We start from the raw sequence: 68,240 nt of genomic DNA on the forward strand, positions 1-68,240 counted from the left end.
TTTACCCTACCCTAACCGGACCCCCATCCACATCCTAACCCTAACCCACATCATAGTCACGCCCTCAGCCCTATACTTACCCTTGAAGTACCTACCCGCATCTTCTTCATTTTTGACACTTCCCATGCATAACAAAAGACGAGGTTGTAAGGTTTCAAACATGGATCCAAGACCCATTATCCACATAAAAGGGATATAAATACTATGATCATATCATTTAAATCTCTTGCATCACCAAAATACCTCTCCACCACTTATCCAGTCGCCATTGATGGATCACATCTATCTCATACATTTTATAACTTAGCAATCAAATACGCACCAGGACTCTGGGTAATTATAGAGACAAGATTTATTTATACCATAAATATTTCAACAAATTCCACTTTCTACGATGAGTTCAATCTTCACAAAAGTAGGATGAACAGCACCTGTTTCCACTAGGATCCATAGAGCGTGAAAATCTTAATGATGACCACCAGAAAGGTCAGCACGGTTGATATCACAGATTTTTCAGTGTTCCAATACAAGTTCTACCCAAATCCATAAAGAAAGACATACGCATAGGAAACTACAAATTGAAAGCAAGTCTATTGAGATAAATATTGGACATCAATTGTATGAATCTTTAAGGCATAACTGCAGACATTCTTCAGACATTCTTCAAATTCATAGAATGACAACAAAGTATGGCTACGTACAATCCATTCGGTTTTATGAACCACTCATGAATAACCTCACAAGCCATTTGAAACCAGATGACAATTTCAAATAGCTTTGATCTACAAACAAGGCTGTAAGACAGAAAGTTAAAATCGAAATACATGAAGTAAATCCTCAATAGATATGAAAACATCCCATGGTAGTGAAGTCAATTAGCATTAGTTATTAGGGCTTTCATGCACAGACTCATCTCTGATCGATGTGATCCCAATTCATATTTGGCAAAAAATACGAAAGCTGATCTTAACAGTCATATTATTTTTCTTTGTACCCCTAAAAAGAAAAATGAACATGAAAAACTAAATTAAGCTTGGAGGCTCACATTTCCCAATCGGTATACAAAGCAACAGCATGTCAAACTTTCTAATTCACATATGCATTTAAATGAAATTGGATGAAATACCCCTAAATAAACACATACTTCTATGCCCAATGTTTCACAAGGCAGAAAACGCTCAATGAATGAAACTGAGAGGGTAACAGCCAGGAAGGCCAGGGGTCTCCAAAGGGAGGAAATGGGGTGCAAGTGTCAGACAGTTGTTATCTGTCACTTCCGAGGCAGGAGGAAACAAGCTGTTATCTTTTTTCCCCTTCTTGATACAAATTTAAACAGAGATTTTCTCTTACAATTCTGTGTTGCTATAATGACACCTGGTTCCGCCTGAACTTCACTTTTCTCATACTTTGAGCTGACCAAGGCATTTTTCTCATGGAAAGGTTTGCCTTAAGCTATGTGAATGTACTATGTATTTACCCTAGACTCTATCTTCAAGTAGGTTCTGCCTAAAGGCTCAGAACTGACTTGACAAACCAATATGCTTTACTCATACATGGCTCTCCTGATCTATGTGAATGAAGCTATCCATTTGCTCATATCAATCGTTTTATGGCCCAGGATGACTCACCTGGTGCCACGGTCATCTCCATATATCTTGTGGGTGAGGGGTCTGCTGCCATTCCTTTCTCTAATGAGTAGACTGCTAGTAGCTAGATAACATCCAGCCAAAGATGAGTAGGGGGGCACTCTTTCTGCCCCCTTCTGATGTCTATGTCAGAAGCTTTCTCTCTTTTATACTTTAATAAAACGTTGGGACACAAAAGCTCTGACTGATCAAGCCTCATCACTGGCCCCGGGTTGAATTCTTCCTCTAAGGAGCCCAAGAATTCAAGCATCTTTCATGGTTAGACAACAACCTTTCCAAACAATGGTCTTTTCAAAAAAAAAAAAATGATGATAAGTGATGAGTATGCATATGTCTACGAATGAAATGGGACCTATATGTCAAACCACATAAAAATATATCTTCCCTCAACATACATATAACACAACCAGGCCTTCACATGCATCGATTCTCCAACTATCAAGTCATACAAATATGGATGTAAAATATCACAATACATTCCAAAGTTTAAAAGTGATGGATATTGACTTTCGCCCGCTGGTGCTTCTTTTTATGTCATCTCCATTATATTAGCTATGACAACGAATCATGTGCTGTGCGAAGTCACTTACATTGTGTCCAACTCCTTGGGATCATATGGACTAGGCCCCACCAGGCTCCTCTCTCCATGAGATTCTCTAGGCAAAGATACTGGAGGGGGTTGCCATGCTCTCCCTCAGGAGATCTTCCTGCCCCAGGGATGGAATCCATACCTCCCATGTCTCCTGCATGGGTATGTTCTGCATGTTCTTTACCACTAGAACCACCTGGGAAGCCCCAAGACACATGAACATCAGTGGATTTGGGGATCCACGGGGCATATACAGAACCATTCCTCCAACAAAACTGAAGAATGACTTTAAAATCTCAAACAAAACATGAGTATATGTGTTCACAAACTTCATGGAGCAAGGGTTTCTTCGATCTGAAAACTGGCATCGATGAAGGACTGTGTGAAGAATACTTCAAAGTCTATTTGGCAAACACAGCCTACGTTGGCTATATTTAGTCCTCAGTTGAATGGAATGTCATGAGTACTGGTCATTTCAAATAAGTAGCCTATGACGCTGTTTACACTTATTGGGACGCGTGGTATACCACATTCACACATTTCAGTAGCATTGGTGCAAAAACGATACATTTCTCAGGGGAAGCTTCTACATGGACTCCTGGGATCAGAGCTCTAACTCATACACACATACTTTTCCTTTTAAAATGATCCTGCATGATAAGCAAACAAAACACTGGATGAACACCTAGACGGTGAGCTCTGTACTAAATGATTTTAAAGCCAGTAGATGGAATGAGCTGATGAGGAAGACTACAAACGAGTCATCTTCTTCAACTTGGTCAAACTGCTCATAGTCATACAAGTGAATGAAAAGTTGAGCCTGTTGTCATTAAATCTGTTTAAAAGAAATAGAATAATAAAACAAATTAGTAAATCTTATTTTCTTAATAAACATTGTATTATTTCTGCACAGCTTTGTTACTGGCATGAATAGAATATCTACAATAATAACTTGTCACAGTGAAATGGATTCACATTCGATATCGATTCACATCTATAATTGATGCCATAGCTGTTTGATACTATTGCTTGAATGAATGCAACTTATGTGACTTCACAAACTACAAACACGACTAACATAATAGGTATTAAAAAACCTTGAGTGACATGAGCGTGAAGACTTAGTAGAGTTGCTCTCAAGAATAATGATACTATTATTCGCTCTAGCCATAGTACTGGAATCTGTACATTAACACCCCTGCAAAACAAAAGGAAAGGATAGAATAATAATAAAGGAACTTCATAACTATATTCCTACTGTAAACATTCAACACTATGTTTTCTTTTAAACTGACTTTCATATTTGGTCTACTGTAACCTCTTCTGTGTTCATTTTATGCTAAACTTATTGCTAACAGTAAAATTACCATACGAGCTCTAATTAATTTTTTTTTTTACTTGCAAAGCTACTGATAGAACCAAAGGCCAATATCTACATCAAACAGGAGAAACGGAATGGAAACTGTAAACAATTTTATGGAAGAACATTTCCGTGCTCCTATTCAGTCAAATGGGCATTCAAAAGGATGTGATTTTTCTGAAAGTTTATTTCAGAAACTTGGAATTGGATGACTGCAAACAATAAAACTAACAATATATTGATACATAATATTAATAATATACAGTGGGTCATTCTTTTTTTATTCTGCCACAGCTAACAGACAGAAAGTCAGTTGTCATAACTACTACTAACATAAGACCCTCACCGATAAGTGAAGATATATAGGAAAATCCATAATAGCTCTAAAAACCATCAAAGATAAAATGGTAATTAAAAAATACACTGACAGTTTAGCTGGTATAAGAAACAGGATGATTATGAAAGCAAAGCCAACAATCATGGATAGGCCATGGAAGCCCGTGGCTGTCACCAGTGTTGACTTATATCCTTCATCTGAGGTTGTTAAAAGCGCTTGGTAAAATCCAGAGGTTTGCAGCAGTGGTAACCTCCTGAACAGACTGAAATAAAAAGGGTTTCCAGAATATCCTGATGATTTCCATCTACTAGGCTGTGATGAGCTCAAGCAATGCATACTCCAGAGGACAGAAGACAGACAGGTTGGGAACACGTCTACTGCACTTACGGAGAAAGGGAATGTTGCTGCTCAGCCTAGTACAAGTGTAGAAGCAACACCTTGGTGATTCGACCTTTAAAGACTCGATACATATGAGAACGACTGGTATGAATAAACCTTCAGAAGTGCTTTCTCAGACCTCCTCCCATCATAAGCACAAGCATAATGAAAACGCTGAGTTTTCATGGTCTCACCCAAAATAAGACTCACTTATGGCTTTGCTTTGAGAATAGTTGAACTACTCATTGTTCAAGAGAAATGATCCTTTCTTCTCTGAAGATTTGTGAATCATTCACAGGGTGTGGTGAATAAACTACTTAAGGGTCTAATACATAAAAATGCAATAGGCTAAGCACAGAGATGTTTTTCTCCCTTTCTCAAAGGATGGAACATTTTGTATTTGCACTGATTTTATGTCTTGACTTCATGTACAATTATATACTGATTTTTTTAGTTGACATACAATAGGACTAAAAATATTGATATAATACTGATAACTCATGTTGGTATGTGTGGTTGTCACATAGGATTCACAGGAGATTTAAATTCACAGTTGTCAACGTAAAGGATGAATGCTATTTAGCTTCTTCGTGAATCTAGACCACGAATGAAGAGTTTTCCTCAACATATTTCACTGAGAGAAATACAAGGATGATAGGCATAATACTATGCTTCGACTCATGGATATCTAAGCATTGCTCACAATACAGATCTGATTTTCAACATCAGGGTTCTTTCAGTGTCCTTGAACAGCATTTGTTTTTCTGTATACAGAAGAAAAAACTCATGAGTATCAAACTGGTTCACATAAAACATGTGTATGAATTGTTATCTTCCTGAACCAGGGATCAAACCCACATCACTTCCCCCTCCTGCACTGGTAGGCAGATTTTTTATTTATCAACTGTGCCACCTAGGAATCGACATACATTTCAAGGACCACTGCCATCAGCTTCTACTGTTCATGACCAAAGTAGGAGAAACAACATTGGAAGAAGTACTCATAAGGGTACTCATAGGAAGTACTCATAAGTCAAGGAACTGTTATACTGGGTACTCTCGTTGTTACTGGGACAAGTCAGTTCCTCCGATGATGATGGGTATAACTGAAAAATTATTACAAATGCATGGGCTGCGATGTCTACGTGATAAATGTGTTCCTCTTATACTATTGCTTCAGGGATGCCTACTTCAGCATGAAGGAATGCACTTCAAGGGATGCCCGCTATTCCAGCTCAAGCAACAGATAGTGAAGTGCAGATCATTGTCCTTTGTTGAAAATAATCAGCACTTTGTCAACATAGGGAACATGCCAGAGGGACCCTTGGGATGGAACTCTAAAAACAGGTTGGGCCCTCTTTTTGCCAAGCCCTGCGATAAAATACAAATCAGAAAAAGAAAAATAGCATCGGTTTTGTCAGGACTTCCTCATCTTTTCTTTCTCGGTAGCAGGAAGCAGACATTGAGGCCAGAGGACTGCAGGATTTCATTGTGAACTAACGTTGGGTGGGGTGGAAGCTCATCACTCTAGTAAGAATGTGGTTCAATAAAATGGAATTTCATTCACTTCATGGACATAGAGTTCTATAATCCTTCATTAAGGAATTCAATAAGCTATATTTCCTTACACCTTCACAATCTCTTGGTTTACGAGAACATCAATTGCTAGTCCAGCACTTATACAATGAGTGTTACAGGTAGTATGAATGTATAAATGATGATGAGCAATGACAGGAAGTTTATTTAATCTCTGTTTGAATTCTTGATTTTTTATATAATTTTTTATAATATCCTTACAGATGTGAATATTTTACTGACATGTATAAATACACGTTGAGTAGTGCTATGATAACTCATAGTGTTGGCACAATAAATATCATGGTTACTATGTGCTTTTCATATATTCCTTTTGAGATTCTCTTCCATTATACATTATCATAAGATATTTAATAGTTTCCTAACCTGTACAGTAGGTCCTTGTGGCTTCTTTTATATATAGTAATGTACTTGTTAATAATTCAAACAAAAACTGGTACACAAATACTCATAGTGACATTCACAATAGCTCAAAGGTAGAACTCATTCAAGTGTCCGTTGGTGGGAGACTGAATATGCAACACAAGGTATATTCAGAAGCTTGAACGGTATTCCACCATACGAAAAAGTACATTAAATGGTGCTGCCACTCTGCAAGACATTACAGAAATGACTCCAAAACAAACACATGGAATAAATACATAGTTCGATTCCAATTCAAGCTATGTACCCAAAAGGATTGGGAAAGGGGGCTGAAAAAATGGATACTTCTTCCGTCATACTCACAACAGCATGATTCACACTGGCAAACAAACAGAAGTGATCTAAGTGTCCATGGCAGCCAATTCCATAAACAAACTGTGGTATACACACAATGGAATCTGATTCGGCCCTTCAAAGTCAGTAATTCTGACAATGCGACAATGTGGACAAACCTTATGGTCATTAGATCATGTGAAATAAACCAGACCAAGAAAAGACAAACGTTCTGTGATTCCACTCATATGAGATATCCAAACAAGTCAAATCTGTCAGAAATAGCAGAGAGTGATTCCGACCGATCGAAAAGAGTTCATGTTTCATGGACCTCAGTTTCCCTTGGAAAAACTGACTTCCCGTGATATCTCCAAAACCAATTAGACAAATAATTGGAAGCTATATCCAGTCAAATGAATGTAGACATAATGTTATATACAGTGTACACCAAACTCACTCAAACTTCTTAACAGACAAAAGGCAAAACTGTATCTATGGTACCTCAGCTTAGCTTAAAACTGTATCTACAGTACCTCACTTCTGCTTATAAAATTTAACAACAACAACAACAACACACTAAAGTCTATCCAAAAAAGGATATAAAACATATATAACATTAACTTTAAAGAATTAGACATTTAAACTGTGAAAAACCTTATTCACAAAACTTAAACACAAGCCACAGGAAAATATATTTATAAAATACATATCTGATAAAGGATTGTACTCCAAATATACCAAAAAATCTAGAACAATCTCATAAAAAATGTATACACCTAAACACCTGGCCTACAAAAATATAAAGATAGCAAATAAGCCTATCAAAAAGACTCAAAATCACATATCATTAGGAAATTACAAACTAAAATAACAGTGAGGTAGCACTGCACACCTATTAGATCCAGTAAACTCAAAAAAAAAAAACGGGGGTAGGGCACAACTTCTCCGGTGGCTCAGTGGTAAAGAATCTGCCTGACAATGCAAGACACTCTAGTTTGATCCCTTACCCCAGAAGATCCCACATGCCACAGAGAAACATAGCTGGATTTTTCCACAGCTAAACAAAGCTCACCTGTGACCTGAATACTATATGGCTAGCACTTACTAAACAGCTTTGAAAACGTCCAGACAAAAAGTATCACATGATTATATACAACAGCTCTACTTGTAATAACTAAAAACTTTCAAATATCAGGATGTCTTCAGTAGATGACAGTGTAAACAAATGGGGATACATCCAAAGTGAAGGGGAGCAAATGCTACCACAAAATATACCACCTCAGCATGAGAATTAGTGGGACCCAATTAACTTTTTTTTTTAGAGGACACATGATCATCTCTGAAACCCAAGTTCAAGACAGCTCTTCTGTGAGTCACATTTACCAGAGAAATCTCATTTCAAAGGAATCCTCTCTATATGCCAGATAGAAGGATGAGACACAGTCTTTTGAAACTCTTTTTTCTTTTCTATCGATAGGGAAAGCTAAGCCGTAAATCTGCACAACAACCATACCCTTCCTTTCCTTTGGTTGTATCTGTAAAATATTTGTTTCTTTTTTAATTTGGCTGCGCCAGGTCAACCTTCATTGAGGTAAGCCAGATATTTAGCTACAACATGCAAATTCTCCTTTGTGGCATGGGAGATCTAGCTCTTGGATCAGGGAATGAACCTGGGCCTCCTTCTTTGGGAGTGTCCAGTCTCAGCCACTGGACCACCAGAAAGTGCCTGTTTTGTTTTCAGATGAAGATGGAATCTAAGGTGATATCTTGGGCCATTTCAGTCACTGACTCAGTTTCCTGAGTTTCTCCAAAGCACGCACAAGGTGCACATTATTAAACTGGTTTGCAAAACAAGAAAAGGTTGTCTGCTACAACACTGTATGCTTACAAATATCTAAATGGTAAATGGCATATTATTTATTTTTAATTACTATGGGGGGGGGGGAGAAAGAATGCAGGATTCATACATGTTACCACATGAATAAATATTAAAACCATCTTCAGTGAAAAAGAAATCCACATAGAAAAGGCCACCCAGAACCCTTATTCACCATGTCTGCTTTCAATCCATCAAGTTTGTCCAAATAACTGAAAATCTCAGTAACACTCTAAATAAAGAAAAAAGGATGACGATGGAAACAAAAGATATATTCATACACTTGAACAATTGCTAAAAGTGGAAGTGGGGCAGTGGATTACATTATAATGTAGGTACCATATGATTTCCTGATTTTGGAGATTATGTGCTGGTTCTGCAGAAGGTACCCATTTTGGATAAAACACATAGAGTATTTTAGATGATGTGGCAAATGCTAGCACTTGTTCCCATTGCTAGGCATTTTCTGTACATTTTAAATGACTGGAAAGTATACTAGGTTTCAAAACAACCATGTCAATACCACAAAAGAAATTTAGAGCAGACAGGCAGGAAACTTTCTGATACAGGCCAAGACTTACCCAGATGAAGTTCAAGGGAAGCTGCGATGCTCACTGCCCGTGAAGGAGTCCACGTGGAATGAAGAAGTAGTGTGGGAAGTCTATTAGTAACCACCATGTCTTGGGTCCTCTGGATGACCTACTGCAGGAGAAACAGATCTTACAGATAAAATGTTCCACATCACTTCACAAAAAGTTGTTAGACTACATTCAGTAAAGCTGAATCATTTTGGATTAATTTACAATCATAAAATACTACCCTTTACAGTCCAAAAATCACTTGCATTTCTATACACTAATAACAATCAGAAAAAAATATTAAGAAAATCCCACTTAAATAAAACATCTAGCAACAAACTTAATCAAGAACATAAAAAACCAGTAGTCAGAAAACTAGAAGGCACTGATAAAGAAACCAAAGAAAATACAAACACACAGAAAATTATTCCACGCTCATGCACTGGAACAATGAGGAATTAAAAGGTCCATTCCAACCAAAGTCATCAACAAATACACGGACTGCAATCACAAAATAATATTCAATGGCATTTTTCACAGAAATAGAAATATTCCTAATATTAGGCTGCTACTGTTGAACAGGACCTTAAACGGCCAAAAAGACTCTGAGAAAGAGGAACACAGCTGGAGGCATCTTCCTATCCCTCTTCAAACTACATCACGGAGCTGTAGTGACCACCACAGTGAGGAACTGGCAGGAACACAGACACATGGACTCCAGGAGAGAATAGAGAGCCCAGAAACGAACCCACCTGTACATGGTCAGTTCCTGAAAATCAAACCAGGAACGAGCGAAGAGGAAAGGACAGTCTTCTCAAGAAACAGTGACAGGAAAATGGCCACCTACACGGAAGAACATCAGTGTTCATCCTCTACATCATCTAACGCAAATCTAACTGAAAACCCACCGCTTTGCACACGGAGCTCTTTCCCCCTGAGTCCTCTGAGATGGACCTCCAGTCAGCCCTCAGCTGGACACAGGAAACGTCTACTCCATCCTCATTTTTCGCTCTTGCAGCGCCTCCCTGCTGGTGGGCACTGAGGCAACCCTGCTCCTCTCAGCCTGGATGCAGCCCTGTTATCCAGAAGCCTGAGCCCTGATGGTCCTGAGGAGACAAAGCTCCCGCCAGCTGCTCACGGAGCAGAGTCTAAAGGCAAAGCGTCCTGGGCCCGCGGGTCAGAGGGGCCTTTGGCGCCCCCTGCGGGCCACAAGAGAAGAGCGGGCAGCCCGGTGCTCACAGACCTCAGAGGGCTCACCCAGAAGCAGCTCTGCTGCGAGCACTCAGACTGGAAGCCCAAACTGAAATGGAGCAGAATAGCTCCATGACCCTCCGCAAAACATGGCTAAGGAACAATCAGAGCCTGCATGGAATGCAGCCATAAAAAGGAACACATTTGAGTTTGTTCTAATAAAGGGGAGGGAAGTCAGTCAAAGAGAGAAAAACATGGAATCTAGAAGGATGGTACTGACGAGTCTGTTCACAGAGCAGCAATGGAGGTGCAGACATAGAGAACAGACTTACAGACGAGGGTGGGGAACAAGAGGGAGAGGGTGAGATGAATGGAGAGAGCAGCATGGATGCAGGTACACCTACATTTGTAAATAGACAACCAATGGGAATTTGCTGTATGATTCAGGGAACTCAAACTGGGGCTCAGTAGTAACCTGGAGAGGTGGGAATGCGTGCGAGGTGGGAGGGAGATTCAAGAGCAAGAGGACATAGGTACACCTAATGTGGATGTATGACAAATCAAACCAATATTGTAAAGCAATGATCAATCAACTAAAAAGAAATAACTTTTAAAAAATCTGAACATAAACACAAACTTTGCAACAAGGTAACTCCATTTTAAAAACTATAGAATTTTAGAAAACTACTAAAGTTCTACATGACCTTTGGTCTGGTAATCAGGTCTAACATACACAAAACAAGCCAACTTACCAAATTATGAATATAAATTAGTTAAAACATTGCCTTTTATCATTTCATACATTTACCCCGTGGAGGACCTTACTCGAGAGAACCAAAAACAAACTGTTAAATGAACCACGGACCACCCACCCTGGCCAGGCAACAGAGAAAAGAAAACACTTGCAGGAGTCATCTTACAACAGGAGGCCCTGGGAAGGAACAAGGAACGAACAAGCTACCACCAACCAGAATTCTGGAGAGGTCAGGTGATGGGAGGCTCCAGTTCAGAGGTCCTACCAACCTCCCAGGATCCACATTGCTGGAATCCATCTCAGCTGAGTGATGCGTGTGCCCCCAAGAGAGATCCCAATTCAGAATGCCTGGCAAGAGACAAACCAGAAATTAACCCAATGACCATAAAACCTGAGACTGTGAGCCACGTGACAGAGTGGTTCTCTCCGTTTCCCTCACCCTCCTGCCCTCCACCCCGGCAGCCCTTCCCAATAAAGCCTCTCGCTTGGACAGCACTCCTCTCCTCAGACAACTCATTGCCCAGTGTCAGACAAGAACTCACTCTCAAGCCCTGGGAAGGGATCCCCCTTCCTTCATCAAAAGCAATATCCAGGAGAAAATATCTTCAAAACGTTATCTTGTAGAGAAGGAAATGGCAATGGCAGCCCGCTCCAGTACCATTGCCTGGAGAATCCCATGGACAGAGAAGCCTGGTAGGCTGCAACCCCGGGGTCACTAAGAGACGGACACGACTTCACTGAGTGACTTCACTTTCACTTTTCACTTTCATGCACTGGAGAAGGACATGGCAACCCACTCCAGTGTTCTTGCCTGGAGAATCCCAGGGACAGAGGAGCCTGGTAGGCTGCTGTCTATGGGGTCGCGCAGAGTCAGGCACGACTGAAGCGACGCAGCCGCAGCAGCAGCAGCAGCAGCAGCAGAGAAGGAAATGGCACCACCTGCAGTACTCTGGTCTCAGAAATCCCAGGGATAGAGGAGCTTGGTGGGCTACAGTCCAAAAGCAGGGCATTTCTGATGGGAGGAAACAGTCCCAGGGAAGCTGAGCTGCTCACCAAAGGCCCCAGAGCTTTGGATAGCACACCAGAGCTGGGGCTGAGGATTCCCAGCTGCCATGCCTCTTGATCCTGGCCTCTTTCACTAGATACATGTGTGGAAAACTAGAATCTAAAATATGCCCTGGTGGTTCCATAGTAAAGAATCCACCTGCCAGTGCTGGAGATGCATGTGCGATCCCTAGGATGGGAAGATCCCACATCCTATGGAGCCCGTGTGCCACAACAGCCGAGCGAGCCTGTGCTCTAGATCCTGGAAGCCACGATGCCGAGTTCACATGCTGCAGCCACTGAAGCCCGTGAGCCTGTGCCCCTCAACAAGAGGAGACACTGCAGTGAGAAGCCTGCAAACCACTAGTTATGGCCCATGCTCACCAAAACTAGAGAAAAGCCCACACACAAAGATGCAACACAGCCAACAATCAATAAAACTGTTTTCCTAAAAAAATGCATATCTGACAAAGAAACTGTACTCAAATTGTCCAAGAACACTAGAGCAAACAAGCCCATTCATAATTGGTAGTGACTGAAATAGGCCACTGAGGGTATACTGATAGTAAACTATCATAGAAAAACATACTCAAGATACTGGTGCAATGCATGCAGAGCCCCCTTTGAAAGACAATCTGACAGGTTTTTTTTTTTCAGTAACCACATGGGACAAGCACTGAATTCTGTGTATGACAAGCGGTGGAAGCCAGGTATCTTACCATTGGAAGGCAAAGTTACAGATAAACAAAAGGAAACGTTACAATGTCCATGTCGTGGTGGATCAGGTTGGAGACATCACAAATTACCTTTAACTGAATATGTTCAAAGGTGAGCATATTGAGCTCCTACATGTATGTTTTAAATATCATTCTCTAATAAAAGGGAACAGGAAACATCTCTGATGGCCCAGTGGTAAAGAATCTGCCTACCGATGCAGGGAACACGGGTTCAATTCCTGTGTAGGAGATCCCACACACCCAGGGACAACGAAGCCCTTGAACAACTCTAGAAGTTTGCATGCTCCAGAGCCCAAGTTCTGCAAACAGAGAAAGCACTGCAATGAGAAGCCATGGCACAGCAACTAGAGGGTAGCCTCTGCTCACTACAACTAGACAAACGAGCAATAAAGACCCAGCACAGTCAAAAATAATGTAATGTTTAAAAAAAGGACAGTTCTTTGAAGAAATGACTGAGACTAGGGGTGAGACTGTAAATATATGAGCCAGGGTCATCTTAAATTATGAGAAATTAAAGAAACTAAAGACAACTATCAAGCTGTCCAAACTGATACAAATGAATGATGACACAGTGTTATCTGTATACACCAGCAAATAACAATCTGAAAGGGAATTTAAACAAACAATTCCCTTTCAATCATATCAACAGTAATAAAAGACTTTGCTATGGACAGAATGAGGATGACAAGACTGGCACACTGGAAATGATACATGATTGCTGAAAAATACCCTAAAGACATGGACAGATACTCCATAGTGATGAAAAGGCTTCAGTTGGCAATACCGTGGAAGGCATCTTCAATCTGAAATGAAGATTCAATATGAATTACAAAAGGCTGAAACGTGGCTGCTAAACCACAAAAGATGCCAGCATTCTCGGCCTCCAGAGAATTCAATCCAGGGCAAGTGAAGAAGCTTGATGGCTCAGAGGTTTTCTGTTTAAAAGTTTTATTAAAGTATAAAAGAGATCGAGAGAGCTGCTGACATAGACATTAAAAGGGGGAAGAAAGAGTACCCCCTGCTAGTCTTTAGCCAGATGTTATAGAGCCACTAGCAGTCTGCTAATGAAAGAAAGACAATGTCTCAGAGAGTGGCACCAGGCCCCTCACCCACAGCAAGCATTGAGATAACATTGGCAGCAGATGAGTCATCCCAGGCCATAAAATGATGGACATGAATCTTGAAGAAAGGCAGATTTCCAAGCAAATATATAGTTTCATTCACATAGATTAAGAGAACAAGGTATGAGTAAAACATACTGGTTTGTCAAGTCGTTTCTGAGCCTTTAGGGGGAAGTGACCTGAAGACAGAGCCTTGGGTAAATACATAGCACATTAGCATACCTTAAGACAAACATTTCCATAAGAAAAATGCATTGCTTAGTTCAAGGTTTGAGAAAAGTTAAATTCAGGTGGAGCCAGGAGTGGTCATGGCAACACAGAATTTTCAGAGAAACCTCCTTTTAAATTTGTATCAAGATGGAGAAAAAAAAATGCAGCACTCTTTTGTCTCCTCCTGCCTCTTAAGACAGAGAAAAAAACGTCTGACACTTGCAGTCTATTTTCTCTGGCTGGAGACCCCTGGCCTTCCTGCCTGTTATCCTCTCCAGGCCTGTAGGAAGCAACACACTAGGCTGCTTGGGAAAACCGCGCGGGTCTGAGCTTTATGCAAAGGGGTAAAGCGGCAAAACCCTTGGCCCCAAAGGCGAGGCTTTTCTGCGACCGCCATTTTAGTCGGCTCCGAGACTGCAAACAAAGAGGGCAGAATACATGGTTCCCTGCTCCACCCAGTCCGAGTTCCCTTACCTGTGGCCCACAGCCCTGCGCTCTACTCGCTGGATGCCAATCGACGGGGACCCAGGAGCCCACGAAACGAGCATTCCCAGCTGCAATGGCGAGCCCTGAGAGCACAACTGGGAAGCCTGGCCCCCGACGCGCCGCCATGTTCATCCCGCCCCAGACCCGCTCACGTGAGCCGCGCTCCTGACCAGCCGCCCAGGCTCGCCCCGCCCCCGACGCGCTCACGGTGCGCCCCACCCCCACGCCCCCTTCCAGGACAGGCCCGCGGGACCGCGACTGCCTCCAGGTGAAACACAAGGACAAGCAAATCCACCCCACCGAGACAATCCAAGCTTTTTCTCAGCTGATCTGTCTATGATTTAGGGATAAAACTATGACTATAGAAAGCAAAGATGACCTAGGACAGCCATGATAGTCTATAGAGCCAGACCCTGGCGGGCAGAGGCTTGAAGAGGGTCCGGGAGCTCTGTCAGAACAGCAAGCCTCTGTAGCGTAGCGGTTAGGTGCACTGGTGAGCAGGCAGACGATGGTCTGTAAGTCAGGAGTTCAAGTCCGCAGCTTAACTCTTTTGCTCTTAGGGGGCGGGGGACAGCAACAGGCGGGACTTAGACCAGAAACGTTTATTTTTATTTTAGAGGTTTATTGTTTAGCTTAGGGTTAGGGTTCGGGCAACCCCCCAACTTGTTCAGGTTCGGGTTCAGGGTTAGGGTTAGAATTTGGGGATCCCCCCTCTTCTAAGAGTTCGGGTTTGGGTTAGGGTTCATGTCAGGGTCAGGGTTCGGGTTACGGTTAGGGTTAGCATTAGTGTTGGGGTTACAGCTTAAAGTGAGCCCTAATAGGGCCCATAGTTCTTTATTAGCCTGCCCTGGCGGGCCGAGGCTTGAAGAGGGTTCGGGAGCCCTGCTGAAAGCAGTAAGCCTCTGTGGCATAGGGGTTAGGCGGGCCAGTAGGCAGGCAGACTATGGCCTCTAAATCAGGAGTTCAAGTCTCTAGTCTGACCTTTTCGCTTTTAAGGGGCAGGGGACTGCAAGAGCCAGGGCTTAGACCAGAAAATTTTTTTATTTTAGAGGTTTATTGTTAAGCTTAGGGTTAGGGTTCGGGCAACCCCCCCCACTTGTTAGGGTTCGGGTTCAGGTTAGAATTCGGGGACCCCCCTCTTCTTAGAGTTCGGGGCGTTACCATTAGGGTTATAGGTTAAAGTGAGGGCTAAGAGGGTCCATAGTTCTTTATTAGCCTGCCCTGGTGGGCTGAGGCTTGAAGAATGCCTGGGAGGCTGACTCGTGGGCGCCCAGCAGCTGCCTCACACACGTAGCTTCCCTAGCCCTCTGCTCCCCAGCAGGGGGGTGTGCAGCTGGTTGGGGCCTGCCCCTGCCTGTCTGGGCTCCCGCCCACAGCCCCAGCTCAGGGGGAGCAGCCCCTGAGCCAAGACCTGCAGCAGGAACAGAGCGTGCCCCCCCCCCCCCCCGGAAGCCAAGTGAACAGCATGCGGGGAAAAGAGCCTACTCCAGGGAAGAAAGGCAGCCCAGCCGCGTGAGGAAGCCCAGCCGCGAGCAGCTGCAAGCCCTGCTTGGGCGGAGCCCAGTGCGACTTCAGTACCACAGAGATTCAGCTCTCGTTAGGGGCCCGATCTAGCAGAGTTACTGGCGGGAGGTTGCTCTGCCCTGGGCAAGCCTTGCCCAGACTTGCATCGCTGCTAGGCTTCCTGCCCAGGAAGGAGCACGCTGCGCGAGGCTGGGAGACGCCACTGGCGCCTTCCTGGCCTCAGTTCCTCTTCTGCCTTGCCTTTGCACCAAAGCCCCAGGCCTCCTTGGGGAGGGCTTAGATGCCAGTGGGTTGCACACTGCCAAGGGCTCCAGCAGTGTGAGCTCTGTCAGACGGAAGGGAAGGGCAGGTGCAGGGCTCCTCCAGCGGTTGCTTGGCCGCCCAGGCTCAGCGCCTAACGGAGAGCACCAGGCTCCCAGGGCCCCTGGCTGGGGTCTGCAGCCCCGCACACCCGGAGGCTGACTCCGTGGGCGCCCAGCAAGTGCATGACAGACGTAGGTTCCCTAGCACTCTCCTCCCCAGCAGAGACATCTGCAAGTGGTTGGGGTCTGATCCTGCCTGTCTGGGTTCCCACCCACAGCACCAACTCAGGGGAAGCAGCCCCTGAGGCAAGACCTGCTGGAGGAGCCCTGCGCCCCCGCCTGATCGGCGAGTGCACAGCCAAGAGGGAAGCGAGCCACCTCGGGGAAAGAGGAGGCAGCCCAGCCCCGTCAAGCTGAAATCCCTGCTTGCCCAGGCCAAGTGTGCCTCCAGTACAGCAGAGTTCCAGCTCTGATCAGAGGCCCGATCTGGCAGAGTTCCTGGCGCGAGGCTTCTCTGCCATGGGCGAGCCTTGCCCAGACTTGCCTTGCTTTTACGCTACCTCCCCAGGAAGGAGCATGCTGCGCAAGGCTGGGAGAAGCCACTGGAGCCTTCCTGGGCTCAGCTCCGCTCCTCCCTTGCCTTTGAACCTAGGCCCCAGGGGTCCTTGGGGATTGCTTAGGGCCTGGTGGATTGCACACTGCCAAGGGCTCCAGCAGTGAGAGCTCTGTGAGAGGGAAGGGAAAGGTAAGTGCAGGAATCCTCGAGCGGTTGCTTGGCAGCCAAGACTCAGCGGCTCACGAAGAGCACCAGGCTCCCAGGGCCCCTGGCTGGGGTCTGCAGCCCCGCACACCTGGAGGCTGACTCCGTGGGCGCCCAGCAAGTGCATGACAGACGTAGATTCCCTAGCACTCTCCTCCCCAGCACAGACATGTGCCGGTGGTTCGGGCCTGATCCTGCAAGTCTGGGTCCCGCCCACAGCCCCAACTCAGGGAAGCAGCCCCTGAGGCAAGACCTGCTGGAGGAGCCCAGCTACCTCGCCTGATTGGCGAGTGCACAGCCAGCAGGGAAGCGAGCCTCCTCGGGGGAAGAGGAAGCTGCCCAGCCCCTTCAGGCTGAAAGCCCTGCTTGCCCGAGCGAAGTGTGCCTCTGCCTGGGCTCCCGCCCCCAGCCCCAGCTCAGGGCAAGCAGCCCCTGAGCCAAGACCTGCAGGAGGGGCAGAGCGCCCCCGCCTGGAAGCCGAGTGAACAGCAGGGGGAGGCGAGCCTCCTCCAGGGAAGAAGAGGCAGCCCAGCCGCCTGTGGCTCTAGCCCTACTTGGCTGGGCCCCAGTGCGCCTCCAGTACGGCAGAGCTCCAGCTCTGCTCAGAGGCCCGATCTGGCATAGTTGCTGGCACGAGGATGCTCTGCTCTGGGCGAGCCTTGCCCAGACTTGGCTCGCTGATAGGCTTCCTGCCCAGGAAGGAGCAGGCTGCACGAGGCTGGGAGATGCCGCTGGCGCCTTCCTGGTGTCAGCTCCGCTCCTGCCTTGCCTTTGCACCTTGGCCCCAGGAGTCCTTGGCAAGGGCTTAGGGGCCGGTGGCTTGCACACTGCCAAGGGCTCCAGCAGTGAGAGCTCTGTGAGAGGGAAGGGAAGGGCAAGTGCAGCGCTCCTCCAGCGGTTCCTTGGCCGACCAGACTCAGCGCCTCACGGAGACCACCAGGCTCCCAGGGCCCCTGGCTGGGGTCTGCAGCCCCTCACACCCGGAGGCTGATTCCGTGGGCGCCCAGCAAGTGCATGACAGACGTAGGTTCCCTAGCACTCTCCTCCCCAGCACAGACATGTGCCGGTGGTTCCGGCCTGATCCTGCGTGTCTGGGTTCCCGCCCACAGCCCCAACTCAGGGGAAGCAGCCCCTGAGGCAAGACCTGCTGGAGGAGCCCTGCTCCCCCGTCTGATTGGCGAGTGCACAGCCAGCAGGGAAGCGAGCCTCCTTGGGGGAAGAGGAGGCAGCCCAGCCCCGTCAAGCTGAAAGCCGTGCTCGCCGGAGCCAAGTGGGCCTCCAGAACAGCAGAGCTCCAGCTCTGCTCAGAGGCCCGATCTGGCAGAGTTCCTGGCGCAAGGCTTCTCTGCCATGGGCGAGCCTTGCCCAGACTTCCCTTGCTTTTAGGCACCCTCCCCAGGAAGGAGCAGGCTGCACGAGGCTGGGAGATGCCACTGGCGCATTCCTGGCCTCAGATCCACTCCTGCCTTGCCTTTGCACCTAGGCCCCAGGCTTCCTTGGGGAGTGCTTAGGGGCTTGTGGGTTGCACACTGCCAAGGGCTCCAGCAGTGAGAGCTCTGTCAGACGGAAGTGAAGGAAACCTGCAGGGCACCTCCAGCGGTTGTTGGCCGCCCAGACTCAGCGCCTCACGAAGAGCACCAGGCTCCCAGGGCCCCTGGCTGGGGTCTGCAGCCGCGCACATCCGGAGGCTGACTCCATGGGCGCCCAGCAAGTGCATGACAGACGTAGGTTCCCTAGCACTTTCCTCCCCAGCAGAGACATGTGCAGGTGGTTCGGGCTTGTTCCTGCATGTCTGGGTACCCGCCCACAACCCCAACTCAGTGGAAACAGCCCCTGAGTCAAAACCTGCTGGAGGAGCCCTGTGCCCCCGCCTGAACAGCGAGTGTACAGCCAGCAGGGAAGTGAGGCTCCTCGGGGAAGAGGAGGCAGCACAGCTCCATCAAGCTGAAAGCTCTGCTTGCCAGGGTCTACGTGAGCCTCCAGTACAGCAGAGCTCTAGGTCTTCTCAGAAGCCCCATCTGGCAGAGTTCCTGTCGCGAGGCTGCTCTGCCATGGGCGAGACTTGCCCAGACTTGCCTTGCTTTTAGGCACCCTCCCCAGGAAGGAGCAGGCTGCGCGAGGCTGGGAGACGCCACTGGCGCCTTAATGTCCTCAGCTCTGCTCCTGCCTTGCCTTTGCACCTAGGCCCCAGGCGTCCTTGCGGAGGACTTAGGGGCCGGTGACATGCACACTGCCAGGGCTCCAGCAGGGAGAGCTCTGTGAGAGGGAAGGGAAGGGCAAGTGCAGGGATCCTCGAGCGGTTGCTGGGCCGCCCAGACTCATCGCCACACGGAGAGCTCAGGCTCCCAGGGCCCCTGGCTGGGGTCTGCAGCCCCGCACACCTGGAGGCTGACTCCGTGGGCGCCCAGCAAGTGCATGACAGACATAGGTTCCCTAGCACTCTCCTCCCCAGCACAGACATGTGAGGGTGGTTGGGGCCTGATCCTGCAAGTCTGGGTCGCGCCCACAGCCCCAACTCAGGGAAGCAGCCCCTGAGGCAAGACCTGCTGGAGGAGCCCTGCTCCCCCGTCTGATTGGCGAGTGCAGAGCCAGCAGGGAAGCGAGCCTCCTCAGGGGAAGCGGAGGCCTCCCAGACCCTTCAAGCTGAAAGCCCTGCTTGCCCGAGCCAAGTGTGCCTCCAGTAGAGCAGGCTCCAGCTCTGCTCAGAGGCCCGATCTGGCAGAGTTCCTGGTGCGAGGCTGCTCTGCCCTGGGCGAGACTTGCCCATACTTGCCTTGCTTTTAGGCACCCTACCCAGGAAGGGGCATGCTGGGCGAGGCTGGGAGATGCCACTGGCGGCTTCCTGGCCTCAGCTCCGCTCCTACATTGCCTTTGCACCTAGGCCCCAGGCGTCCTAGGGGAGGGCTTAGGGGCTGGTGGGTTGCACACTGCCACGGGCGCAGGCAGTGAGAGCTCTGTCAGAGGGAAGGGAAGGGCACCTGCAGGGCTCCTCCAGCGGGTGCTTGGCCGCCCAGACTCAGGGCCTCACGAAGAGCACCAGGTTCCCAGGGCCCCTGGCTGGGGTCTGCAGCCCCGCACACCTGGAGGCTGACTCCCTCGGCGCCCAGCAAGTGCATGACAGACGTAGGTTCCCTAGCACTCTCCTCCCCAGCACAGACATGTGCCGGTGGTTCGGGCCTGATCCTGCGTGTCTGGGTTCCCGCCCACAGCCCCAACTCAGGGGAAGCAGCCCCTGAGGCAAGACCTGCTGGAGGAGCCCTGCTCCCCCATCTGATTGGCGAGTGCACAGCCAGCATGGAAGCGAGCCTCCTCGGGGGAAGAGGAGGCAGCCCAGCCCCGTCAAGCTGAAAGCCGTGCTTGCCAGGCCAAGTGTGCCTCCAGTACAGCAGAGCTCCAGCTCTGCTCAGAGGCCCGATCTGGCAGAGTTCCTGACGCGAGGCTTCTCTGCCATGGGGGAGCCTTGCCCAGACTTGCCTTGCTTTTATGCTCCCTCCTCAGAAAGGAGCCGGCTGCGCGAGGCTGGGAGATGCCACTGGCGCCTTCCTGGCCTCAGCTCCGCTCCTGCCTTGCCTTTGCACCTAGGCCCCAGGCGTCCTAGGGGAGGGCTTAGGGGCTTGTGGGTTGCACACTGCCAAGGGCGCCGGCAGTGAGAGCTCTGTCAGAGGGAAGGGAAGGGCACCTGCAAGGCTCCTCCAGCGGTTGCTTGGCCGCCCAGACTCAGGGCCCCACGGAGAGCACCAGGCTGCCAGGGCCCCTGGCTGGGGTCTGCAGCCCCGCACACCTGGAGGCTGACTCCGTGGGCGCCCAGCAAGTGCATGACAGACGTAGGTTCCCTAGCACTCTCCTGCCCAGCAGAGACATGTGCCGGTGGTTCGGGCCTGATCCTGCGTGTCTGGGTTCCCGCCCACAGCCCCAACTCTGGGAACTCAGCCCCTGAGTCAAAACCTGCTGGAGGAGCCCTGCTCCCCCGTCTGATTGGCGAGTGCACAGCCAGCAGGGAACCGAGCCCCCTCGGGGGAAGAGGAGGCAGCCCAGCCCCGTCAAGCGGAAAGCCCTGCTTGCCCGGAGCCAAGTGAGCCGCCTGTAAGGCAGAGCTCTAGCTCTGCTAAGAGGCCCGATCTGGCAGAGTTCCTGTCGCGAGGCTGCTCTGCCATGGGCGAGACTTGCCCAGACTTGCCTTGCTTTTAGGCACCCTCCCCAGGAAGGAGCAGGCTGCGCGAGGCTGGGAGATGCCACTGGCGCCTTCCTGGCCTCAGCTCCGCTCCTGCCTTGCCTTTGCACCTAGGCCCCAGGGGTCCTAGGGCAGGGCTTAGGGGTTGGTGGGTTGCACACTGCCAAGGGCGCCGGCAGTGAGAGCTCTGTCAGAGGGAAGGGAACGGCACCTGCATGGCTCCTCCAGTGGTTGCTTGGCAGCCAAGACTCAGCGCCTCACGAAGAGCACCAGGCTCCCAGGGCCCCTGGCTGGGGTCTGCAGCCCCGCACACCTGGAGGCTGACTCCGTGGGCGCCCAGCAAGTGCATGACAGACGTAGGTTCCCTAGCACTCTCCTCCCCAGCACAGACATGTGCCAGTGGTTGGGGCCTGATCCTGCAAGTCTGGGTCCCGCCCACAGCCCCAACTCAGGGAAGCAGCCCCTGAGGCAAGACCTGCTGGAGGAGCCCTGCTACCCCGCCTGATTGGTGAGTGCACAGCCAGCAGGGAAGCGAGCCTCCTTGGGGGAAGAGGAGGCCGCCCAGCCCCTTCAAGCTGAAAGCCCTGCTTGCCCGAGCCAAGTGTGCCTCCAGTAGAGCAGGCTCCAGCTCTGCTCAGAGGCCCGATCTGGCAGAGTTCCTGGCGCGAGGCTGCTCTGCCCTGGGCGAGCCTTGCCCAGACTTGCCTTGCTTTTAGGCACCCTACCCAGGAAGGAGCCGGCTGCGCGAGGCTGGGAGATGCCACTGGCGCCTTCCTGGCCTCAGCTCCGCTCCTGCTTTTCCTTTGCACCTAGGCCCCAGGCGTCCTGGGCAGGGCTTAGGGGCTGGTGGGTTGCACACTGCCAATGGCCCAGGCAGTGAGAGCTCTGTCAGAGGGTAGGGAAGAGCAAGTGCAGGGCTCCTCCAGCGGTTCCTTTGCCGCCAAGGCTCAGCGCCGCATGGACAGAACCAGGATCCCAGGGCCCCTGGCTGGGGTCTGCAGCCCCGCACACCAGGAGGCTGACTCCCTCGGCGCCCAGCAAGTGCATGACAGACGTAGGTTCCCTAGCACTCTCCTCCCCAGCACAGACATGTGCCGGTGGTTCGGGCCTGAACCTGCGTGTCTGGGTTCCCGCCCACAGCCCCAACTCAGGGGAAGCAGCCCCTGAGGCAAGACCTGCTGGAGGAGCCCTGCTCGCCCGTCTGATTGGCGAGTGCACAGCCAGCATGGAAGCGAGCCTCCTCGGGGGAAGAGGAGGCTGCCCAGCCCCTTCAGGCTGAAAGCCCTGCTTGCCCGAGCGAAGTGTGCCTCTGCCTGGGCTCCCGCCCCCAGCCCCAGCTCAGGGCAAGCAGCCCCTGAGCCAAGACCTGCAGGAGGGGCAGAGCGCCCCCGCCTGGAAGCCGAGTGAACAGCAGGGGGAGGCGAGCCTCCTCCAGGGAAGAAGAGGCAGCCCAGCCGCCTGTGGCTCTAGCCCTACTTGGCTGGGCCCCAGTGCGCCTCCAGTATGGCAGAGCTCCAGCTCTGCTCAGAGGCCCGATCTGGCATAGTTGCTGGCACGAGGATGCTCTGCTCTGGGCGAGCCTTGCCCAGACTTGGCTCGCTGAAAGGCTTCCTGCCCAGGAAGGAGCAGGCTGCACGAGGCTGGGAGATGCCGCTGGCGCCTTCCTGGTGTCAGCTCTGCTCCTGCCTTGCCTTTGCACCTTGGCCCCAGGAGTCCTTGGCAAGGGCTTAGGGGCCGGTGGCTTGCACACTGCCAAGGGCTCCAGCAGTGAGAGCTCTGTGAGAGGGAAGGGAAGGGCAAGTGCAGCGCTCCTCCAGCGGTTCCTTGGCCGACCAGACTCAGCGCCTCACGGAGACCACCAGGCTCCCAGGGCCCCTGGCTGGGGTCTGCAGCCCCTCACACCCGGAGGCTGATTCCGTGGGCGCCCAGCAAGTGCATGACAGACGTAGGTTCCCTAGCACTCTCCTCCCCAGCACAGACATGTGCCGGTGGTTCGGGCCTGATCCTGCGTGTCTGGGTTCCCGCCCACAGCCCCAACTCAGGGGAAGCAGCCCCTGAGGCAAGACCTGCTGGAGGAGCCCTGCTCCCCCGTCTGATTGGCGAGTGCACAGCCAGCAGGGAAGCGAGCCTCCTCGGGGGAAGAGGAGGCAGCCCAGCCCCGTCAAGCTGAAAGCCGTGCTCGCCGGAGCCAAGTGGGCCTCCAGAACAGCAGAGCTCCAGCTCTGCTCAGAGGCCCGATCTGGCAGAGTTCCTGGCGCAAGGCTTCTCTGCCATGGGCGAGCCTTGCCCAGACTTCCCTTGCTTTTAGGCACCCTCCCCAGGAAGGAGCAGGCTGCTCGAGGCTGGGAGATGCCACTGGCGCATTCCTGGCCTCAGATCCACTCCTGCCTTGCCTTTGCACCTAGGCCCCAGGCTTCCTTGGGGAGTGCTTAGGGGCTTGTGGGTTGCACACTGCCAAGGGCTCCAGCAGTGAGAGCTCTGTCAGACGGAAGTGAAGGAAACCTGCAGGGCTCCTCCAGCGGTTGTTGGCCGCCCAGACTCAGCGCCTCACGAAGAGCACCAGGCTCCCAGGGCCCCTGGCTGGGGTCTGCAGCCGCGCACACCCGGAGGCTGACTCCGTGGGCGCCCAGCAAGTGCATGACAGACGTAGGTTCCCTAGCACTTTCCTCCCCAGCAGAGACATGTGCAGGTGGTTCGGGCTTGTTCCTGCATGTCTGGGTACCCGCCCACAACCCCAACTCAGTGGAAACAGCCCCTGAGTCAAAACCTGCTGGAGGAGCCCTGTGCCCCCGCCTGAACAGCGAGTGTACAGCCAGCAGGGAAGTGAGGCTCCTCGGGGAAGAGGAGGCAGCACAGCTCCATCAAGCTGAAAGCTCTGCTTGCCAGGGTCTACGTGAGCCTCCAGTACAGCAGAGCTCTAGGTCTTCTCAGAAGCCCCATCTGGCAGAGTTCCTGTCGCGAGGCTGCTCTGCCATGGGCGAGACTTGCCCAGACTTGCCTTGCTTTTAGGCACCCTCCCCAGGAAGGAGCAGGCTGCGCGAGGCTGGGAGACGCCACTGGCGCCTTAATGTCCTCAGCTCTGCTCCTGCCTTGCCTTTGCACCTAGGCCCCAGGCGTCCTTGCGGAGGACTTAGGGGCCGGTGACATGCACACTGCCAGGGCTCCAGCAGGGAGAGCTCTGTGAGAGGGAAGGGAAGGGCAAGTGCAGGGATCCTCGAGCGGTTGCTGGGCCGCCCAGACTCATCGCCACACGGAGAGCTCAGGCTCCCAGGGCCCCTGGCTGGGGTCTGCAGCCCCGCACACCTGGAGGCTGACTCCGTGGGCGCCCAGCAAGTGCATGACAGACATAGGTTCCCTAGCACTCTCCTCCCCAGCACAGACATGTGAGGGTGGTTGGGTCCTGATCCTGCAAGTCTGGGTCGCGCCCACAGCCCCAACTCAGGGAAGCAGCCCCTGAGGCAAGACCTGCTGGAGGAGCCCTGCTCCCCCGTCTGATTGGCGAGTGCAGAGCCAGCAGGGAAGCGAGCCTCCTCAGGGGAAGCGGAGGCCTCCCAGACCCTTCAAGCTGAAAGCCCTGCTTGCCCGAGCCAAGTGTGCCTCCAGTAGAGCAGGCTCCAGCTCTGCTCAGAGGCCCGATCTGGCAGAGTTCCTGGTGCGAGGCTGCTCTGCCCTGGGCGAGACTTGCCCATACTTGCCTTGCTTTTAGGCACCCTACCCAGGAAGGGGCATGCTGGGCGAGGCTGGGAGATGCCACTGGCGGCTTCCTGGCCTCAGCTCCGCTCCTACATTGCCTTTGCACCTAGGCCCCAGGCGTCCTAGGGGAGGGCTTAGGGGCTGGTGGGTTGCACACTGCCACGGGCGCAGGCAGTGAGAGCTCTGTCAGAGGGAAGGGAAGGGCACCTGCAGGGCTCCTCCAGCGGGTGCTTGGCCGCCCAGACTCAGGGCCTCACGAAGAGCACCAGGTTCCCAGGGCCCCTGGCTGGGGTCTGCAGCCCCGCACACCTGGAGGCTGACTCCCTCGGCGCCCAGCAAGTGCATGACAGACGTAGGTTCCCTAGCACTCTCCTCCCCAGCACAGACATGTGCCGGTGGTTCGGGCCTGATCCTGCGTGTCTGGGTTCCCGCCCACAGCCCCAACTCAGGGGAAGCAGCCCCTGAGGCAAGACCTGCTGGAGGAGCCCTGCTCCCCCATCTGATTGGCGAGTGCACAGCCAGCATGGAAGCGAGCCTCCTCGGGGGAAGAGGAGGCAGCCCAGCCCCGTCAAGCTGAAAGCCGTGCTTGCCGGGCCAAGTGTGCCTCCAGTACAGCAGAGCTCCAGCTCTGCTCAGAGGCCCGATCTGGCAGAGTTCCTGACGCGAGGCTTCTCTGCCATGGGGGAGCCTTGCCCAGACTTGCCTTGCTTTTATGCTCCCTCCTCAGAAAGGAGCCGGCTGCGCGAGGCTGGGAGATGCCACTGGCGCCTTCCTGGCCTCAGCTCCGCTCCTGCCTTGCCTTTGCACCTAGGCCCCAGGCGTCCTAGGGGAGGGCTTAGGGGCTTGTGGGTTGCACACTGCCAAGGGCGCCGGCAGTGAGAGCTCTGTCAGAGGGAAGGGAAGGGCACCTGCAAGGCTCCTCCAGCGGTTGCTTGGCCGCCCAGACTCAGGGCCCCACGGAGAGCACCAGGCTGCCAGGGCCCCTGGCTGGGGTCTGCAGCCCCGCACACCTGGAGGCTGACTCCGTGGGCGCCCAGCAAGTGCATGACAGACGTAGGTTCCCTAGCACTCTCCTGCCCAGCAGAGACATGTGCCGGTGGTTCGGGCCTGATCCTGCGTGTCTGGGTTCCCGCCCACAGCCCCAACTCTGGGAACTCAGCCCCTGAGTCAAAACCTGCTGGAGGAGCCCTGCTCCCCCGTCTGATTGGCGAGTGCACAGCCAGCAGGGAACCGAGCCCCCTCGGGGGAAGAGGAGGCAGCCCAGCCCCGTCAAGCGGAAAGCCCTGCTTGCCCGGAGCCAAGTGAGCCGCCTGTAAGGCAGAGCTCTAGCTCTGCTAAGAGGCCCGATCTGGCAGAGTTCCTGTCGCGAGGCTGCTCTGCCATGGGCGAGACTTGCCCAGACTTGCCTTGCTTTTAGGCACCCTCCCCAGGAAGGAGCAGGCTGCGCGAGGCTGGGAGATGCCACTGGCGCCTTCCTGGCCTCAGCTCCGCTCCTGCCTTGCCTTTGCACCTAGGCCCCAGGGGTCCTAGGGCAGGGCTTAGGGGTTGGTGGGTTGCACACTGCCAAGGGCGCCGGCAGTGAGAGCTCTGTCAGAGGGAAGGGAACGGCACCTGCATGGCTCCTCCAGTGGTTGCTTGGCAGCCAAGACTCAGCGCCTCACGAAGAGCACCAGGCTCCCAGGGCCCCTGGCTGGGGTCTGCAGCCCCGCACACCTGGAGGCTGACTCCGTGGGCGCCCAGCAAGTGCATGACAGACGTAGGTTCCCTAGCACTCTCCTCCCCAGCACAGACATGTGCCAGTGGTTGGGGCCTGATCCTGCAAGTCTGGGTCCCGCCCACAGCCCCAACTCAGGGAAGCAGCCCCTGAGGCAAGACCTGCTGGAGGAGCCCTGCTACCCCGCCTGATTGGTGAGTGCACAGCCAGCAGGGAAGCGAGCCTCCTTGGGGGAAGAGGAGGCCGCCCAGCCCCTTCAAGCTGAAAGCCCTGCTTGCCCGAGCCAAGTGTGCCTCCAGTAGAGCAGGCTCCAGCTCTGCTCAGAGGCCCGATCTGGCAGAGTTCCTGGCGCGAGGCTGCTCTGCCCTGGGCGAGCCTTGCCCAGACTTGCCTTGCTTTTAGGCACCCTACCCAGGAAGGAGCCGGCTGCGCGAGGCTGGGAGATGCCACTGGCGCCTTCCTGGCCTCAGCTCCGCTCCTGCTTTTCCTTTGCACCTAGGCCCCAGGCGTCCTGGGCAGGGCTTAGGGGCTGGTGGGTTGCACACTGCCAATGGCCCAGGCAGTGAGAGCTCTGTCAGAGGGTAGGGAAGAGCAAGTGCAGGGCTCCTCCAGCGGTTCCTTTGCCGCCAAGGCTCAGCGCCGCATGGACAGAACCAGGATCCCAGGGCCCCTGGCTGGGGTCTGCAGCCCCGCACACCAGGAGGCTGACTCCCTCGGCGCCCAGCAAGTGCATGACAGACGTAGGTTCCCTAGCACTCTCCTCCCCAGCACAGACATGTGCCGGTGGTTCGGGCCTGAACCTGCGTGTCTGGGTTCCCGCCCACAGCCCCAACTCAGGGGAAGCAGCCCCTGAGGCAAGACCTGCTGGAGGAGCCCTGCTCGCCCGTCTGATTGGCGAGTGCACAGCCAGCATGGAAGCGAGCCTCCTCGGGGGAAGAGGAGGCTGCCCAGCCCCTTCAGGCTGAAAGCCCTGCTTGCCCGAGCGAAGTGTGCCTCTGCCTGGGCTCCCGCCCCCAGCCCCAGCTCAGGGCAAGCAGCCCCTGAGCCAAGACCTGCAGGAGGGGCAGAGCGCCCCCGCCTGGAAGCCGAGTGAACAGCAGGGGGAGGCGAGCCTCCTCCAGGGAAGAAGAGGCAGCCCAGCCGCCTGTGGCTCTAGCCCTACTTGGCTGGGCCCCAGTGCGCCTCCAGTATGGCAGAGCTCCAGCTCTGCTCAGAGGCCCGATCTGGCATAGTTGCTGGCACGAGGATGCTCTGCTCTGGGCGAGCCTTGCCCAGACTTGGCTCGCTGAAAGGCTTCCTGCCCAGGAAGGAGCAGGCTGCACGAGGCTGGGAGATGCCGCTGGCGCCTTCCTGGTGTCAGCTCTGCTCCTGCCTTGCCTTTGCACCTTGGCCCCAGGAGTCCTTGGCAAGGGCTTAGGGGCCGGTGGCTTGCACACTGCCAAGGGCTCCAGCAGTGAGAGCTCTGTGAGAGGGAAGGGAAGGGCAAGTGCAGCGCTCCTCCAGCGGTTCCTTGGCCGACCAGACTCAGCGCCTCACGGAGACCACCAGGCTCCCAGGGCCCCTGGCTGGGGTCTGCAGCCCCTCACACCCGGAGGCTGATTCCGTGGGCGCCCAGCAAGTGCATGACAGACGTAGGTTCCCTAGCACTCTCCTCCCCAGCACAGACATGTGCCGGTGGTTCGGGCCTGATCCTGCGTGTCTGGGTTCCCGCCCACAGCCCCAACTCAGGGGAAGCAGCCCCTGAGGCAAGACCTGCTGGAGGAGCCCTGCTCCCCCGTCTGATTGGCGAGTGCACAGCCAGCAGGGAAGCGAGCCTCCTCGGGGGAAGAGGAGGCAGCCCAGCCCCGTCAAGCTGAAAGCCGTGCTCGCCGGAGCCAAGTGGGCCTCCAGAACAGCAGAGCTCCAGCTCTGCTCAGAGGCCCGATCTGGCAGAGTTCCTGGTGCAAGGCTTCTCTGCCATGGGCCAGCCTTGCCCAGACTTCCCTTGCTTTTAGGCACCCTCCCCAGGAAGGAGCAGGCTGCTCGAGGCTGGGAGATGCCACTGGCGCATTCCTGGCCTCAGATCCACTCCTGCCTTGCCTTTGCACCTAGGCCCCAGGCTTCCTTGGGGAGTGCTTAGGGGCTTGTGGGTTGCACACTGCCAAGGGCTCCAGCAGTGAGAGCTCTGTCAGACGGAAGTGAAGGAAACCTGCAGGGCTCCTCCAGCGGTTGTTGGCCGCCCAGACTCAGCGCCTCACGAAGAGCACCAGGCTCCCAGGGCCCCTGGCTGGGGTCTGCAGCCGCGCACACCCGGAGGCTGACTCCGTGGGCGCCCAGCAAGTGCATGACAGACGTAGGTTCCCTAGCACTTTCCTCCCCAGCAGAGACATGTGCAGGTGGTTCGGGCTTGTTCCTGCATGTCTGGGTACCCGCCCACAACCCCAACTCAGTGGAAACAGCCCCTGAGTCAAAACCTGCTGGAGGAGCCCTGTGCCCCCGCCTGAACAGCGAGTGTACAGCCAGCAGGGAAGTGAGGCTCCTCGGGGAAGAGGAGGCAGCACAGCTCCATCAAGCTGAAAGCTCTGCTTGCCAGGGTCTACGTGAGCCTCCAGTACAGCAGAGCTCTAGGTCTTCTCAGAAGCCCCATCTGGCAGAGTTCCTGTCGCGAGGCTGCTCTGCCATGGGCGAGACTTGCCCAGACTTGCCTTGCTTTTAGGCACCCTCCCCAGGAAGGAGCAGGCTGCGCGAGGCTGGGAGACGCCACTGGCGCCTTAATGTCCTCAGCTCTGCTCCTGCCTTGCCTTTGCACCTAGGCCCCAGGCGTCCTTGCGGAGGACTTAGGGGCCGGTGACATGCACACTGCCAGGGCTCCAGCAGGGAGAGCTCTGTGAGAGGGAAGGGAAAGGCAAGTGCAGGGATCCTCGAGCGGTTGCTGGGCTGCCCAGACTCATCGCCACACGGAGAGCTCAGGCTCCCAGGGCCCCTGGCTGGGGTCTGCAGCCCCGCACACCTGGAGGCTGACTCCGTGGGCGCCCAGCAAGTGCATGACAGACATAGGTTCCCTAGCACTCTCCTCCCCAGCACAGACATGTGAGGGTGGTTGGGTCCTGATCCTGCAAGTCTGGGTCGCGCCCACAGCCCCAACTCAGGGAAGCAGCCCCTGAGGCAAGACCTGCTGGAGGAGCCCTGCTCCCCCGTCTGATTGGCGAGTGCAGAGCCAGCAGGGAAGCGAGCCTCCTCAGGGGAAGCGGAGGCCTCCCAGACCCTTCAAGCTGAAAGCCCTGCTTGCCCGAGCCAAGTGTGCCTCCAGTAGAGCAGGCTCCAGCTCTGCTCAGAGGCCCGATCTGGCAGAGTTCCTGGTGCGAGGCTGCTCTGCCCTGGGCGAGACTTGCCCATACTTGCCTTGCTTTTAGGCACCCTACCCAGGAAGGGGCATGCTGGGCGAGGCTGGGAGATGCCACTGGCGGCTTCCTGGCCTCAGCTCCGCTCCTACATTGCCTTTGCACCTAGGCCCCAGGCGTCCTAGGGGAGGGCTTAGGGGCTGGTGGGTTGCACACTGCCACGGGCGCAGGCAGTGAGAGCTCTGTCAGAGGGAAGGGAAGGGCACCTGCAGGGCTCCTCCAGCGGGTGCTTGGCCGCCCAGACTCAGGGCCTCACGAAGAGCACCAGGTTCCCAGGGCCCCTGGCTGGGGTCTGCAGCCCCGCACACCTGGAGGCTGACTCCCTCGGCGCCCAGCAAGTGCATGACAGACGTAGGTTCCCTAGCACTCTCCTCCCCAGCACAGACATGTGCCGGTGGTTCGGGCCTGATCCTGCGTGTCTGGGTTCCCGCCCACAGCCCCAACTCAGGGGAAGCAGCCCCTGAGGCAAGACCTGCTGGAGGAGCCCTGCTCCCCCATCTGATTGGCGAGTGCACAGCCAGCATGGAAGCGAGCCTCCTCGGGGGAAGAGGAGGCAGCCCAGCCCCGTCAAGCTGAAAGCCGTGCTTGCCGGGCCAAGTGTGCCTCCAGTACAGCAGAGCTCCAGCTCTGCTCAGAGGCCCGATCTGGCAGAGTTCCTGACGCGAGGCTTCTCTGCCATGGGGGAGCCTTGCCCAGACTTGCCTTGCTTTTATGCTCCCTCCTCAGAAAGGAGCCGGCTGCGCGAGGCTGGGAGATGCCACTGGCGCCTTCCTGGCCTCAGCTCCGCTCCTGCCTTGCCTTTGCACCTAGGCCCCAGGCGTCCTAGGGGAGGGCTTAGGGGCTTGTGGGTTGCACACTGCCAAGGGCGCCGGCAGTGAGAGCTCTGTCAGAGGGAAGGGAAGGGCACCTGCAAGGCTCCTCCAGCGGTTGCTTGGCCGCCCAGACTCAGGGCCCCACGGAGAGCACCAGGCTGCCAGGGCCCCTGGCTGGGGTCTGCAGCCCCGCACACCTGGAGGCTGACTCCGTGGGCGCCCAGCAAGTGCATGACAGACGTAGGTTCCCTAGCACTCTCCTGCCCAGCAGAGACATGTGCCGGTGGTTCGGGCCTGATCCTGCGTGTCTGGGTTCCCGCCCACAGCCCCAACTCTGGGAACTCAGCCCCTGAGTCAAAACCTGCTGGAGGAGCCCTGCTCCCCCGTCTGATTGGCGAGTGCACAGCCAGCAGGGAACCGAGCCCCCTCGGGGGAAGAGGAGGCAGCCCAGCCCCGTCAAGCGGAAAGCCCTGCTTGCCCGGAGCCAAGTGAGCCGCCTGTAAGGCAGAGCTCTAGCTCTGCTAAGAGGCCCGATCTGGCAGAGTTCCTGTCGCGAGGCTGCTCTGCCATGGGCGAGACTTGCCCAGACTTGCCTTGCTTTTAGGCACCCTCCCCAGGAAGGAGCAGGCTGCGCGAGGCTGGGAGATGCCACTGGCGCCTTCCTGGCCTCAGCTCCGCTCCTGCCTTGCCTTTGCACCTAGGCCCCAGGGGTCCTAGGGCAGGGCTTAGGGGTTGGTGGGTTGCACACTGCCAAGGGCGCCGGCAGTGAGAGCTCTGTCAGAGGGAAGGGAACGGCACCTGCATGGCTCCTCCAGTGGTTGCTTGGCAGCCAAGACTCAGCGCCTCACGAAGAGCACCAGGCTCCCAGGGCCCCTGGCTGGGGTCTGCAGCCCCGCACACCTGGAGGCTGACTCCGTGGGCGCCCAGCAAGTGCATGACAGACGTAGGTTCCCTAGCACTCTCCTCCCCAGCACAGACATGTGCCAGTGGTTGGGGCCTGATCCTGCAAGTCTGGGTCCCGCCCACAGCCCCAACTCAGGGAAGCAGCCCCTGAGGCAAGACCTGCTGGAGGAGCCCTGCTACCCCGCCTGATTGGTGAGTGCACAGCCAGCAGGGAAGCGAGCCTCCTTGGGGGAAGAGGAGGCCGCCCAGCCCCTTCAAGCTGAAAGCCCTGCTTGCCCGAGCCAAGTGTGCCTCCAGTAGAGCAGGCTCCAGCTCTGCTCAGAGGCCCGATCTGGCAGAGTTCCTGGCGCGAGGCTGCTCTGCCCTGGGCGAGCCTTGCCCAGACTTGCCTCGCTGCTAGGCTTCCTGCCCAGGAAGGAGCCGGCTGCGCGAGGCTGGGAGACGCCACTGGCGCCTTCCTGGCCTCAGCTCTGCTCCTGCCTTGCCTTTGCACCTAGGCCCCAGGCTTCCTTAGGGAGGGCTTAGGGGCCGGTGGCTTGCACACTGCCAAGGGCTCCAGCAGGAAGAGCTCTGTGCGAGGGAAGGGAAGGGCTAGTGCAGGGCTCCTCCAGCGGTTGCTTGGCCGCCCAGGCTCAGCGCCGCACGGAGTGCACCAGGCTCCCAGGTCCCCTGGCTGGGGTCTGCAGCCCCGCACACCCAGAGGCTGACTCCCTGGGCGCCCAGCAGCTGCCTCACACACGTAGCTTCCCTAGCGCTCTCCTCCCCAGCAGAGACGTGTGCAGCTGGTTGGGGCCTGCCCCTGCGTGCCTGGGCTCCCGTCCACAGCCCCAGCTCAGGGCAAGCATCCCCTGAGCCAAGACCTGCAGGAGGCGCAGAGCGCCCCCACCTGGAAGCAGAGTGAACAGCTGGCGGGGAGGCGAGCCTCCTCGATGGAAGAAGAGGCAGCCCAGCCTCGTTTGGCTCAAGCCCTACTTGGCTGGAGCCGTGTGGCCTCCAGGACGGCAGAGCTCCAGCTCTGCTCAGAGGCCCGTTCTGGCAGAGTTGCTGGCGCGAGGCTGCTCTGCCCTGGGCGAGCCTTGCCCAGACTTGCCTCGCTGCTAGGCTTCCTGCCCAGGAAGGAGCAGGCTGCGCGAGGCTGGGAGACGCCACTGGCGCCTTCCTGGCCTCAGCTCCGCTCCTGCCTTGCCTTTGCACCTAGGCCCCAGGCGTCCTTGGGGAGGGCTTAGGGGCCGGTGGCTTGCACACTGCCAAGGGCTCCAGCAGGAAGAGCTCTGTGCGAGGGAAGGGAAGGGCCAGTGCAGGGCTCCTCCAGCGGTTGCTTGGCCGCCCAGGCTCAGCTCCGCACGGAGTGCACCAGGCTCCCAGGGCCCCTGGCTGGGGTCTGCAGCCCCGCACACCCGGAGGCTGACTCCCTGGGCGCCCAGAAGCTGCCTCACACACGTAGCTTCCCTAGCGCTCTCCTCCCCAGCAGAGACGTGTGCAGCTGGTTGGGGCCTGCCCCTGCGTACCTGGGCTCCCGCGCACAGCCCCAGCTCAGGGCAAGCAGCCCCTGAGCCAAGACCTGCAGGAGGCGAGGAGCGCCCCCACCTGGAAGCCGAGTGAAGAGCTGGCTGGAAGGCGAGCCTCCTCGAGGGAAGAAGAGGCAGCCCAGCCTATTTTGGCTCAAGCCCTACTTGGCTGGAGCCGAGTGCGCCTCCAGGACGGCAGAGCTCCAGCTCTGCTCAGAGGCCCGATCTGGCAGAGTTGCTGGCGCGAGGATGCTCTGCCCTGGCCGAGCCTTGCCCAGACTTGCCTCGCTGCTAGGCTTCCTGCCCAGGAAGGAGCAGGTTGCGCGAGGCTGGGAGACACCACTGGCGCCTTCCTGGCCTCAGCTCTGATCCTGTCTTGCCTTTCGACCTAGGCCCCAGGCGTCCTTGGGGAGGGCTTAGGTGCCGGTGGCTTGCACACTGCCAAGGGCTCCAGCAGGAAGAGCTCTGTGCGAGGGAAGGAAAGGTCTAGTGCAGGGCTCCTCCAGAGGTTGCTAGGCCGCCCAGACTCAGCGCCCCGCGTAGTGCACCAGGCTCCCAGGGCCCTGGCTGGGGTCTGCAGCCCCGCACAACCGGAGGCTGACTCCCTGGGCGCCCAGCAGCTGCCTCACACACGTAGCTTCCCTAGCGCTCTCCTCCCCAGCAGAGACGTGTGCAGCTGGTTGGGGCCTGCCCCTGCGTGCCTGGGCTCCCGCCCACAGCCCCAGCTCAGGGCAAGCAGCCCCTGAGCCAAGACCTGCAGGAGGCGCAGAGCGCCCCCACCTGGAAGCCGAGTGAACAGCTGGCAGGGAGGCGAGCCTCCTCGAGGGAAGAAGAGGCAGCCCAGCCTCGTTTGGCTCAAGCCCTACTTGGCTGGAGCCGAGTGCGCCTCCAGGACGGCAGAGCTCCAGCTCTGCTCAGAGGCCCGATCTGGCAGAGTGGCTGGCGCGAGGCTGCTCTGCCCTGGCCGAGCCTTTCCCAGACTTGCCTCGCTGCTAGGCTTCCTGCCCAGGAAGGAGCAGGTTGCGCGAGGCTGGGAGACGCCACTGGCGCCTTCCTGGCCTCAGCTCCGCTCCTGCCTTGCCTTTGCACCTAGGCCCCAGGCGTCCTTGGGGAGGGCTTAGGGGCCGGTGGCTTGCACACTGCCAAGGGCTCCAGCAGGAAGAGCTCTGTGCGAGGGAAGTGAATGGCTAGTGCAGGGCTCTTCCAGCGGTTGCTTGGCCGCCCAGTCTTAGCTCGGCACGGAGTGCACCAGGCTCCCAGGGCCCTGGCTGGGGTCTGCAGCCCCGCACACCCGGAGGCTGACTCCCTGGGCGCCCAGCAGCTTCCTCACACACGTAGCTTCCCTAGCGCTCTCCTCCCCAGCAGAGACGTGTGCAGCTGGTTGGGGCCTGCCCCTGCGTGCCTGGGCTCCAGCGTACAGCCCCAGCTCAGGGCAAGCAGCCCCTGAGCCAAGACCTGCAGGGGGCGAAGAGCGCCCCCACCTGGAAGCCGAGTGAACAGCTGGAGGGGAGGCCAGCCTCCTCGAGGGAAGAAGAGGCAGCCCAGCCTCGTTTGGCTCAAGCCCTACTTGGCTGGAGCCGAGTGCGCCTCCAGGACGGCAGAGCTCCTGCTCTGCTCAGAGGCCCGATCTGGCAGAGTTGCTGGCGCGAGGCTGCTCTGCCCTGGGCGAACCTTGCCCAGACTTGCCTCGCTGCTAGGCTTCCTGCCCAGGAAGGAGCAGGCTGCGCGAGGCTGGGAGACGCCACTGGCGCCTTCCTGGCCTCAGCTCTGCTCCTGCCTTGCCTTTGCACCTAGGCCCCAGGCTTCCTTAGGGAGGGCTTAGGGGCCGGTGGCTTGCACACTGCCAAGGGCTCCAGCAGGAAGAGCTCTGTGCGAGGGAAGGGAAGGGCTAGTGCAGGGCTCCTCCAGCGGTTGCTTGGCCGCCCAGGCTCAGCGCCGCACGGAGTGCACCAGGCTCCCAGGTCCCCTGGCTGGGGTCTGCAGCCCCGCACACCCAGAGGCTGACTCCCTGGGCGCCCAGCAGCTGCCTCACACACGTAGCTTCCCTAGCGCTCTCCTCCCCAGCAGAGACGTGTGCAGCTGGTTGGGGCCTGCCCCTGCGTGCCTGGGCTCCCGTCCACAGCCCCAGCTCAGGGCAAGCAGCCCCTGAGCCAAGACCTGCAGGAGGCGCAGAGCGCCCCCACCTGGAAGCAGAGTGAACAGCTGGCGGGGAGGCGAGCCTCCTCGATGGAAGAAGAGGCAGCCCAGCCTCGTTTGGCTCAAGGCCTACTTGGCTGGAGCCGTGTGGCCTCCAGGACGGCAGAGCTCCAGCTCTGCTCAGAGGCCCGTTCTGGCAGAGTTGCTGGCGCGAGGCTGCTCTGCCCTGGGCGAGCCTTGCCCAGACTTGCCTCGCTGCTAGGCTTCCTGCCCAGGAAGGAGCAGGCTGCGCGAGGCTGGGAGACGCCACTGGCGCCTTCCTGGCCTCAGCTCCGCTCCTGCCTTGCCTTTGCACCTAGGCCCCAGGCGTCCTTGGGGAGGGCTTAGGGGCCGGTGGCTTGCAAACTGCCAAGGGCTCCAGCAGGAAGAGCTCTGTGCGAGGGAAGGGAAGGGCTAGTGCAGGGCTCCTCCAGCGGTTGCTTGGCCGCCCAGACTTAGCTCAGCACGGAGTGCACCAGGCTCCCAGGGCCCCTGGCTGGGGTCTGCAGCCCCGCACACCCGGAGGCTGACTCCCTGGGCGCCCAGCAGCTGCCTCACACACGTAGCTTCCCTAGTCTCTCCTCGCCAGCAGAGACGTGTGCAGCTGGTTGGGGCCTGCCCCTGCGTGCCTGGGCTCCCGCGCATAGCCCCAGCTCCGGGCAAGCAGCCCCTGAGCCAAGACCTGCAGGAGGCGAGGAGCGCCCACACCTGGAAGCCGAGTGAACAGCTGGCGCGAAGGCGAGCCTCTCGAGGGAAGAAGAGGCAGCCCAGCCTCGTTTGGCTCAAGCCCTACTTGGCTGGAGCCCAGTGCGCCTCCAGGACGGCAGAGCTCCAGCTCTGCTCAGAGGCCCGATCTGGCAGAGTTGCTGGCGCGAGGCTGCTCTGCCCTGGGCGAGCCTTGCCCAGACTTGCCTCGCTGCTAGGCTTCCTGCCCAGGAAGGAGCAGGCTGCACGAGGCTGGGAGACGCCACTGGCGCCTTCCTGTCCTCAGCTCCGCTGCTGCCTTGCCTTTGCACCTAGGCCCCAGGCGTCCTTGGGGAGGGCTTAGGGGCCGGTGGCTTGCACAATGCCAAGGGCTCCAGCAGGAAGAGCTCTGTGCGAGGGAAGGGAAGGGCCAGTGCAGGGCTCCTCCAGCGGTTGCTTGGCCGCCCAGGCTCAGCGCCACACGGAGTGCACCAGGCTCCCAGGGCCCCTGGCTGGGGTCTGCAGCCCCGCACACCCGGAGGCTGACTCCCTGGGCGCCCAGCAGCTGCCTCACACACGTAGCTTCCCTAGCGCTCTCCTCCCCAGCAGAGACGTGTGCAGCTGGTTGGGGCCTGCCCCTGCGTGCCTGGGATCCCGCCCACAGCCCCAGCTCAGGGCAAGCAGCCCCTGAGCCAAGACCTGCAGGAGGCGCAGAGCGCCCCCACCTGGAAGCCGAGTGAAGAGCTGGCGGGGAGGCGAGCCTCCTCGAGGGAAGAAGAGGCAGCCCAGCCTCGTTTGGCTCAAGCCCTACTTGGCTGGAGCCGAGTGCGCCTCCAGGACAGCAGAGCTCCAGCTCTGCTCAGAGGCCCGTTCTGGCAGAGTTGCAGGCGCGAGGCTGCTCTGCCCTGGCCGAGGCTTGCCCAGACTTGCCTCGCTGCTAGGCTTCCTGCCCAGGAAGGAGCAGGCTGCGCGAGGCTGGGAGACGCCACTGGCGCCTTCCTGGCCTCAGCTCCGCTCCTGCCTTGCCTTTGCACCTAGGCCCCAGGCGTCCTTGGGGAGGGCTTAGGGGCCGGTGGCTTGCACACTGCCAAGGGCTCCAGCAGGAAGAGCTCTGTGCGAGGGAAGGGAAGGGCCAGTGCAGGGCTCCTCCAGCGGTTGCTTGGCCGCCCAGGCTCAGCTCCGCACGGAGTGCACCAGGCTCCCAGGGCCCCTGGCTGGGGTCTGCAGCCCCGCACACCCGGAGGCTGACTCCCTGGGCGCCCAGCAGCTGCCTCACACACGTAGCTTCCCTAGCGCTCTCCTCCCCAGCAGAGACGTGTGCAGCTGGTTGGGGCCTGCCCCTGCGTACCTGGGCTCCCGCGCACAGCCCCAGCTCAGGGCAAGCAGCCCCTGAGCCAAGACCTGCAGGAGGCGAGGAGCGCCCCCACCTGGAAGCCGAGTGAAGAGCTGGCTGGAAGGCGAGCCTCCTCGAGGGAAGAAGAGGCAGCCCAGCCTATTTTGGCTCAAGCCCTACTTGGCTGGAGCCGAGTGCGCCTCCAGGACGGCAGAGCTCCAGCTCTGCTCAGAGGCCCGATCTGGCAGAGTTGCTGGCGCGAGGCTGCTCTGCCCTGGCCGAGCCTTGCCCAGACTTGCCTCGCTGCTAGGCTTCCTGCCCAGGAAGGAGCAGGTTGCGCGAGGCTGGGAGACACCACTGGCGCCTTCCTGGCCTCAGCTCTGATCTTGTCTTGCCTTTCGACCTAGGCCCCAGGCGTCCTTGGGGAGGGCTTAGGTGCCGGTGGCTTGCACACTGCCAAGGGCTCCAGCAGGAAGAGCTCTGTGCGAGGGAAGGAAAGGTCTAGTGCAGGGCTCCTCCAGAGGTTGCTAGGCCGCCCAGACTCAGCGCCCCGCGGAGTGCACCAGGCTCCCAGGGCCCTGGCTGGGGTCTGCAGCCCCGCACACCCGGAGGCTGACTCCCTGGGCGCCCAGCAGCTGCCTCACACACGTAGCTTCCCTAGCGCTCTCCTCCCCAGCAGAGACGTGTGCAGCTGGTTGGGGCCTGCCCCTGCGTGCCTGGGCTCCCGCCCACAGCTCCAGCTCAGGGCAAGCAGCCCCTGAGCCAAGACCTGCAGGAGGCCCAGAGCTCCCCCACCTGGAAGCCGAGTGAACAGCTGGCAGGGAGGCGAGCCTCCTCGAGGGAAGAAGAGGCAGCCCAGCCTCGTTTGGCTCAAGCCCTACTTGGCTGGAGCCGAGTGCGCCTCCAGGACGGCAGAGCTCCAGCTCTGCTCAGAGGCCCGATCTGGCAGAGTGGTTGGCGCGAGGCTGCTCTGCCCTGGGCGAGCCTTTCCCAGACTTGCCTCGCTGCTAGGCTTCCTGCCCAGGAAGGAGCAGGTTGCGCGAGGCTGGGAGACGCCACTGGCGCCTTCCTGGCCTCAGCTCCGCTCCTGCCTTGCCTTTGCACCTAGGCCCCAGGCGTCCTTGGGGAGGGCTTAGGGGCCGGTGGCTTGCACACTGCCAAGGGCTCCAGCAGGAAGAGCTCTGTGCGAGGGAAGTGAATGGCTAGTGCAGGGCTCTTCCAGCGGTTGCTTGGCCGCCCAGTCTTAGCTCGGCACGGAGTGCACCAGGCTCCCAGGTCCCTGGCTGGGGTCTGCAGCCCCGCACACCCGGAGGCTGACTCCCTGGGCGCCCAGCAGCTTCCTCACACACGTAGCTTCCCTAGCGCTCTCCTCCCCAGCAGAGACGTGTGCAGCTGGTTGGGGCCTGCCCCTGCGTGCCTGGGCTCCCGCGTACAGCCCCAGCTCAGGGCAAGCAGCCCCTGAGCCAAGACCTGCAGGGGGCGAAGAGCGCCCCCACCTGGAAGCCGAGTGAACAGCTGGCGGGGAGGCCAGCCTCCTCGAGGGAAGAAGAGGCAGCCCAGCCTCGTTTGGCTCAAGCCCTACTTGGCTGGAGCCGAGTGCGCCTCCAGGACGGCAGAGCTCCAGCTCTGCTCAGAGGCCCGATCTGGCAGAGTTGCTGGCGCGAGGCTGCTCTGCCCTGGGCGAACCTTGCCCAGACTTGCCTCGCTGCTAGGCTTCCTGCCCAGGAAGGAGCAGGCTGCGCGAGGCTGGGAGACGCAACTGGCGCCTTCCTGGCCTCAGCTCTGCTCCTGCCTTGCCTTTGCACCTAGGCCCCAGGCTTCCTTAGGGAGGGCTTAGGGGCCGGTGGCTTGCACACTGCCAAGGGCTCCAGCAGGAAGAGCTCTGTGCGAGGGAAGGGAAGGGCTAGTGCAGGGCTCCTCCAGCGGTTGCTTGGCCGCCCAGGCTCAGCGCCGCACGGAGTGCACCAGGCTCCCAGGTCCCCTGGCTGGGGTCTGCAGCCCCGCACACCCAGAGGCTGACTCCCTGGGCGCCCAGCAGCTGCCTCACACACGTAGCTTCCCTAGCGCTCTCCTCCCCAGCAGAGACGTGTGCAGCTGGTTGGGGCCTGCCCCTGCGTGCCTGGGCTCCCGTCCACAGCCCCAGCTCAGGGCAAGCAGCCCCTGAGCCAAGACCTGCAGGAGGCGCAGAGCGCCCCCACCTGGAAGCCGAGTGAACAGCTGGCGGGGAGGCGAGCCTCCTCGAGGGAAGAAGAGGCAGCCCAGCCTCGTTTGGCTCAAGCCCTACTTGGCTGGAGCCCAGTGCGACTCCAGGACGGCAGAGCTCCAGCTCTGCTCAGAGGCCCGATTCGGCAGATTTGCTGGCGCGAGGCTGCTCTGCCCTGGCCGAGCCTTGCCCAGACTTGCCTCCCTGCTAGGCTTCCTGCCCAGGAAGGAGCAGGCTGCGCGAGGCTGGGAGACGCCACTGGCGCCTTCCTGGCCTCAGCACTGCTCCTGCCTTGCCTTTGGACCTAGGCCCCAGGCGTCTTTGGGGAGGGCTTAGGGGCCGGTGGCTTGCACACTGCCAAGGGCTCCAGCAGGAAGAGCTCTGTGCGAGGGAAGGAAAGGTCTAGTGCAGGGCTCCTCCAGAGGTTGCTAGGCCGCCCAGACTCAGCGCCGCGCGGAGTGCACCAGGCTCCCAGGGCCCCTGGTTGGGGTCTGCAGCCCCGCACACCCGGAGGCTGAATCCCTGGGCGCCCAGCAGCTGCCTCACACACGTAGCTTCCCTAGCGCTCTCCTTCCCAGCAGAGACGTGTGCAGCTGGTTGGGGCCTGCCCCTGCGTGCCTGGGCTCCTGCGCACAGCCCCAGCTCAGGGCAAGCAGCCCCTGAGCCAAGACCTGCAGGAGGCGCAGAGCGCCCCCACCTGGAAGCCGAGTGAAGAGCTGGCGGGGAGGCGAGCCTCCTCGAGGGAAGAAGAGGCAGCCCAGCCTCGTTTGGCTCAAGCCCTACTTGGCTGGAGCCCAGTGCGCCTCCAGGACGGCAGAGCTCCAGCTTTGCTCAGAGGCCTGATCTGGCATAGTTGCTGGCGCGAAGCTGCTATGCCCTGGGCGAGCCTTGCCCAGACTTGCCTCCCTGCTAGGCTTCCTGCCCAGGAAGGAGCAGGCTGCGCGAGGCTGGGAGACGCCACTGGCGCCTTCCTGGCCTCAGCTCCGCTCCTGCCTTGCCTTTGCACCTAGGCCCCAGGCGTCCTTGGGGAGGGCTTAGGGGCCGGTGGCTTGCACAATGCCAAGGGCTCCAGCAGGAAGAGCTCTGTGCGAGGGAAGGGAAGGGCTAGTGCAGGGCTCCTCCAGCGGTTGCTTGGCCGCCCAGTCTTAGCTCGGCACGCAGTGCACCAGGCTCCCAAGGCCCTGGCTGGGGCCTGCAGCCCCGCACACCCGGAGGCTGACTCCCTGGGTGCCCAGCAGCTGCCTCACACACGTAGCTTCCCTAGCGCTCTCCTCCCCAGCAGAGACGTGTGCAGCTGGTTGGGGCCTGCCCCTGCGTGCCTGGGCTCCCGCGCACAGTCCCAGCTCAGGGCAAGCAGCCCCTGAGCCAAGACCTGCAAAGGGCGAAGAGCGCCCCCACCTGGAAGCCGAGTGAACAGCTGGCGGGGAGTCGAGCCTCCTCGAGGGAAGAAAAGGCAGCCCAGCCTCGTTTGGCTCAAGCCCTACTTGACTGGAGCCGAGTGCGCCTCCAGGACGGCAGAGCTCCAGCTCTGCTCAGAGGCCCGTTCTGGCAGAGTTGCTGGCGCGAGGCTGCTCTGCCCTGGGCGAGCCTTGCCCAGACTTGCCTCGCTGCTAGGCTTCCTGCCCAGGAAGGAGCAGGCTGCGCGAGGCTGGAAGACGCCACTGGCGCCTTCCTGGCCTCAGCTCCCCTGCTGCCTTGCCTTTGCACCTAGGCCCCAAGCGTCCTTGGGGAGGGCGTAGGGGCCGGTGGCTTGCACACTGCCAAGGGCTCCAGCAGGAAGCGCTCTGTGCGAGGGAAGGGAAGGGCCAGTGCAGGGCTCCTCCAGCGGTTGCTTGGCCGCCCAGGCTCAGCGCCGCACGGAGTGCACCAGGCTCCCAGGGCCCCTGGCTGGGGTCTGCAGCCCCGCAGACCCGGAGGCTGACTCCCTGGGCGCCCAGCAGCTGCCTCACACACGTAGCTTCCCTAGCGCTCTCCTCCCCAGCAGAGACGTGTGCAGCTGGTTGGGGCCTGCCCCTGCGTGCCTGGGCTCCCGCGCACAGCCCCAGCTCAGGGCAAGCAGCCCCTGAGCCAAGACCTGCAGGAGGCGAAGAGCGCCCCCACCTGGAAGCCGAGTGAACAGATGGCGGGGAGCCGAGCCTCCTCGAGGGAAGAAGAGGCAGCCCAGCCTCGTTTGGCTCAAGCCCTACTTGGCTGGAGCCGAGTGGGCCTCCAGGACGGCAGAGCTCCATCTCTGCTCAGAGGCCCGTTCTGGCAGAGTTGCTGGCGCGAGGCTGCTCTGCCCTGGGCGAGCCTTGCCCAGACTTGCCTCGCTGCTAGGCTTCCTGCCCAGGAAGGAGCAGGCTGCGCGAGGCTGGGAGACGCAACTGGCGCTTTCCTGGCCTCAGCTCCGCTCCTGCCTTGCCTTTGCACCTAGGCCCCAGGCGTCCTTGGGGAGGGCTTAGGGGCCGGTGGCTTGCACACTGCCAAGGGCTCCAGCAGGAAGCGCTCTGTGCGAGGGAAGGGAAGGGCCAGTGCAGGGCTCCTCCAGCGGTTGCTTGGCCGCCCAGGCTCAGCGCCGCACGGAGTGCACCAGGCTCCCAGGGCCCCTGGCTGGGGTCTGCAGCCCCGCACACCCGGAGGCTGACTCCCTGGGCGCCCAGCAGCTGCCTCACACACGTAGCTTCCCTATAGCTCTCCTCCCCAGCAGAGACGTGTGCAGCTGGCTGGGGCCTGCCCCTGCGTGCCTGAGCTCCCGCCCACAGCCCCAGCTCAGAGCAAGCAGCCCCTGAGCCAAGACCTGCATGAGGCGCAGATCGCCCCCACCTGGAAGCCGAGTGAACAGCTGGCGGGAAGGCGAGCCTCCTCGAGGGAAGAAGAGGCAGCCCAGCCTCGTTTGGCTCAAGCCCTACTTGGCTGGAGCCGAGTGCGCCTCCAGGACGGCAGAGCTCCAGCTCTGCTCAGAGGCCCGTTCTGGCAGAGTTGCTGGCGCGAGGCTGCTCTGCCCTGGGCGAGCCTTGCCCAGACTTGCCTCGCTGCTAGGCTTCCTGCCCAGGAAGGAGCAGGCTGCGCGAGGCTGGGAGACGCCACTGGCGCCTTCCTGGCCTCAGCTCCGCTCCTGCCTTGCCTTTGCACCTAGGCCCCAGGCGTCCTTGGGGAGGGCTTAGGGGCCGATGGCTTGCACACTGCCAAGGGCTCCAGCAGGAAGAGCTCTGTGCGAGGGAAGGAAAGGTCTAGTGCAGGGCTCCTCCAGAGGTTGCTAGGCCGCCCAGACTCAGCGCCGCGCGGAGTGCACCAGGCTCCCAGGGCCCTGGCTGGGGTCTGCAGCCCCGCAGACCCGGAGGCTGACTCCCTGGGCGCCCAGCAGCTGCCTCACACACGTAGCTTCCCTAGCGCTCTCCTCCCCAGCAGAGACGTGTGCAGCTGGTTGGGGCCTGCCCCTGCGTGCCTGGGCTCCCGCGCACAGCCCCAGCTCAGGGCAAGCAGCCCCTGAGCCAAGACCTGCAGGAGGCGCAGAGCGCCCCCACCTGGAAGCCGAGTGAAGAGCTGGCGGGGAGGCGAGCCTCCTCGAGGGAAGAAGAGGCAGCCCAGCCTCGTTTGGCTAAAGCCCTACTTGGCTTGAGCCGGGTGCACCTCCAGGACGGCAGAGCTCCAGCTCTGCTCAGAGGCCTGATCTGGCATAGTTGCTGGCGCGAAGCTGCTATGCCCTGGGCGAGCCTTTCCCAGACTTTCCTCGCTGCTAGGCTTCCTGCCCAGGAAGGAGCAGGCTGCGCGAAGCTGGGAGACGGCACTGGCGCCTTCCTGGCCTCAGTTCCGCTCCTGCCTTGCCTTTGCACCTAGGCCACAGGCGTCCTTGGGGAGGGCTTAGGGGCCGGTGGCTTGCTCACTGCGAAGGGCTCCAGCAGGAAGAGCTCTGTGCGAGGGAAGGGAAGGGCCAGTGCAGTGCTCCTCCAGCGGTTGCTTGGCCGCCCAGGCTCAGCCCCGCACGGAGTGCCCCAGGCTCCCAGGGCCCCTGGCTGGGGTCTGCAGCCCCGCACACCCGGAGGCTGACTCCCTGGGCGCCCAGTAGCTGCCTCACACACGTAGCTTCCCTAGCGCTCTCCTCCCCAGCAGAGAGGTGTGCAGCTGATTGGGGCCTGCCCCTGCGTTCCTGGGCTCCCGCGCACAGCCCCAGCTCAGGGCAAGCAGCCCCTGAGCCAAGACCTGCAGGAGGCGCAGAGCGCCCCCACCTGGAAGCCGAGTGAACAGCTGGCGGGGAGGCGAGCCTCCTCGAGGGAAGAAGAGGCAGCCCAGCCTCGTTTGGCTCAAGCCCTACTTGGCTGGAGCCGAGTGCGCCTCCAGGACGGCAGAGCTCCAGCTCTGCTCAGAGGCCCGATCTGGCAGAGTTGCTGGCGCGAGGCTGCTCTGCCCTGGCCGAGCCTTGCCCAGACTTGCCTCCCTGCTAGGCTTCCTGCCCAGAAGGAGCAGGCTGCGCGAGGCTGGGAGACGCCACTGGCGCCTTCCTGGCCTCAGCACTGCTCCTACCTTGCCTTTGGACCTAGGCCCCAGGCGTCCTTGGGGAGGGCTTAGGGGCCGGTGGCTTGCACACTGCCAAGGGCTCCAGCAGGAAGAGCTCTGTGCGAGGGAAGGGAAGGGCCAGTGCAGGGCTCCTCCAGCGGTTGCTTGGCCGCCCAGGCTCAGCGCCGCACGGAGTGCACCAGGCTCCCCGGGCCCCTGGCTGGGGGCTGCGGCCCCGCACACAAGGAGGCTGACTCCCTGGGCGCCCAGCAGCTGCCTCACACACGTAGCTTCCCTAGCGCTCTCCTCGCCAGCAGAGACGTGTGCAGCTGGTTGGGGCCTGCCCCTGCGTGCCTGGGCTCCCGCCCACAGCCCCAGCTCAGGGCAAGCAGCCCCTGAGCCAAGACCTGCAGGAGGCGCAGAGCGCCCCCACCTGGAAGCCGAGTGAAGAGCTGGCGGGGAGGCGAGCCTCCTCGAGGGAAGAAGAGGCAGCCCAGCCTCGTTTGGCTCAAGCCCTACTTGGCTGGAGCCGAGTGCACCTCCAGGACGGCAGAGCTCCAGCTCTGCTCAGAGGCCCGTTCTGGCAGAGTTGCTGGCGCGAGGCTGCTCTGCCCTGGGCGAGCCTTGCCCAGACTTGCCTCGCTGCTAGGCTTCCTGCCCAGGAAGGAGCAGGCTGCGCTAGGCTGGGAGAGGCCACTGGCGCCTTCCTGGCCTCAGCTCCGCTCCTGCCTTGCCTTTGCACCTAGGCCCCAGGCGTCCTTGAAGAGGGCTTAGGGGCTGGTGGCTTGCACACTGCCAAGGGCTCCAGCAGGAAGAGCTCTGTGCGAGGGAAGGAAAGGTCTAGTGCAGGGCTCCTCCAGAGGTTGCTAGGCCGCCCAGACTCAGCGCCGCACCGAGTGCACCAGGCTCCCAGGGCCCTGGCTGGGGTCTGCAGCCCCGCACACCCGGAGGCTGACTCCCTGGGCGCCCAGCAGCTGCCTCACACACGTAGCTTCCCTAGCGCTCTCCTCCCCAGCAGAGACGTGTGCAGCTGGTTGGGGCCTGCCCCTGCGTGCCTTGGCTCCCGCCCACAGCCCCAGCTCAGAGCAAGCAGCCCCTGAGCCAAGACCTGCAGGAGGCGCAGAGCGCCCCCACCTGGAAGCCGAGTGAACAGCTGGCGGGGAGGCGAGCCTCCTCGAGGGAAGAAGAGGCAGCCCAGCCTCGTTTGGCTCAAGCCCTACTTGGCTGGAGCCGAGTGCGCCTCCAGGACGGCAGAGCTCCAGCTCTGCTCAGAGGCCCGTTCTGGCAGAGTTGCTGGCGCGAGGCTGCTCTGCCCTTGGCGAGCCTTGCCCAGACTTGCCTCGCTGCTAGGCTTCCTGCCCAGGAAGGAGCAGGCTGCGCGAGGCTGGGAGACGCCACTGGCGCCTTCCTGGCCTCAGCTCCGCTCCTGCCTTGCCTTTGCACCTAGGCCCCAGGCGTCCTTGGGGAGGGCTTAGGGGCTGGTGGCTTGCACACTGCCAAGGGCTCCAGCAGGAAGAGCTCTGTGCGAGGGAAGGAAAGGTCTAGTGCAGGGCTCCTCCAGAGGTTGCTAGGCCGCCCAGACTCAGCGCCGCGCGGAGTGCACCAGGCTCCCAGGGACCCTGGTTGGGGTCTGCAGCCCCGCACACCCGGAGGCTGAATCCCTGGGCGCCCAGCAGCTGCCTCACACACGTAGCTTCCCTAGCGCTCTCCTTCCCAGCAGAGACGTGTGCAGCTGGTTGGGGCCTGCCCCTGCGTGCCTGGGCTCCTGCGCACAGCCCCAGCTCAGGGCAAGCAGCCCCTGAGCCAAGACCTGCAGGAGGCGCAGAGCGCCCCCACCTGGAAGCCGAGTGAAGAGCTGGCGGGGAGGCGAGCCTCCTCGAGGGAAGAAGAGGCAGCCCAGCCTCGTTTGGCTCAAGCCCTACTTGGCTGGAGCCCAGTGCGCCTCCAGGACGGCAGAGCTCCAGCTTTGCTCAGAGGCCTGATCTGGCATAGTTGCTGGCGCGAAGCTGCTATGCCCTGGGCGAGCCTTGCCCAGACTTGCCTCGCTGCTAGGCTTCCTGCCCAGGAAGGAGCAGGCTGCGCGAGGCTGGGAGACGCCACTGGCGCCTTCCTGGCCTCAGCTCCGCTCCTGCCTTGCCTTTGCACCTAGGCCCCAGGCGTCCTTGGGGAGGGCTTAGGGGCCGGTGGCTTGCACACTGCCAAGGGCTCCAGCAGGAAGAGCTCTGTGCGAGGGAAGGGAAGGGCTAGTGCAGGGCTCTTCCAGCGGTTGCTTGGCCGCCCAGACTTAGCTCGGCACGGAGTGCAACAGGCTCCCAGGGCCCCTGGCTGGGGTCTGCAGCCCCGCACACCCGGAGGCTGACTCCCTGGGCGCCCAGCAGCTTCCTCACACACGTAGCTTCCCTAGCGCTCTCCTAGCCAGCAGAGACGTGTGCAGCTGGTTGGGGCCTGCCCCTGCGTGCCTGGGCTGCCGCGCATAGCCCCAGCTCCGGGCAAGCAGCCCCTGAGCCAAGACCTGCAGGAGGCGAGGAGCGCCCACACCTGGAAGCCGAGTGAACAGCTGGCGCAAAGGCGAGCCTCCTCGAGGGAAGAAGAGGCAGCCCAGCCTCGTTTGGCTCAAGCCCTACTTGGCTGGAGCCGAGTGCGCCTCCAGGACGGCAGAGCTCCAGCTCTGCTCAGAGGCCCGTTCTGGCAGAGTTGCTGGCGCGAGGCTGCTCTGCCCTGGGCGAGCCTTGCCCAGACTTGCCTCGCTGCTAGGCTTCCTGCCCAGGAAGGAGCAGGCTGCGCGAGGCTGGGAGACGCCACTGGCGCCTTCCTGGCCTCAGCTCCGCTGCTGCCTTGCCTTTGCACCTAGGCCCCAGGCGTCGTTGGGGAGGGCTTAGGGGCCGGTGGCTTGCACACTGCCAAGGGCTCCAGCAGGAAGAGCTCTGTGCGAGGGAAGGGAAGGGCCAGTGCATGGCTCCTCCAGCGGTTGCTTGGCCGCCCAGGCTCAGCGCCGCACGGAGTGCCCCAGGCTCCCAGGGCCCCTGGCTGGGGTCTGCAGCCCCGCACACCCGGAGGCTGACTCCCTGGGCGCCCAGCAGCTGCCTCACACACGTAGCTTCCCTAGCGCTCTCCTCCCCAGCAGAGACGTGTGCAGCTGGTTGGGGCCTGCCCCTGCGTGCCTTGGCTCCCGCCCACAGCCCCAGCTCAGAGCAAGCAGCCCCTGAGCCAAGACCTGCAGGAGGCGCAGAGCGCCCCCACCTGGAAGCCGAGTGAACAGTTGGCGGGGAGGCGAGCCTCCTCGAGGGAAGAAGAGGCAGCCCAGCCTCGTTTGGCTCATTCCCTACTTGGCTGGAGCCGAGTGCGCCTCCAGGACGGCAGAGCTCCAGCTCTTCTCAGAGGCCCGTTCTGGCAGAGTTGCTGGCGCGAGGCTGCTCTGCCCTGGGCGAGCCTTGCCCAGACTTGCCTCGCTGCTAGGCTTCCTGCCCAGGAAGGAGCAGGCTGCGCGAGGCTGGGAGACGCCACTGGCGCCTTCCTGGCCTCAGCTCCGCTCCTGCCTTGCCTTTGCACCTAGGCCCCAGGCGTCCTTGGGGAGGGCTTAGGGGCTGGTGGCTTGCACACTGCCAAGGGCTCCAGCAGGAAGAGCTCTGTGCGAGGGAACAAAGGTCTAGTGCAGGGCTCCTCCAGAGGTTGCTAGGCCGCCCAGACTCAGCGCCGCGCGGAGTGCACCAGGCTCCCAGGGACCCTGGTTGGGGTCTGCAGCCCCGCACACCCGGAGGCTGAATCCCTGGGCGCCCAGCAGCTGCCTCACACACGTAGCTTCCCTAGCGCTCTCCTTCCCAGCAGAGACGTGTGCAGCTGGTTGGGGCCTGCCCCTGCGTGCCTGGGCTCCTGCGCACAGCCCCAGCTCAGGGCAAGCAGCCCCTGAGCCAAGACCTGCAGGAGGCGCAGAGCGCCCCCACCTGGAAGCCGAGTGAAGAGCTGGCGGGGAGGCGAGCCTCCTCGAGGGAAGAAGAGGCAGCCCAGCCTCGTTTGGCTCAAGCCCTACTTGGCTGGAGCCCAGTGCGCCTCCAGGACGGCAGAGCTCCAGCTTTGCTCAGAGGCCTGATCTGGCATAGTTGCTGGCGCGAAGCTGCTATGCCCTGGGCGAGCCTTGCCCAGACTTGCCTCGCTGCTAGGCTTCCTGCCCAGGAAGGAGCAGGCTGCGCGAGGCTGGGAGACGCCACTGGCGCCTTCCTGGCCTCAGCTCCGCTCCTGCCTTGCCTTTGCACCTAGGCCCCAGGCGTCCTGGGGGAGGGCTTAGGGGCCGGTGGCTTGCACACTGCCAAGGGCTCCAGCAGGGAGAGCTCTGTGCGAGGGAAGGGAAGGGCTAGTGCAGGGCTCTTCCAGCGGTTGCTTGGCCGCCCAGACTTAGCTCGGCACGGAGTGCAACAGGCTCCCAGGGCCCCTGGCTGGGGTCTGCAGCCCCGCACACCCGGAGGCTGACTCCCTGGGCGCCCAGCAGCTTCCTCACACACGTAGCTTCCCTAGCGCTCTCCTAGCCAGCAGAGACGTGTGCAGCTGGTTGGGGCCTGCCCCTGCGTGCCTGGGCTGCCGCGCATAGCCCCAGCTCAGGGCAAGCAGCCCCTGAGCCAAGACCTGCAGGAGGCGAGGAGCGCCCACACCTGGAAGCCGAGTGAACAGCTGGCGCGAAGGCGAGCCTCCTCGAGGGAAGAAGAGGCAGCCCAGCCTCGTTTGGCTCAAGCCCTACTTGGCTGGAGCCGAGTGCGCCTCCAGGACGGCAGAGCTCCAGCTCTGCTCAGAGGCCCGATCTGGCAGAGTTGCTGGCGCGAGGCTGCTCTGCCCTGGGCGAGCCTTGCCCAGACTTGCCTCGCTGCTAGGCTTCCTGCCCAGGAAGGAGCAGGCTGCGCGAAGCTGGGAGACGCCACTGGCGCCTTCCTGGCCTCAGCGCGCTCCTGCCTTGCCTTTGCACCTAGGCCCCAGGCGTCCTTGGGAAGGGCTTAGGGGCCGGTGGCTTGCACACTGCCAAGGGCTCCAGCAGGAAGAGCTCTGTGCGAGGGAAGGGAAGGGCCAGTGCAGGGCTCCTCCAGCGGTTGCTTGGCCGCCCAGGCTCAGCGCCGCACGGAGTGCACCAGGCTCCCAGGGCCCCTGGCTGAGGTCTGCAGCCCCGCACACCCGGAGGCTGACTCCCTGGGCGCCCAGCAGCTGCCTCACACACGTAGCTTCCCTAGCGCTCTCCTCCCCAGCAGATACGTGTGCAGCTGGTTGGGGCCTGCCCCTGCGTGCCTGTGCTCCCGCCCACAGCCCCAGCTCAGGGCAAGCAGCCCCTGAGCCAAGACCTGCAGGATGCGCAGAGCGCCCCCACCTGGAAGTCGAGTGAACAGCTGGCGGGGAGGCGAGCCTCCTCGAGGGAAGAAGAGGCAGCCCAGCCTCGTTTGGCTCAAGCCCTACTTGGCTGGAGCCGAGTGCGCCTCCAGGACGGCAGAGCTCCAGCTCTGCTCAGAGGCCCGATCTGGCAGAGTTGCTGGCGCGAGGCTGCTCTGCCCTTGGCGAGCCTTGCCCAGACTTGCCTCGCTGCTAGGCTTCCTGCCCAGGAAGGAGCAGGCTGCGCAAGGCTGGGAGACGCCACTGGCGCCTTCCTGGCCTCAGCTCCGCTCCTGCCTTGCCTTTGCACCTAGGCCCCAGGCTTCCTTGGGGAGGGCTTAGGGACCGGTGGCTTGCACACTGCCCAGGGCTCCAGCAGGAAGAGCTCTGTGCGAGGGAAGGGAAGGGCCAGTGCAGGGCTCCTCCAGCGGTTGCTTGGCCGCCCAGGCTCAGCGCTGCTCGGAGTGCACCAGGCTCCCAGGCCCCTGGCTGGGGTCTGCAGCCCCGCCCACCCGGAGGCTGACTCCCTGTTCGCCCAGCAGCTGCCTCACACACGTAGCTTCCCTAGCGCTCTCCTCCCCAGCAGAGACGTGTGCAGCTGGTTGGGGCCTGCCCCTGCGTGCCTGGGCTCCCGCGCACAGCCCCAGCTCAGGGCAAGCAGCCCCTGAGCCAAGACCTGCAGGAGGCGCAGAGCGCCCCCACCTGGAAGCCGAGTGAACAGCTGGCGGGGAGGCGAGCCTCCTCGAGGGAAGAAGAGGCAGCCCAGCCTCGTTTGGCTCAAGCCCTACTTGGCTGGAGCCGAGTGCGCCTCCAGGACGGCAGAGCTCCAGCTCTGCTCAGAGGCCCGATCTGGCAGAGTTGCTGGCGCCAGGCTGCTCTGCCCTGGGCGAGCCTTGCCCAGACTTGCCTCGCTGCTAGGCTTCCTGCCCAGGAAGGAGCCGGCTGCGCGAGGCTGGGAGACGCCACTGGCGCCTTCCTGGCCTCAGCTCCTCTCCTGCCTTGCCTTTGAACCTAGGCCCCAGGCGTCCTTGGGGAGGGCTTAGGGGGCGGTGGCTTGCACACTGCCAAGGGCTCCAGCAGGAAGAGCTCTGTGCGAGGGAATGGAAGGGCCAGTGCAGGGCTCCTCCAGCGGTTGCTTGGCCGCCCAGACTCAGCGCCGCACGGAGTGAACCAGGCTCCCAGGGCAACTGGCTGGAGTCTGCAGCCGCGCAAACCCGGAGGCTGACTCCCTGGGCGCCCAGCAGCTGCCTCACACACATAGCTTCCCTAGCGCTCTCCTCCACAGCAGAGACGTGTGCAGCTGGTTGGGGCCTGCCCCTGCGTGCCTGGGCTCCCGCCCACAGCCCCACCTCAGCGCAAGCAGCCCCTGAGCCAATACCTGCAGGAGGCGAGGAGCGCCCACACCTGGAAGCCGAGTGAACAGCTGGCGGGGAGGCGAGCCTCCTCGAGGGAAGAAGAGGCAGCCCAGCCTCGTTTGGCTCAAGCCCTACTTGGCTGGAGCCGAGTGCCCCTCCAGGACGGCAGAGCTCCAGCTCTGCTCAGAGGCCCGATCTGCCAGAGTTGCTGGCGCGAGGCTGCTCTGCCCTGGGCGAGCCTTGCCCAGACTTGCCTCGCTGCTAGGCTTCCTGCCCAGGAAGGAGCAGGCTGCGCGAGGCTGGGAGACGCCACTGGCGCCTTCCTGGCCTCAGCTCCGCTCCTGCCTTGCCTTTGCACCTAGGCCCCAGGCGTCCTTGGGGAGGGCTTAGGGGCCGGTGGCTTGCACACTGCCAAGGGCTCCAGCAGGAAGAGCTCTGTGCGAGGGAAGGGAAGGGCCAGTGCAGGGCTCCTCCAGCGGTTGCTTGGCCGCCCCGGCTCAGCGCCGCACGGAGTGCACCAGGCTCCCAGGGCCCCTGGCTGGGGTCTGCAGCCCCGCACACCCGGAGGCTGTCTCCCTGGGCGCCCAGCAGCTGCCTCACACACGTAGCTTCCCTATCGCTCTCCTCCCCAGCAGAGACGTGTGCAGCTGGTTGGGGCCTGCCCCTGCGTGCCTGGGCTCCCGCCCACAGCCCCAGCTCAGGGCAAGCAGCCCCTGAGCCAAGACCTGCAGGAGGCGCAGAGCGCCCCCACCTGGAAGCCGAGTGAACAGCTGGCGGGGAGGCGAGCCTCCTCGAGGGAAGAAGAGGCAGCCCAGCCTCGTTTGGCTCAAGCCCTACTTGGCTGGAGCCGAGTGCGCCTCCAGGACGGCAGAGCTCCAGCTCTGCTCAGAGGCCCGATCTGGCAGAGTTGCTGGCGCGAGGCTGCTCTGCCCTGGGCGAGCCTTGCCCAGACTTGCCTCGCTGCTAGACTTCCTGCCCAGGAGGGAGCTGGCTGCGCGAGGCTGGGAGTCACCACTGGCGCCTTCCTGGCCTCAGCACCGCTCCTGCCTTGCCTTTGCACCTAGGCCCCAGGCTTCCTTGGGGAGGGCTTAGGGACCGGTGGCTTGCACACTGCCCAGGGCTCCAGCAGGAAGAGCTCTGTGCGAGGGAAGGGAAGGGCCAGTGCAGGGCTCCTCCAGCGGTTGCTTGGCCGCCCAGGCTCAGCGCTGCTCGGACTGCACCAGGCTCCCAGGCCCCTGGCTGGGGTCTGCAGCCCCGCACACCCGGAGGCTGACTCCCTGTTCGCCCAGCAGCTGCCTCACACACGTAGCTTCCCTAGCGCTCTCCTCCCCAGCAGAGACGTGTGCAGCTGGTTGGGGCCTGCCCCTGCGTGCCTGGGCTCCCGCGCACAGCCCCAGCTCAGGGCAAGCAGCCCCTGAGCCAAGACCTGCAGGAGGCGCAGAGCGCCCCCACCTGGAAGCCGAGTGAACAGCTGGCGGGGAGGCGAGCCTCCTCGAGGGAAGAAGAGGCAGCCCAGCCTCGTTTGGCTCAATCCCTACTTGGCTGGAGCCGAGTGCGCCTCCAGGACGGCAGAGCTCCAGCTCTGCTCAGAGGCCCGATCTTGCAGAGTTGCTGTCGCCAGGCTGCTCTGCCCTGGGCGAGCCTTGCCCAGACTTGCCTCGCTGCTAGGCTTCCTGCCCAGGAAGGAGCCGGCTGCGCGAGGCTGGGAGATGCCACTGGCGCCTTCCTGGCCTCAGCTCCGCTCCTGCCTTGCCTTTGCACCTAGGCCCCAGGCGTCCTTGGGGAGGGCTTAGGGGGCGGTGGCTTGCACACTGCCAAGGGCTCCAGCAGGAAGAGCTCTGTGCGAGGGAATGGAAGGGCCAGTGCAGGGCTCCTCCAGCGGTTGCTTGGCCGCCTAGGCTCAGCGCCGCACGGAGTGCACCAGGCGCCCAGGGCCCCTGGCTGGGGTCTGCAGCCCCGCACACCCGGAGGCTGACTCCCTGGGCTCCCAGCAGCTGCCTCACACACGTAGCTTCCCTAGGGCTCTCCTCCCCAGCAGAGACGTGTGCAGCTGGTTGGGGCCTGCCCCTGCGTGCCTGGGCTCCCGCCCACAGCCCCAGCTAAGGGCAAGCAGCCCCTGAGCCAAGACCTGCAGGATGCGCAGAGCGCCCCCACCTGGAGGTCGAGTGAACAGCTGGCGGGGAGGCGAGCCTCCTCGAGGGAAGAAGAGGCAGCCCAGCCTCGTTTGGCTCAAGCCCTACTTGGCTGGAGCCGAGTGCGCCTCCAGGACGGCAGAGCTCCAGCTCTGCTCAGAGGCCCGATCTGGCAGAGTTGCTGGCGCGAGGCTACTCTGCCCTTGGCGAGCCTTGCCCAGACTTGCCTCGCTGCTAGGCTTCCTGCCCAGGAAGGAGCAGGCTGCGCGAGGCTGGGAGACGCCACTGGCGCCTTCCTGGCCTCAGCTCCGCTCCTGCCTTGCCTTTGCACCTAGGCCCCAGGCGTCCTTGGGGAGGGCTTAGGGGCCGGTGGCTTGCACACTGCCAAGGGCTCCAGCAGGAAGAGCTCTGTGCGAGGGAAGGGAAGGGCCAGTGCAGGGCTCCTCCAGCGGTTGCTTGGCCGCCCAGGCTCAGCGCCGCACGGAGTGCACCAGGCTCCCAGGGCCCCTGGCTGGGGTCTGCAGCCCCGCACACCCGAAGGCTGACTCCCTGGGCGCCCAGCAGCTGCCTCACACACGTAGCTTCCCTAGCGCTCTCCTCCCCAGCAGAGACGTGTGCAGCTGGTTGGGGCCTGCCCCTGCGTGCCTGGGCTCCCGCCCACAGCCCCAGCTCAGGGCAAGCAGCCCCTGAGCCAAGACCTGCAGGAGGCGCAGAGCGCCCCCAAGTGGAAGTCGAGTGAACAGCTGGCGGGGAGGCGAGCCTCCTGAGGGAAGAAGAGGCAGCCCAGCCTCGTTTGGCTCAAGCCCTACCTGGCTGGAGCCGAGTGCGCCTCCAGGACGGCAGAGCTCCAGCTCTGCTCAGAGGCCCGATCTGGCAGAGTTGCTGGCGCGAGGCTGCTCTGCCCTGGGCGAGCCTTGCCCAGACTTGCCTCGCTGCTAGGCTTCCTGCCCAGGAAGGAGCAGGCTGCGCGAGGCTGGGAGACGCCACTGGCGCCTTCCTGGCCTCAGCTCCGCTCCTGCCTTGCCTTTGCACCTAGGCCCCAGGCTTCCTTGGGGAGGGCTTAGGGACCGGTGGCTTGCACAAGGCCCAGGGCTCCAGCAGGAAGAGCTCTGTGCGAGGGAAGGGAAGGGCTAGTGCAGGGCTCCTCCAGCGGTTGCTTGGCCGCCCAGACTCAGCGCCGCACGGAGTGCACCAGGCTCCCAGGGCCCCTGGCTGGGGTCTGCAGCCCCGCACACCCGGAGGCTGACTCCCTGGGCGCCCAGCAGCTGCCTCACACACGTAGTCTCCCTAGCGCTCTCCTCCCCAGCAGAGACGTGTGCAGCTGGTTGGGGCCTGCCCCTGCGTGCCTGGGCTCCCGCGCACAGCCCCAGCTCAGGGCAAGCAGGCCCTGAGCCAAGACCTACAGGAGGCGCAGAGCGCCCCCACCTGGAAGCCGAGTGAAGAGCTGGCGGGGAGGCGAGCCTCCTCGAGGGAAGAAGAGGCAGCCCAGCCTCGTTTGGCTCAAGCCCTACTTGGCTGGAGCCGAGTGCGCCTCCAGGACGGCAGAGCTCCAGCTCTGCTCAGAGGCCCGATCTGGCAGAGTTGCTGGCGCGAGGCTGCTCTGCCCTTGGCGAGCCTTGCCCAGACTTGCCTCGCTGCTAGGCTTCCTGCCCAGGAAGGAGCAGGCTGCGCAAGGCTGGGAGACGCCACTGGCGCCTTCCTGGCCTCAGCTCCGCTCCTGCCTTGCCTTTGCACCTAGGCCCCAGGCTTCCTTGGGGAGGGCTTAGGGACCGGTGGCTTGCACACTGCCCAGGGCTCCAGCAGGAAGAGCTCTGTGCGAGGGAAGGGAAGGGCCAGTGCAGGGCTCCTCCAGCGGTTGCTTGGCCGCCCAGGCTCAGCGCTGCTCGGAGTGCACCAGGCTCCCAGGCCCCTGGCTGGGGTCTGCAGCCCCGCCCACCCGGAGGCTGACTCCCTGTTCGCCCAGCAGCTGCCTCACACACGTAGCTTCCCTAGCGCTCTCCTCCCCAGCAGAGACGTGTGCAGCTGGTTGGGGCCTGACCCTGCGTGCCTGGGCTCCCGCGCACAGCCCCAGCTCAGGGCAAGCAGCCCCTGAGCCAAGACCTGCAGGAGGCGCAGAGCGCCCCCACCTGGAAGCCGAGTGAACAGCTGGCGGGGAGGCGAGCCTCCTCGAGGGAAGAAGAGGCAGCCCAGCCTCGTTTGGCTCAAGCCCTACTTGGCTGGAGCCGAGTGCGCCTCCAGGACGGCAGAGCTCCAGCTCTGCTCAGAGGCCCGATCTGGCAGAGTTGCTGGCGCGAGGCTGCTCTGCCCTGGGCGAGCCTTGCCCAGACTTGCCTCGCTGCTAGGCTTCCTGCCCAGGAAGGAGCAGGCTGCGCGAAGCTGGGAGACGCCACTGGCGCCTTCCTGGCCTCAGCGCGCTCCTGCCTTGCCTTTGCACCTAGGCCCCAGGCGTCCTTGGGGAGGGCTTAGGGGCCGGTGGCTTGCACACTGCCAAGGGCTCCAGCAGGAAGAGCTCTGTGCGAGGGAAGGGAAGGGCCAGTGCAGGGCTCCTCCAGCGGTTGCTTGGCCGCCCAGTCTCAGCGCCGCACGGAGTGCACCAGGCTCCCAGGGCCCCTGGCTGAGGTCTGCAGCCCCGCACACCCGGAGGCTGACTCCCTGGGCGCCCAGCAGCTGCCTCACACACGTAGCTTCCCTAGCGCTCTCCTCCCCAGCAGATACGTGTGCAGCTGGTTGGGGCCTGCCCCTGCGTGCCTGTGCTCCCGCCCACAGCCCCAGCTCAGGGCAAGCAGCCCCTGAGCCAAGACCTGCAGGATGCGCAGAGCGCCCCCACCTGGAAGTCGAGTGAACAGCTGGCGGGGAGGCGAGCCTCCTCGAGGGAAGAAGAGGCAGCCCAGCCTCGTTTGGCTCAAGCCCTACTTGGCTGGAGCCGAGTGCGCCTCCAGGACGGCAGAGCTCCAGCTCTGCTCAGAGGCCCGATCTGGCAGAGTTGCTGGCGCGAGGCTGCTCTGCCCTTGGCGAGCCTTGCCCAGACTTGCCTCGCTGCTAGGCTTCCTGCCCAGGAAGGAGCAGGCTGCGCAAGGCTGGGAGACGCCACTGGCGCCTTCCTGGCCTCAGCTCCGCTCCTGCCCTGCCTTTGCACCTAGGCCCCAGGCTTCCTTGGGGAGGGCTTAGGGACCGGTGGCTTGCACACTGCCCAGGGCTCCAGCAGGAAGAGCTCTGTGCGAGGGAAGGGAAGGGCCAGTGCAGGGCTCCTCCAGCGGTTGCTTGGCCGCCCAGGCTCAGCGCTGCTCGGAGTGCACCAGGCTCCCAGGCCCCTGGCTGGGGTCTGCAGCCCCGCCCACCCGGAGGCTGACTCCCTGTTCGCCCAGCAGCTGCCTCACACACGTAGCTTCCCTAGCGCTCTCCTCCCCAGCAGAGACGTGTGCAGCTGGTTGGGGCCTGCCCCTGCGTGCCTGGGCTCCCGCGCACAGCCCCAGCTCAGGGCAAGCAGCCCCTGAGCCAAGACCTGCAGGAGGCGCAGAGCGCCCCCACCTGGAAGCCGAGTGAACAGCTGGCGGGGAGGCGAGCCTCCTCGAGGGAAGAAGAGGCAGCCCAGCCTCGTTTGGCTCAAGCCCTACTTGGCTGGAGCCGAGTGCGCCTCCAGGACGGCAGAGCTCCAGCTCTGCTCAGAGGCCCGATCTGGCAGAGTTGCTGGCGCCAGGCTGCTCTGCCCTGGGCGAGCCTTGCCCAGACTTGCCTCGCTGCTAGGCTTCCTGCCCAGGAAGGAGCCGGCTGCGCGAGGCTGGGAGACGCCACTGGCGCCTTCCTGGCCTCAGCTCCTCTCCTGCCTTGCCTTTGAACCTAGGCCCCAGGCGTCCTTGGGGAGGGCTTAGGGGGCGGTGGCTTGCACACTGCCAAGGGCTCCAGCAGGAAGAGCTCTGTGCGAGGGAATGGAAGGGCCAGTGCAGGGCTCCTCCAGCGGTTGCTTGGCCGCCCAGACTCAGCGCCGCACGGAGTGAACCAGGCTCCCAGGGCAACTGGCTGGAGTCTGCAGCCGCGCAAACCCGGAGGCTGACTCCCTGGGCGCCCAGCAGCTGCCTCACACACATAGCTTCCCTAGCGCTCTCCTCCACAGCAGAGACGTGTGCAGCTGGTTGGGGCCTGCCCCTGCGTGCCTGGGCTCCCGCCCACAGCCCCACCTCAGCGCAAGCAGCCCCTGAGCCAATACCTGCAGGAGGCGAGGAGCGCCCACACCTGGAAGCCGAGTGAACAGCTGGCGGGGAGGCGAGCCTCCTCGAGGGAAGAAGAGGCAGCCCAGCCTCGTTTGGCTCAAGCCCTACTTGGCTGGAGCCGAGTGCCCCTCCAGGACGGCCGAGCTCCAGCTCTGCTCAGAGGCCCGATCTGCCAGAGTTGCTGGCGCGAGGCTGCTCTGCCCTGGGCGAGCCTTGCCCAGACTTGCCTCGCTGCTAGGCTTCCTGCCCAGGAAGGAGCAGGCTGCGCGAGGCTGGGAGACGCCACTGGCGCCTTCCTGGCCTCAGCTCCGCTCCTGCCTTGCCTTTGCACCTAGGCCCCAGGCGTCCTTGGGGAGGGCTTAGGGGCCGGTGGCTTGCACACTGCCAAGGGCTCCAGCAGGAAGAGCTCTGTGCGAGGGAAGGGAAGGGCCAGTGCAGGGCTCCTCCAGCGGTTGCTTGGCCGCCCCGGCTCAGCGCCGCACGGAGTGCACCAGGCTCCCAGGGCCCCTGGCTGGGGTCTGCAGCCCCGCACACCCGGAGGCTGTCTCCCTGGGCGCCCAGCAGCTGCCTCACACACGTAGCTTCCCTATCGCTCTCCTCCCCAGCAGAGACGTGTGCAGCTGGTTGGGGCCTGCCCCTGCGTGCCTGGGCTCCCGCCCACAGCCCCAGCTCAGGGCAAGCAGCCCCTGAGCCAAGACCTGCAGGAGGCGCAGAGCGCCCCCACCTGGAAGCCGAGTGAACAGCTGGCGGGGAGGCGAGCCTCCTCGAGGGAAGAAGAGGCAGCCCAGCCTCGTTTGGCTCAAGCCCTACTTGGCTGGAGCCGAGTGCGCCTCCAGGACGGCAGAGCTCCAGCTCTGCTCAGAGGCCCGATCTGGCAGAGTTGCTGGCGCGAGGCTGCTCTGCCCTGGGCGAGCCTTGCCCAGACTTGCCTCGCTGCTAGACTTCCTGCCCAGGAGAGAGCTGGCTGCGCGAGGCTGGGAGTCACCACTGGCGCCTTCCTGGCCTCAGCACCGCTCCTGCCTTGCCTTTGCACCTAGGCCCCAGGCTTCCTTGGGGAGGGCTTAGGGACCGGTGGCTTGCACACTGCCCAGGGCTCCAGCAGGAAGAGCTCTGTGCGAGGGAAGGGAAGGGCCAGTGCAGGGCTCCTCCAGCGGTTGCTTGGCCGCCCAGGCTCAGCGCTGCTCGGACTGCACCAGGCTCCCAGGCCCCTGGCTGGGGTCTGCAGCCCCGCACACCCGGAGGCTGACTCCCTGTTCGCCCAGCAGCTGCCTCACACACGTAGCTTCCCTAGCGCTCTCCTCCCCAGCAGAGACGTGTGCAGCTGGTTGGGGCCTGCCCCTGCGTGCCTGGGCTCCCGCGCACAGCCCCAGCTCAGGGCAAGCAGCCCCTGAGCCAAGACCTGCAGGAGGCGCAGAGCGCCCCCACCTGGAAGCCGAGTGAACAGCTGGCGGGGAGGCGAGCCTCCTCGAGGGAAGAAGAGGCAGCCCAGCCTCGTTTGGCTCAATCCCTACTTGGCTGGAGCCGAGTGCGCCTCCAGGACGGCAGAGCTCCAGCTCTGCTCAGAGGCCCGATCTGGCAGAGTTGCTGGCGCCAGGCTGCTCTGCCCTGGGCGAGCCTTGCCCAGACTTGCCTCGCTGCTAGGCTTCCTGCCCAGGAAGGAGCCGGCTGCGCGAGGCTGGGAGATGCCACTGGCGCCTTCCTGGCCTCAGCTCCGCTCCTGCCTTGCCTTTGCACCTAGGCCCCAGGCGTCCTTGGGGAGGGCTTAGGGGGCGGTGGCTTGCACACTGCCAAGGGCTCCAGCAGGAAGAGCTCTGTGCGAGGGAATGGAAGGGCCAGTGCAGGGGTCCTCCAGCGGTTGCTTGGCCGCCTAGGCTCAGCGCCGCACGGAGTGCACCAGGCGCCCAGGGCCCCTGGCTGGGGTCTGCAGCCCCGCACACCCGGAGGCTGACTCGCTGGGCTCCCAGCAGCTGCCTCACACACGTAGCTTCCCTAGGGCTCTCCTCCCCAGCAGAGACGTGTGCAGCTGGTTGGGGCCTGCCCCTGCGTGCCTGGGCTCCCGCCCACAGCCCCAGGTAAGGGCAAGCAGCCCCTGAGCCAAGACCTGCAGGATGCGCAGAGCGCCCCCACCTGGAGGTCGAGTGAACAGCTGGCGGGGAGGCGAGCCTCCTCGAGGGAAGAAGAGGCAGCCCAGCCTCGTTTGGCTCAAGCCCTACTTGGCTGGAGCCGAGTGCGCCTCCAGGACGGCAGAGCTCCAGCTCTGCTCAGAGGCCCGATCTGGCAGAGTTGCTGGCGCGAGGCTACTCTGCCCTTGGCGAGCCTTGCCCAGACTTGCCTCGCTGCTAGGCTTCCTGCCCAGGAAGGAGCAGGCTGCGCGAGGCTGGGAGACGCCACTGGCGCCTTCCTGGCCTCAGCTCCGCTCCTGCCTTGCCTTTGCACCTAGGCCCCAGGCGTCCTTGGGGAGGGCTTAGGGGCCGGTGGCTTGCACACTGCCAAGGGCTCCAGCAGGAAGAGCTCTGTGCGAGGGAAGGGAAGGGCCAGTGCAGGGCTCCTCCAGCGGTTGCTTGGCCGCCCAGGCTCAGCGCCGCACGGAGTGCACCAGGCTCCCAGGGCCCCTGGCTGGGGTCTGCAGCCCCGCACACCCGAAGGCTGACTCCCTGGGCGCCCAGCAGCTGCCTCACACACGTAGCTTCCCTAGCGCTCTCCTCCCCAGCAGAGACGTGTGCAGCTGGTTGGGGCCTGCCCCTGCGTGCCTGGGCTCCCGCCCACAGCCCCAGCTCAGGGCAAGCAGCCCCTGAGCCAAGACCTGCAGGAGGCGCAGAGCGCCCCCAAGTGGAAGTCGAGTGAACAGCTGGCGGGGAGGCGAGCCTCCTGAGGGAAGAAGAGGCAGCCCAGCCTCGTTTGGCTCAAGCCCTACCTGGCTGGAGCCGAGTGCGCCTCCAGGACGGCAGAGCTCCAGCTCTGCTCAGAGGCCCGATCTGGCAGAGTTGCTGGCGCGAGGCTGCTCTGCCCTGGGCGAGCCTTGCCCAGACTTGCCTCGCTGCTAGGCTTCCTGCCCAGGAAGGAGCAGGCTGCGCGAGGCTGGGAGACGCCACTGGCGCCTTCCTGGCCTCAGCTCCGCTCCTGCCTTGCCTTTGCACCTAGGCCCCAGGCTTCCTTGGGGAGGGCTTAGGGACCGGTGGCTTGCACAAGGCCCAGGGCTCCAGCAGGAAGAGCTCTGTGCGAGGGAAGGGAAGGGCTAGTGCAGGGCTCCTCCAGCGGTTGCTTGGCCGCCCAGACTCAGCGCCGCACGGAGTGCACCAGGCTCCCAGGGCCCCTGGCTGGGGTCTGCAGCCCCGCACACCCGGAGGCTGACTCCCTGGGCGCCCAGCAGCTGCCTCACACACGTAGTCTCCCTAGCGCTCTCCTCCCCAGCAGAGACGTGTGCAGCTGGTTGGGGCCTGCCCCTGCGTGCCTGGGCTCCCGCGCACAGCCCCAGCTCAGGGCAAGCAGGCCCTGAGCCAAGACCTACAGGAGGCGCAGAGCGCCCCCACCTGGAAGCCGAGTGAAGAGCTGGCGGGGAGGCGAGCCTCCTCGAGGGAAGAAGAGGCAGCCCAGCCTCGTTTGGCTCAAGCCCTACTTGGCTGGAGCCGAGTGCGCCTCCAGGACGGCAGAGCTCCAGCTCTGCTCAGAGGCCCGATCTGGCAGAGTTGCTGGCGCGAGGCTGCTCTGCCCTTGGCGAGCCTTGCCCAGACTTGCCTCGCTGCTAGGCTTCCTGCCCAGGAAGGAGCAGGCTGCGCAAGGCTGGGAGACGCCACTGGCGCCTTCCTGGCCTCAGCTCCGCTCCTGCCTTGCCTTTGCACCTAGGCCCCAGGCTTCCTTGGGGAGGGCTTAGGGACCGGTGGCTTGCACACTGCCCAGGGCTCCAGCAGGAAGAGCTCTGTGCGAGGGAAGGGAAGGGCCAGTGCAGGGCTCCCCCAGCGGTTGCTTGGCCGCCCAGGCTCAGCGCTGCTCGGAGTGCACCAGGCTCCCAGGCCCCTGGCTGGGGTCTGCAGCCCCGCCCACCCGGAGGCTGACTCCCTGTTCGCCCAGCAGCTGCCTCACACACGTAGCTTCCCTAGCGCTCTCCTCCCCAGCAGAGACGTGTGCAGCTGGTTGGGGCCTGACCCTGCGTGCCTGGGCTCCCGCGCACAGCCCCAGCTCAGGGCAAGCAGCCCCTGAGCCAAGACCTGCAGGAGGCGCAGAGCGCCCCCACCTGGAAGCCGAGTGAACAGCTGGCGGGGAGGCGAGCCTCCTCGAGGGAAGAAGAGGCAGCCCAGCCTCGTTTGGCTCAAGCCCTACTTGGCTGGAGCCGAGTGCGCCTCCAGGACGGCAGAGCTCCAGCTCTGCTCAGAGGCCCGATCTGGCAGAGTTGCTGGCGCCAGGCTGCTCTGCCCTGGGCGAGCCTTGCCCAGACTTGCCTCGCTGCTAGGCTTCCTGCCCAGGAAGGAGCAGGCTGCGCGAGGCTGGGAGACGCCACTGGCGCCTTCCTGGCCTCAGCTCCTCTCCTGCCTTGCCTTTGCACCTAGGCCCCAGGCGTCCTTGGGGAGGGCTTAGGGGGCGGTGGCTTGCACACTGCCAAGGGCTCCAGCAGGAAGAGCTCTGTGCGAGGGAATGGAAGGGCCAGTGCAGGGCTCCTCCAGCGGTTGCTTGGCCGCCCAGACTCAGCGCCGCACGGAGTGAACCAGGCTCCCAGGGCAACTGGCTGGAGTCTGCAGCCGCGCAAACCCGGAGGCTGACTCCCTGGGCGCCCAGCAGCTGCCTCACACACGTAGCTTCCCTAGCGCTCTCCTCCACAGCAGAGACGTGTGCAGCTGGTTGGGGCCTGCCCCTGCGTGCCTGGGCTCCCGCCCACAGCCCCACCTCAGCGCAAGCAGCCCCTGAGCCAATACCTGCAGGAGGCGCAGAGCGCCCCCACCTGGAAGCCGAGTGAACAGCTGGCGGGGAGGCGAGCCTCCTCGAGGGAACAAGAGGCAGCCCAGCCTCGTTTGGCTCAAGCCCTACTTGGCTGGAGCCGAGTGCGCCTCCAGGACGGCAGAGCTCCAGCTCTGCTCAGAGGCCCGATCTGGCAGAGTTGCTGGGGCGAGGCTGATCTGCCCTGGGCGAGCCTTACCAGACTTACCTCGCTGCTAGGCTTCCTGCCAGGAAGGAGCAGGCTGCGCGAGGCTAGGAGACGCCACTGGCGCTTCCTGACCTCAGCTCCGCTCCTGCCTTACCTTTTCATCTAGGCCCCAGGCCTCCTTGGGGAGGGCTTAGGGGCCGGTGGCTTGCACACTGCCAAGGGCTCCAGCAGAAAGAGCTCTGTGTAAGCGAAGGAAAGGGCTAGTGCAGGGCTGCTCCAGCGGTTGCTTGGCCGCCCAGACTCAACGCTGCACGGAGTGCACCAGGCTCCCAGGGTCCCTGGCTGGGGTCTGCAGCCCTGCACACCCGGAGGCTGACTCCCTGGGCTCCCAGCAGCTGCCTCACACACGTAGCTTCCCTAGCGCTCTCCTCCCCAGCAGAGACGTGTGCAGCTGGTTGGGGCCTGCCCTTGCGTGCCTGGGCTCCCGCCCACAGCCCCAGCTCAGGGCAAGCAGCCCCTGAGCCAAGACCTGCAGGAGGCGCAGAGCGCCCCCACCTGGAAGCCGAGTGAACAGCTGGCGGGGAGGCGAGCCTCCTCGAGGGAAGAAGAGGCAGCCCAGCCACGTTTGGCTCAAGCTCTACTTGGCTGGAGCCGAGTGCGCCTCCAGGACGGCAGAGCTCCAGCCCTGCTCAGAGGCCCGATCCGGCAGAGTTGCTGGCGCGAGGCTGCTCTGCCCTGGGCGAGCTTTGTCCAGACTTGCCTCGCTGCGAGGCTTCCTTCCCAGGAAGGAGCAGGCTGCGCGCGGCTGTGAGACGCCACTGGCGCCTTCCTGGCCTCAGCTCCGCTCCTGCCTTGCCTTTGCACCTAGGCCCCAGGCGTCCTTGGGGAGGGCTTAGGGGGCGGTGGCTTGCACACTGCCAAGGGCTCCAGCAGGAAGAGCTCTGTGCGAGGGAATGGAAGGGCCAGTGCAGGGCTCCTCCAGCGGTTGCTTGGCCGCCCAGGCTCAGCGCCGCACGGAGTGCACCAGGCGCCCAGGGCCCCTGGCTGGGGTCTGCAGCCCCGCACACCCGGAGGCTGACTCCCTGGGCTCCCAGCAGCTGCCTCACACACGTAGCTTCCCTAGGGCTCTCCTCCCCAGCAGAGACGTGTGCAGCTGGTTGGGGCCTGCCCCTGCGTGCCTGGGCTCCCGCCCACAGCCCCAGCTAAGGGCAAGCAGCCCCTGAGCCAAGACCTGCAGGAGGCGCAGAGCGCCCCCACCTGGAGGTCGAGTGAACAGCTGGCGGGGAGGCGAGCCTCCTCGAGGGAAGAAGAGGCAGCCCAGCCTCGTTTGGCTCAAGCCCTACTTGGCTGGAGCTGAGTGCGCCTCCAGGACGGCAGAGCTCCAGCTCTGCTCAGAGGCCCGATCTGGCAGAGTTGCTGGCGCGAGGCTATTCTGCCCTTGGCGAGCCTTGCCCAGACTTGCCTCGCTGCTAGGCTTCCTGCCCAGGAAGGAGCAGGCTGCGCGAGGCTGGGAGACGCCACTGGCGCCTTCCTGGCCTCAGCTCCGCTCCTGCCTTGCCTTTGCACCTAGGCCCCAGGCGTCCTTGGGGAGGGCTTAGGGGCCGGTGGCTTGCACACTGCCAAGGGCTCCAGCAGGAAGAGCTCTGTGCGAGGGAAGGGAAGGGCCAGTGCAGGGCTCCTCCAGCGGTTGCTTGGCCGCCCAGGCTCAGCGCCGCACGGAGTGCACCAGGCTCCCAGGGCCCCTGGCTGGGGTCTGCAGCCCCGCACACCCGAAGGCTGACTCCCTGGGCGCCCAGCAGCTGCCTCACACACGTAGCTTCCCTAGCGCTCTCCTCCCCAGCAGAGACGTGTGCAGCTGGTTGGGGCCTGCCCCTGCGTGCCTGGGCTCCCGCCCACAGCCCCAGCTCAGGGCAAGCAGCCCCTGAGCCAAGACCTGCAGGAGGCGCAGAGCGCCCCAAGTGGAAGTCGAGTGAACAGCTGGCGGGGAGGCGAGCCTCCTGAGGGAAGAAGAGGCAGCCCAGCCTCGTTTGGCTCAAGCCCTACCTGGCTGGAGCCGAGTGCGCCTCCAGGACGGCAGAGCTCCAGCTCTGCTCAGAGGCCCGATCTGGCAGAGTTGCTGGCGCGAGGCTGCTCTGCCCTGGGCGAGCCTTGCCCAGACTTGCCTCGCTGCTAGGCTTCCTGCCCAGGAAGGAGCAGGCTGCGCGAGGCTGGGAGACGCCACTGGCGCCTTCCTGTCCTCAGCTCCGCTCCTGCCTTGCCTTTGCACCTAGGCCCCAGGCTTCCTTGGGGAGGGCTTAGGAACCGGTGGCTTGCACAAGGCCCAGGGCTCCAGCAGGAAGAGCTCTGTGCGAGGGAAGGGAAGGGCTAGTGCAGGGCTCCTCCAGCGGTTGCTTGGCCGCCCAGACTCAGCGCCGCACGGAGTGCACCAGGCTCCCAGGGCCCCTGGCTGGGGTCTGCAGCCCCGCACACCCGGAGGCTGACTCCCTGGGCGCCCAGCAGCTGCCTCACACACGTAGTCTCCCTAGCGCTCTCCTCCCCAGCAGAGACGTGTGCAGCTGGTTGGGGCCTGCCCCTGCGTGCCTGGGCTCCCGCGCACAGCCCCAGCTCAGGGCAAGCAGGCCCTGAGCCAAGACCTACAGGAGGCGCAGAGCGCCCCCACCTGGAAGCCGAGTGAACAGCTGGCGGGGAGGCGAGCCTCCTCGAGGGAAGAAGAGGCAGCCCAGCCTCGTTTGGCTCAAGCCCTACTTTCCTGGAGCCGAGTGCGCCTCCAGGACGGCAGAGCTCCAGCTCTGCTCAGAGGCCCGATCTGGCAGAGTTGCTGGCGCGAGGCTGCTCTGCCCTGGGCGAGCCTTGCCCAGACTTGCCTCGCTGCTAGGCTTCCTGCCCAGGAAGGAGCAGGCTGCGCGAAGCTGGGAGACGCCACTGGCGCCTTCCTGGCCTCAGCGCGCTCCTGCCTTGCCTTTGCACCTAGGCCCCAGGCGTCCTTGGGGAGGGCTTAGGGGCCGGTGGCTTGCACACTGCCAAGGGCTCCAGCAGGAAGAGCTCTGTGCGAGGGAAGGGAAGGGCCAGTGCAGGGCTCCTCCAGCGGTTGCTTGGCCGCCCAGGCTCAGCGCCGCACGGAGTGCACCAGGCTCCCAGGGCCCCTGGCTGAGGTCTGCAGCCCCGCACACCCGGAGGCTGACTCCCTGGGCGCCCAGCAGCTGCCTCACACACGTAGCTTCCCTAGCGCTCTCCTCCCCAGCAGATACGTGTGCAGCTGGTTGGGGCCTGCCCCTGCGTGCCTGTGCTCCCGCCCACAGCCCCAGCTCAGGGCAAGCAGCCCCTGAGCCAAGACCTGCAGGATGCGCAGAGCGCCCCCACCTGGAAGTCGAGTGAACAGCTGGCGGGGAGGCGAGCCTCCTCGAGGGAAGAAGAGGCAGCCCAGCCTCGTTTGGCTCAAGCCCTACTTGGCTGGAGCCGAGTGCGCCTCCAGGACGGCAGAGCTCCAGCTCTGCTCAGAGGCCCGATCTGGCAGAGTTGCTGGCGCGAGGCTGCTCTGCCCTTGGCGAGCCTTGCCCAGACTTGCCTCGCTGCTAGGCTTCCTGCCCAGGAAGGAGCAGGCTGCGCAAGGCTGGGAGACGCCACTGGCGCCTTCCTGGCCTCAGCTCCGCTCCTGCCTTGCCTTTGCACCTAGGCCCCAGGCTTCCTTGGGGAGGGCTTAGGGACCGGTGGCTTGCACACTGCCCAGGGCTCCAGCAGGAAGAGCTCTGTGCGAGGGAAGGGAAGGGCCAGTGCAGGGCTCCTCCAGCGGTTGCTTGGCCGCCCAGACTCAGCGCCGCACGGAGTGAACCAGGCTCCCAGGGCAACTGGCTGGAGTCTGCAGCCGCGCAAACCCGGAGGCTGACTCCCTGGGCGCCCAGCAGCTGCCTCACACACGTAGCTTCCCTAGCGCTCTCCTCCACAGCAGAGACGTGTGCAGCTGGTTGGGGCCTGCCCCTGCGTGCCTGGGCTCCCGCCCACAGCCCCACCTCAGCGCAAGCAGCCCCTGAGCCAATACCTGCAGGAGGCGCAGAGCGCCCCCACCTGGAAGCCGAGTGAACAGCTGGCGGGGAGGCGAGCCTCCTCGAGGGAACAAGAGGCAGCCCAGCCTCGTTTGGCTCAAGCCCTACTTGGCTGGAGCCGAGTGCGCCTCCAGGACGGCAGAGCTCCAGCTCTGCTCAGAGGCCCGATCTGGCAGAGTTGCTGGGGCGAGGCTGATCTGCCCTGGGCGAGCCTTACCAGACTTACCTCGCTGCTAGGCTTCCTGCCAGGAAGGAGCAGGCTGCGCGAGGCTAGGAGACGCCACTGGCGCTTCCTGACCTCAGCTCCGCTCCTGCCTTACCTTTTCATCTAGGCCCCAGGCCTCCTTGGGGAGGGCTTAGGGGCCGGTGGCTTGCACACTGCCAAGGGCTCCAGCAGAAAGAGCTCTGTGTAAGCGAAGGAAAGGGCTAGTGCAGGGCTGCTCCAGCGGTTGCTTGGCCGCCCAGACTCAACGCTGCACGGAGTGCACCAGGCTCCCAGGGTCCCTGGCTGGGGTCTGCAGCCCTGCACACCCGGAGGCTGACTCCCTGGGCGCCCAGCAGCTGCCTCACACACGTAGCTTCCCTAGCGCTCTCCTCCCCAGCAGAGACGTGTGCAGCTGGTTGGGGCCTGCCCCTGCGTGCCTGGGCTCCCGCCCACAGCCCCAGCTCAGGGCAAGCAGCCCCTGAGCCAAGACCTGCAGGAGGCGCAGAGCGCCCCCAAGTGGAAGTCGAGTGAACAGCTGGCGGGGAGGCGAGCCTCCTGAGGGAAGAAGAGGCAGCCCAGCCTCGTTTGGCTCAAGCCCTACCTGGCTGGAGCCGAGTGCGCCTCCAGGACGGCAGAGCTCCAGCTCTGCTCAGAGGCCCGATCTGGCAGAGTTGCTGGCGCGAGGCTGCTCTGCCCTGGGCGAGCCTTGCCCAGACTTGCCTCGCTGCTAGGCTTCCTGCCCAGGAAGGAGCAGGCTGCGCGAGGCTGGGAGACGCCACTGGCGCCTTCCTGTCCTCAGCTCCGCTCCTGCCTTGCCTTTGCACCTAGGCCCCAGGATTCCTTGGGGAGGGCTTAGGGACCGGTGGCTTGCACAAGGCCCAGGGCTCCAGCAGGAAGAGCTCTGTGCGAGGGAAGGGAAGGGCCAGTGCAGGGCTCCTCCAGCGGTTGCTTGGCCGCCCAGACTCAGCGCCGCACGGAGTGCACCAGGCTCCCAGGGCCCCTGGCTGGGGTCTGCAGCCCCGCACACCCGGAGGCTGACTCCCTGGGCGCCCAGCAGCTGCCTCACACACGTAGTCTCCCTAGCGCTCTCCTCCCCAGCAGAGACGTGTGCAGCTGGTTGGGGCCTGCCCCTGCGTGCCTGGGCTCCCGCGCACAGCCCCAGCTCAGGGCAAGCAGGCCCTGAGCCAAGACCTACAGGAGGCGCAGAGCGCCCCCACCTGGAAGCCGAGTGAACAGCTGGCGGGGAGGCGAGCCTCCTCGAGGGAAGAAGAGGCAGCCCAGCCTCGTTTGGCTCAAGCCCTACTTGGCTGGAGCCGAGTGCGCCTCCAGGACGGCAGAGCTCCAGCTCTGCTCAGAGGCCCGATCTGGCAGAGTTGCTGGCGCGAGGCTGCTCTGCCCTGGGCGAGCCTTGCCCAGACTTGCCTCGCTGCTAGGCTTCCTGCCCAGGAAGGAGCAGGCTGCGCGAAGCTGGGAGACGCCACTGGCGCCTTCCTGGCCTCAGCGCGCTCCTGCCTTGCCTTTGCACCTAGGCCCCAGGCGTCCTTGGGGAGGGCTTAGGGGCCGGTGGCTTGCACACTGCCAAGGGCTCCAGCAGGAAGAGCTCTGTGCGAGGGAAGGGAAGGGCCAGTGCAGGGCTCCTCCAGCGG

At 61.3% G+C, this 68,240-nt stretch overlaps 1 long non-coding RNA gene across 1 annotated transcript; it reads right to left on the bottom strand.

The window, feature by feature from the left end:
- Nucleotides 1-337: 337 nt before the first annotated feature.
- LOC138423572 (uncharacterized) lies at nt 338-14,758 on the bottom strand. The gene is made up of 5 exons (XR_011250315.1): nt 14,588-14,758; nt 11,216-11,349; nt 9,060-9,180; nt 2,237-3,070; nt 338-996 (listed from the first exon to the last, which is right to left on the bottom strand). It is a non-coding gene; the product is annotated as an uncharacterized lncRNA (long non-coding RNA).
- Nucleotides 14,759-68,240: the final 53,482 nt, after the last annotated feature.

The sequence above is a fragment of the Ovis canadensis genome, chromosome 18, assembly GCF_042477335.2.
Source record: "Ovis canadensis isolate MfBH-ARS-UI-01 breed Bighorn chromosome 18, ARS-UI_OviCan_v2, whole genome shotgun sequence".
Lineage (NCBI taxonomy): Eukaryota > Metazoa > Chordata > Mammalia > Artiodactyla > Bovidae > Ovis > Ovis canadensis.